General features: G+C 28.6%; 1 protein-coding gene across 1 annotated transcript; it reads right to left on the reverse strand.

Annotated features, from left to right (window-relative positions):
• Positions 1-10,488: 10,488 nt before the first annotated feature.
• On the reverse strand, positions 10,489-56,954 carry LOC127288555 (iroquois-class homeodomain protein IRX-3-like). The gene is made up of 5 exons (XM_051316071.1): positions 55,617-56,954; positions 29,894-30,385; positions 27,523-27,635; positions 12,544-12,848; positions 10,489-12,429 (listed from the first exon to the last, which is right to left on the reverse strand). Exons 1-5 carry the CDS (start codon positions 55,653-55,655, stop codon positions 11,498-11,500), a joined length of 1,881 nt encoding a protein of 626 aa, XP_051172028.1. The 5' UTR covers positions 55,656-56,954; the 3' UTR covers positions 10,489-11,497.
• Between the last annotated feature and the right edge of the window lie 15,135 nt (positions 56,955-72,089).

Below are 72,089 nucleotides of genomic sequence, written 5' to 3' on the forward strand. Positions count from 1 at the left end.
AGTAAAATTTAACTAAATAATAAAAAGTTTGTTCTATTAATTAGTAGTTTAAAAAAAATGTTACTATTTGTTAAATTTTACTAATTCAAAAGCAAAAATTTAGTCACTATAAAAATTTTTACAAATTCAAATTTAGAGGGTATGTATGTAATTAAAACGATCAAAAGAAAGTGACGATTTGTTTAAAATGGGGGGACAAGACTAATTTTCGTTGTGATATGATAAACGGCAATGCGTCATAGAAATATGTACCTGCTGCAAGAAACATCAAAGACTTTCCGTCTAATCGCAAAGACACACTAAGGATAATATAATAAATCCACTTTTGACGCTTCGCGCCTCGACGCTGTTGTGACACATACATTGCATCTCTCACTTCTGTCCTCTCATAATAAACTTTCATTTTATATTTATATCTAACTATATCGTTCTTCTCAAATAAATATATAAATTCAAAAGACCCGCCACTAATATTCAATTTCTTTTTTTTTCATATGAAATTCCAATTGAAAAATTGAATCTTGTGTATATAAATTATTTCTATATTTGATTTAAGTCAATGCGAACTGTTTTTTTTCAAAATGATAAAAAAAAAAAAAAATTGTAAATCATTAATTTGTAACGAATGTTTCTTGTCAAAATTCAGATGCGGCTATACACGGATCCTTTAATAATAATATATATGTTTTGGGGGTGAAAAAAGTTGATAAGTATTAATGAGTGATTCGAAACCCGTTTTCTTTTTGTCATAAGGCAGATGAGTCTCTTTTCTTTATTGGCTCGAGAATATAACTGTCGTCGAGCGAATGGCGAGAGTTGGACAAGAAGTTTTTCACCCTAAGCATCGACCCGCTGTTGTATAATTAACATTCGGCACGTTTGGTCGAATTCAAGGCTTCCTCTTCTTGTAGCATCCGTCTCCTTTCTGATCGGACATCGATTGAGACGTGACTTCGATGATATCCTATATATATACAATGTCCAAATCCCTCCAGTCATTCAGAAGACTCATATTTACATTTAAAATGCATATAATATTTTTTTTTTCCATATATACAAACTTCTTTTGTTGAAATTGATTATTTGAATGAATTTCGACAAAAGAAACAAAAAAGAAAAATAAAAGTATACTGAAAAATGTTTTCTTATAACCGGACATGACGTTTATTTTTGTATTGATTACAAATTCCTTGTGCGCATAATTATAATAAAAACAGAAAACATAACGAGAGAGTTTGAAGAATGCAAACGAAGTGTATTAATAATAGGATTTACTTTTTCTCTCCCTCTCTCTTTTTCTTTTCTTGAAAAGTTTTATCGGTACAAAGAGAATTTTAACTCTCCTTTGAATATATATAGGAATAGTTTGGTGTTAGTCGACACGCGCTACTAATTATATCGGCTCATGTTTGTTTTCCAAGAAAGCAACGTGCCAACTTCTACAGGGAATACAGAGTATATATATATGTGCGTACTTTGATTCATTTGTGCGACATATAGATAAAAAAAATATATATATATAAATTTATAAAAAAAAATTTACCTTTAATTAGAAAATTTTGAGAAAAACTGAGAATTTTTTGTGTTTAATTGATTTTGGCTTTTGTTGCTTTTGAATTAATTAAATTTTACTAATTCGAAAGCAAAAAGTTATACTCAGTAATTCAAATTATGTTACAGTTTTTAATAATTTAGATTTAGAGAATTTAGAAAACTGAATATGAGCCCGTTTTCACCGTGTGGATAAAATTTAATCTTCCGAAAGGTTGAACGCAGTAGATATATTCTGCGCCTGCGCAGAATGAATACATAGCTTCTACGCAGAATATATCTACTGCTTTTAACCTCTCGGAAGATTAAATTTATCCACACAATGTAAGCAGGCTCCATATACTGAAGAAAAAAAATTAGTTTGAAACAACAAAATTATGGTTAATTGCGCATCAACCAAATAAATATATTTCTATTCTTTTAACCAAATTTTTAGTTGGATCAACCAAAGGTTTATTTGGATCAATCAAATTCGCCCTTCATTCGAAAAGTGTATTAAAATAAATTAAACTTTTATTTAGATCAAATAATAATAATTGTTGATTTAAATTAAAGAATTCTTGTTAAAAATACGAAAAAAATTGTATTAATAGAAGAAAATTGTGTTAATACAAAAAAAAAATATTTTTTTGATTCAAAGAAAACTTTTCTCTGAGTGTATATTTAGTTATGCAAAAAAAAAAAAATTCTCAATTTCTTCTTGAAATTCTTGAATAAAAATTAATTATCAAAAGTTTATCCTAATTAACAATTTTTGGAGCACATTGAAAACACCTTTGGTTTTGCCGAGACTCGGTGACACTGCTATCAAAGCAGGTTTTTTGCGACGAAAGGTGCCAAACAAGCTCACGATTGAAAAGGTTGTTTGAAGGTCATTTGGTATAGACTGACTGGTTTCTGAAATACAGCACAAATCTTCCAATTCTTTATAGTATTTTATAAAATCACACAGTACGATATATATTAAAGACTTATTTTAGTATAATTGTTCTATTACAAATTTTTTGTATATATATATATAATCTGAATTGGAGAATTTTTTTTTTGACATTTATCTTAATTATATGATATTTAAGGGTGGATGGAGATCCTAACATAACCTCAAAACTGAAAACGATTTTGAATGCAAAAATTCGCGCGCCAACCCCCCTATCTTTCATTTATTTAATTAATTGTACATTACCTTTACCTTTTACCTCTTGACATGTGACCTAATTTTTGAAGTTATGTTCGCCTCTTCACCTGTGATATTTGACCTGATTTTGAGGTTATGTTCGACTCTCGACCTCCCGAACATCATATTTTGAGGTTATGTTTGCCTCTTGACCTATGACCTCTATGGGTCGTAGGTCTTGTAGGGGAGGGGGGAGCTTCATATTTTATCTAATTTTGAGGTTATGTTCGCCTCATGACCTGCGATATTTGACCTAATTTTAAGGTTATGTTCACCTTTTGACCCGCGATATTTGACCTAATTTTGAAGGTATAATCTAACCTGATCTACACTAACCTAACCTTACCTGACCTAACCTAACCTGAAGGTCAAGAATTCTTGAACAGCGGCGGCGGCGATATCTTTTTGTAATATAGGAAGATATATATACAAATACTGGTTCTGGTTGTCATGGAAACGGTTGCTATGGTACTTGTTGTCATGGAAACTATTGTTATGGTACCTGTTGCCATGGAAACTATTGTTATAGTAATACTGGTTGTCCATGGGAACTGTTGCTATTGTACTGGTTGTCATGGATATACGGTTGCTCTGGAAACTAATGTCATGGAAACGGTTGCTATGGTAACTGTTGTCATGGAAACTATTGTTATGATACCTGTTGTCATGGAAACTATTGTTATGGTAATACTAGTTGTCATGGAAACGGTTGTCATGGAAACTATTGTTATGGTAATACTAGTTGTCATGGAAACGGTTATTATGGTAATACTAGTTGTCATGGAAACGGTTAATATGGTAACGGTTGTCATGGAAACGGTTGTTATGGTACTGGTTGTCATGAAAACGGTTGCTATGGTAACTGTTGTCATGGAAACTATTGTTATGGTAATACTAGTTGTCCTGGAAACGGTTAATATGCACGGAAAAAAAGGAATGGTTGGGTCGTCATTTTGATGTGAGAACCTAACCTTTGATTAGGCCAACCATACTATGGTTGTATCAACTAAAGATATGGTTGTGGTAACCATATAATATTGATTGAACGTATTTATCAATACCTATGGTTGGCCCAACCATTCCTTTTCTTTCCGTGTGCTAACGGTTGTCATGGAAACGGTTGCCCTGGTAACTAATGTCATGGAAACGGTTACTATGGTAACTGTTGTCATGGAAACTATTGTTATGGTAATACTGGTTGTCATGGAAACTATTGTTATGATAATACTGGTTGTCATGGAAACGGTTAATATGGTAACGTTTGCCATGGAAACTGTTGGTATGGTACTGGTTGTCATGGAAACAATTGCTATGGTAATACTAGTTGTCATGGAAACGGTTCCTATAGAAACAGTTGCTATATGGTAATGGTTGTCATGGAAACTGTTGCTATGGAAACGGTTTTGTTATGGAAACAGTTGCTCTTTAAATTTTAATTTCCCCTGAATGTGAATTTATTTATCCATTTAGCAGATTATTCGCGTCATTTTCTATTTTTTTTTTTTTTTTTTTTGATAAAAATAATATGATACGATTATGGTTTGTACATTTGTTTACACACAACTGGTTATGCGCGTTGAGTTGCGTATATGACGTATAAATGTATCCAGTTTAAGCTGTCGTGGAAATGCCACCAATTAACTAGCGGTGAATTATGAGTTGCTTCTTTAGCCACTAATTTAGTAGGTGACTTATGTCGTTTGCCAGCCGACAAGATTCGAGTGTCACTGCGTTTTTTTTTTTTTTTATTTTTCCCTTCTCCCCCCCCCCACACCTTTTTCAAGGTGCCACCAGCCGGACATCCGGCGGAGTTGGCAAGATCTCTTTGATGTCTTTGAATACGACTTCTCAGCATCGCGTATATACGAATGAAATACTGTTGTTGAGCGCGATCTAAAGTACTTCTTCTTCTTCTTCTTCTTCTTCGTCTTCTTCTTGTTCTAATATATACCTAACTCTTTCTCCCAAGCCTTTATCTCTAATTAATTTTACAATTTGAGATCTTCTTGATTGCTCCCTTGACACTGTATTAATTAGAATCATTTTTCAACAAGATTCTTGTTTCTTTATAGATGTGCTATTTTGTTTTCCAAAACTTTTTCTTATTATTATTTTATATATTCTTTTTGGATATAGAGAATTAGTAGATGTTTCGTATAAATAGAAATTGCAATATAATTTATTTAAAAAAAAAAATTATAGGTATAATAATTGATGGAATTATTGATCAAAATTGCAAAGTCATTTTACTGATTTTTACTGATTCTATTAATCTGTAATATTGAATGGAAACAGTAGTATATGTATGCTTGGAATACAAAGATGAGGAAATAAAGAGATCTGAGAGAGAGAGAGACCCAAAATTTTTTTTTCCCCAACGTAATCGTTGGACCCAATCCGTTCAAGAGTATATATTTGATGATGGTTTATTCAGGAACAATAGATATAGAGGGAGATGAGCGCGGCTTGCATCAAACACTGATTTCAAAATACAGACAAAAATCAGAGAGAAGGAAGATGTCTTCTGTATTTTATTCCCTCTCTGTATCAATAAAACAGAAAGATTCTTGAAACAATTTTTTTTTCTTTTTTATTTAGTTTTAGAATAATTTTGCCAATTTTTTAGAAAATTTTTTGAATAATTTTAAAAATTTTGAATTTTTTTTTTTTGAAACTTATATGTAAATAATTTTTGAAAATACTTTTTGAAAATAAATTTGGAAATACTTTAATGAAAAATTTCAAATAAAAATTAGTTTGTAATTTCCTTTTTTTTTTTTTTTGTAAACTCATTGCACCTTTCAAGGAAAGTCTGTTTGAATTTTTGAAAAATTGTATGTCAACGCAATGAACGATGGTGGGAAACGATGATCTATCACTTTAACAACTCCAACTTTGACTCATATCATCAAACTGTTAATTTTGTACCCATAGTGTTTTCAGCAGGAACTCCTGGACTTTCTGCATATATATAACCATTAACAGTAGAGGTTCATTATTCAAGTTTTTTTCAGACAAATCTCACAGCTTTCTTTATATTTAATTTTTATATTTTCTACAATTTTACACGCACGAAGAAAAATGAGTTTGCTTATATATATATATATATATATATATATATATATATATATATATATAGCTAATTTATAGTTATGGTAGCTCGTAATTAATTGTCATAGTAAATAAATGTTCACTGTGAAAGCAAATTGTTAGCTGTATTAGTTAACAAAGCTGAAGTAGATAAATATTAGCTAAGGTAGCTAAATGTTAGCTAAATATTTACTAAAGTAGCTAAATGTTAGTTAAGTCAGCTAACTGTTAGCTAAATATTTACTAAAGTAGCTAAATATTAGTTAAGGCAGCTAACTGTTAGCTAAATATTTACTAAAGTAGCTAAATATTAGTTAAGGCAGCTAACTGTTAGCTAAATATTTACTAAAGTAGCTAAATATTAGTTAAGGCAGCTAACTGTTAGCTAAATATTTACTAAAGTAGCTAAATATTAGTTAAGGCAGCTAACTGTTAGCTAAATATTTACTAAAGTAGCTAAATATTAGTTAAGGCAGCTAACTGTTAGCTAAATATTTACTAAAGTAGCTAAATATTAGTTAAGGCAGCTAACTGTTAGCTAAATATTTACTAAAGTAGCTAAATATTAGTTAAGGCAGCTAACTGTTAGCTAAATATTTACTAAAGTAGCTAAATATTAGTTAAGGCAGCTAACTGTTAGCTAAAAATTGGCTAAAGTAGTTAAATATTAACTAAATATTGTCTAAATTGAGTTAGTTTTAAAAATTTTTTTCCTTTTCCAGGAAAACATTCTATCCAAAAAAAGTTATTTTTCACTTATTTTCCGGTTAGTTTCCAGTTAGTATGATTTAAGGACAGTATTTATTACTTTAAAAAAGTATCAGCTAATAAAATAAATAAGATAGAAATTACCTATTGAGTAAGTTTTTAAAATTTCTTTTCTTTTCCAGGAAAACATTCTATCCAAAAAAAATTATTTTTCACTTATTTTCCGGTTAGTTTCCAGTTAGTATGATTTGAAAAAAGTATTGTTTGCTTAAAAAAAATAGTATAAAGCTAAATATTTGCTAAAGAAAATAAAATTTTTTTGCCAAGATTATGAAATATTAGCTAAAGTATCTATGTGTTATTTGCTTAAGTAGCTAATTTAAATTTGTGCTGAATATTAGTTAACGGGGCTGAATATTTGTTACATTTTAACTAAATATTGACTAAGGTATAGTTAAATATTATCCTAAGTAGCTAAATTTTAGATAAATGTTAGGTAACAGATTAAAAATTTTGCTAAATATTTGCTAAGATACCTAATTTTAGACTAAATTTTAGCTGATTATTAGGTAAAGTAGCTAAATATTGGCTTAAGTAGCTAAATATTAGCTACAGTAACTAAATTTTTTCTTCATATATTGAAAAATGAAAATACATAATATTTTAGCATCAATATATCGTACGAAGAAAATTTCTTTTTTTTTTTTTTTTTTTTTTGTTCGGGGCAAATTGGAAACGTAATGTTTTCAAAGTTTGAAGTAACTTGCCCCCTCTTTCTCAACATACTCCCCTTGTATTTACGAGCCAAACTTTGCTTTAAGCCTGGCCGATGGTGTTTTAACTTTATCGCGACTCGAAAGTATGACTTTACGATCACCCAAGCTAAATATGCCCCGCCTCGTAAAATTAACGGCGTTTCCATAAAGGAATCCGTTGTTCCGTTAAAACTCGATAAAAGCAAATATAATGCAGAGCTGGTTTACTTTTAACCCAACTATAAGAAAAAAGAGAACGAGATCGATGTTTGTTCATATCATCGCCATTAATTAAAAAAAAAAAAATTACGAAATTGTAAAATAAAAATAACTTTTTTTTTTTTTAATGAAAATTTTTATGTGCAAGAAACAATTTTCTTGATCTTGAATCGAAATTGTTAGAAGTATAAATATATAGAAGGAATTGAATATCGTCATTCGGTTTTTGGTATCGCGACTTTTAACAGGGTCCGCACAAACAGTAAATGCCGCGCGCCTCTTTTGCTCTCTCAGTTCGAAGGAACCGGGAGTCGAACATAACTCTTGAAACCTAGCTTACATCCCCGGAGAACTCCTTTAAGGCAAGCTTTATGCCGATTCAGGAACGAGTTGATTCATGAAGATGGGATAGACCTCCTTGGGATCCGCGGTTTCGATCCTTGAGGTCCTAGCGGGTGGTCTCGCGACATTTCTTGTTTTCTCTCCGCTTTGCGAACCGATCTCTCTCTCTCTCTCTCTCTCTACTCAAGAAAGAGAGAAAGAAAGAAAGAAAGAGAGAGAGAGAGAGATAAAATTGGCACGCGAAAACGATTCAGAGAAAGAGAGAAAGAGTGTATATATATATAAAAGAGGAAGAGAAACGAGAGTGAATCGCATTCTCCCGCTGCTTATACAGCCATATAGCGATTGTCGATTTAAATGTTTACTAATAACCAGCCTTGTCCCACAACCACCCAGAAGTCCGTCGCTTTGCATTTTTATAAGTACAACTCACAACGGATTCTAAGAATCCTTCGTTTCATATTCATCTGCTCCAGTCTCTGCGGTTATTTTCGATGAACGTGATGCCATGTCTCATCTATTGTCTTTTTCAGTGAGCGCATTTATATATGTATATGTAACTTTTAGATAGTGCCTCGATTCTTCTTAATATTTTTACCAAAAATTAAGATTTCCGTTTGATAATGTTGAAATTTTTTTTTTTTTTTTTAAATTTAATCACAGATATTATTTAATATAGTAAAATATTTTTTTATTATAGCAAAATAAATTGAAATAATAAAAAAAATGACCCAATTATTATGTGACAATATTTGCAAATATTGCACGGCAATGTTGCGACAACATTAACTAAAAAATATTGCTAATATTGCATGGTAATGTTGCGGCAACATTAACTAAAAAATATTGCTAATATTGCATGGCAATGTTGCATGAACATTCCATGATAATATTTTGCAAATATTTCACGGTTATATTTAGGAAATATTACATTAACATTACGTGATAATATTGCTAATATTTTATGGAAATATTGCTGCAACATTAAATAAGAATATTCCAAATATTGCATGGAATTATTGCGAATATTACACGAAATTATTTCTAGGCAATATTGCGGCAACATTACACCGACAATATTTCGCGGTAATATATTGCTGCAATGTAACTAAAAAATATTGCGAATATTGCCCTACAATTTTGTATTAACATTAAGGAAAAAAAATTGCAAATATATCACGGAAATATTGCGTCAACTTTAAATAGAAATATTCCTAAAAATTACACGGAAATATTAGAGTATTATTACGAATATTACACGGCAATATTGCAGCAATATTACATGATAATATAGTGAATATTTCCAGGTAATATTGCGGCAACATTACATTGTAACATTGTGAATATTTTATGGAAATATTGTCGCAACATTAAATAGAAATATTCCGAATATTACACGAAAATATTAGAGTATTATTACGAATATTACACGGCAATATTGCATCAATATTACATGATAATATAGTGAATATTTCCAGGCAATATTGCGGCAACATTATATTAAAATATCGCCAATATTTCACAGCAATATTGCTGCAACATTGATTATTGTGTTCTACAAAATGGAAATAATAAATGCGTTGCCGCAATATTACCTCAACATTGCCCTGCAATATTGTCATATAAGGTTCATGCAATATTGACTCAAATTGTCGTGCAATATTTACAGTATTGCCATGTAACCTTGCCGCAATATTACCTGGAAATATTCACTATATTATCATGTAATATTGCTGCAATATTGTTAAGTTCCAGCAATTTTGCTTGAACATTGCCGTGAAATATTCGCAATATTATTATTATTATTATAATTATTATTATTATTATTATTATTTTTATTATTATTATTATTATTATTATTATTATTATTATTATTATTATTATTATTATTATTTTTATTATTATTAAGAAAATAAAATTCTTTTAAATTGCATTCTGGATTTTTATGTTTGCTTATTTTTAAAAAAATACTTTCATATAAATTCTGATTGCAAAAATTTATAAAAATTAATAAAAAAAATAAATTAATAAATGACAACAAAAAAATAAAATTTGATTTCAATCCACTTTGGACTCAAAATTGTTTATTTTTGCGAATAAATATAGCCTCCATTAGCTTTATTTTAAGCCCAAAAATTGATTCAAAATTATTTTGAGCCAAAAAATTGTCTGATATTGTAATTTTGCTTTCAAAATGTAAACGGAATCGGATTTTCTATTTCCTGTGAATGTATTTGCGATGACGCTTTTTTTTGTAGTAATTTTACACCTGAATTAATTCAATAGAAAATTTTATTTAAAAAAGATATTATTGAAAAAAAGATAAATTTATTTTGAAAAAATTGCAATTGTTTATAAAAATTAAATAATTTTACAATTAAATGTAAATTATTTATTTAAAAAATTCTCTTTATATTTGAATTTCAAAAAAAAAAAAAAAAATTCTAAACTTTTTGGCAAATAAATAAAAAAATTTAATTAAAAAATAATTTTATTTAAAATTAATTTTTTTTTTAATTATTAAAATTATTATTATTTTTTTGCATTATTATTTAATTTAAACGAAAAATAGTGAGAAAAAAAATCAAAGAAAAATTGGATTAAGGATGATTGATAGGTAAATTGAGAAAAAAGAGAGAGATATATATATATTTTTTTTTAATGATTTCGTAATGATTTCGTTTATTGCGAAGGACAGAGGCCCACCCGCCGTTGCCAATGTGGTATCGGCAGGTTGGCGATGAAATTTGGATACGAATGACTGGCGATCGTTCACTCACGACATGACATGATATGTGGACATTCCTTGCGTCACCACTTCATTGTCTAAAAAAAAGAAGCTCTCTTTTCTTTCTTTTCCAAATAGACTCTCAAAACACATTCGTTCAATATAATTATTATTGAGAAGAAAGCGACGCAAATTGGAAGTACAATTAATTTTTGACATTTTTGTTAATCGATTCTCATATATAAATGAAAAACAAAAATTTTTATTGCATTATAATAAAAGAACAAATTTTTTTTCTTAATCATTTAAGAGATTCGATTCACAAATTGTCATCAACAAAAAAAAAAAGAAAGGATTTAATGACCCCAAAAACTTGACATGTCGAGGCATGAATCGATATTTATATTATAAACATTGCAATAACAATAATCATCATTGTCGCAATAATAATTGTCATCGATTGCTAGTATGAATATAATGATTTCAGATACAATAATAATAATTATTATACTGCGTAATAATAATTATTTTATAATTATCAATTTAATACAATTTTAATAATTATCACACTACTCTACATACAATACATACACTGGCTGGATGTACCAGGCCTACTATTTACAGACGCATAAATAATATTAATAATTTTTTTTTTTATATTTGTTTTTGTATGTATGGTATGTATAATATTTATACGATACTATCTAAAAAGTATTTCGTTAATTTCACTACTACTTCTGGATTCTACTACTCTTTTTTTTTTTTTTCTTTTAAATATTTTTCATGGAAGCAGCAGGGTAACTCATCCGTTTCTCCAGGAGAAAGAAAGGTTTCATTTTTTTGCATTATATTCTGTACACTAATTTACAAAAAATTTTATAGTCTCTTATTGTCATGAAAAAAATTGTCTTTCAATCACCCGAGGGAAAATCACAGTCGTCCGGGTGATTTTAATTCCGTTGGCGGATGATGTGGTTCAGATCCAGCTGTTGAGCCAGATGACGATGATGAAGATGGTGAAACACCCGATGATGTTGTTAGTGATCTATTTAATCCGCTACCATTTGTTGAAAAAGGCTTAACATCAGTGGTAAATTTAGTATCTTGATTAAATGTTTTAACATCGGGGGAAAATGATTTGGCATCGGTGGAAAATGATTTGACATCAGTTGAAAAGGGTTTAACATCAGACGATGATGAGGAGGTGGGTGTTAAAATTCCCGGTGCAGCACCCAATCCACCTAATGTTCTTGAATACGTTTCAAGAAGGGACATATCACCTGAACCCTGATGTAGAGAACCGTAAAAATTTCTATAAAAATCAGGATGAGGTCTAACAAATTGTGAACCGGGATGCATTGCCGGATGAAGTGGATGATGAGGTGGTAATCTACTTGCTAGGGGGCTGACGAGTTTTCCCCCTCCACCACCACCACCACCCGTCGATGATGTAAAGGGAGACACAAGACTCGCTGAATTTGGACTAGGCTGATCACCATCCTTGCTTGCCATATCGGCGAGGGACCATATTCTTGGTTTGGTGGTTGCACTTCCGGTTGAAGTGGCACTCGTACTTGGCGGTAGATGATGACTTCCTGGTGATGTTGCCTCGGGCGATGGATGACGAAGGAGTCGCGACGATGGTAAATACGCCGGATGTTGAAGTTGCATTGGATGCCTTGGTTCCCTTTGATCAAAAAGACATTCCGGACTATCTGGACCACTGTCCGCTCGCGATTCACTCCATTCACTTTCAGCTTTCACCGGAAATCCACCAGCTCCACTCGATCCATGAAGAAGATCCAAACGATGAGCTGGTCGATCGCCATCTTCACTTGATCCAGTCCCTGAGTCTTTGGAATCTAGAAAAAATAAAAAAGAATTTTCTAATTTACAAATCTAAAATTTAAAAGCATCGTTTTTTGTATTTTTATGACCTATCCTTTCTGTATAAAAGTGCGGTTTCTAGAATTTACCTAATCGATCCTTGTCATCGACACTCTTCCTTCCACTATCATCGTCTTCGTTATTATTGTCCTCATCTTCCACCCTGTTTCTTGGCTCCCACGTCATTTTGTTCTCCTTCTTTAATCGCCGTCGGGCATTAGCAAACCACGTCGACACTTGTGTCAATGTCATTTTTGTAATAATTGCCAACATTATTTTTTCCCCCTTCGTTGGATATGGATTCTTTTTATGCTCGTTTAACCAAGCCTTAAGGGTACTGGTAGTTTCGCGGGTTGCATTCTTCCTCCTTGCTCCATTCAAATCAACCCCATAACTGTAACAAAAAAAAAAGAAAATAAATTATTATTACTATTTTAGTACTATGATTCCGGTAAATATATATTTATAAAACGGAAAGTTAAAAAAAAGGAATAAGAGAGAGTTTTGCAGAACTTGGGATGACACTCGATTTCAAGTAAAAAAAAAAAAAAAAAAACACGAGTCCTCTCTTGGAGGAAAGTTGGCGTCGGAAAAGTTATCCAATCGTGAGGCTCGTTACGCTTCAACCGTATAAAAGTCGAGTTCAAGGTATAAGCGGTAGGTATTACTTTCGTCCTGAGGCAGAGATCTCTATCTAACGGTTTAAGCTTCCTTTCTACCATCTTCGCAGTCCCTTTTTCCACTCATCCCAGTCTCGGTTGGTCCAACCGACCCTCCGGGATCCCATTACTAAAAGACTAACCCTTATCAAAGATTAAACTTGGATATAACTGCTGAATCGACGGGATCGAAATTAAATTTTCCACCACCAACGGTAGAGAGAAAAAGAGAGAGAGAGAGAGAGAGAGAGAGAGAGAGAGAGAGACTTCTTCAGATATCTCCTTAGGATTTTTTTTGCCTTTCATTCAAACAGATAAGAATCTATAGCTTCGTCTCTAAATTTAATTGTGACTATCATTTTCATCGTTTGAAAATTTATTCTCTTATAGGGCTCAAAAGTCGAAAATGGCTGCGGTAAAAGTTTTGGTAAATATGCGAAATTTTTTTGCCTTTTTGTATGGTTTAATAAAATCTTGTTTCGATTCGGAATTTTTGGAACAATAAAGTTGGAATCTGTAAAATAGTTTCAGATATAACCAATCTGAGTATGGTCGATAGTAGATAGAATTTTTGATTTTGCGACCCAAATGATAGAATCTGTAGTGGATTTTTTAGGGTTTTTGATACAAACTAAACTATTTGTTTAAACGTATCGGCCATAGGTTGGGGTGATTTTTAGTAATTTATTATTTTCTTCTACATATTTTACAGCTAGGGAATATAGTCATTAAAATATTTAATTCATTAGTTGTAAAATATGTAGCAGAAAATAATAAATTACTAAAGAGGACCCCAACGAAACATTTAAACAAACATCTAGTTTCAATATGATTGTATCAAGGACCCTAAAAAATCCACTACAGATTCTATTCAACTACATAGGTTGTTTGAAATAAATAAAATAGTTGCTTCAACAAGGACCCTAAAAAATCTCTTACAGATTCTATTTGTTTGAAACAAACAAATTACTTCAACCATTGTATCAAGGACCCCAAAAAATCCACTGCAGATTCTATTCAACTAGATAGGTTGTTTGAAACAAGGAATGGTTGCTTCAACAAATAAAATGGTTGCTTCAACCATTGCATCAAGTACCTTAAAAAATCTCTTACAGATTCTGTTTGTTTGAAATAAACAAATTACTTAAACCATTGTATCAAGGACCCCAAAAAATCCACTGCTGATTCTATTCAACCTAAGGTTGTTTGAAACAAGGAATGGTTGCTTCAACCAATGCAGTTCGGTTATGTAAAAATCTGTACTTTTTGGTCAAAAATTTCGGTGGAATTCGGTACAATTCTTATTTTTAAATGGCTCTTTGTATTCACAAATAGTACTAAATTTAGAAATGGTATACTTAAATATAGATTAATTTGCAATTTTGGATTTATAAATCACAGTAAAAATTGTTAGTAGACAACAAATTTCAAAAACAATTAAAATGGACGTCTTTCTGTACAAAACGGAATCGTACAATTAGTCAAATTGGCATGTAAGTTAGGTTATATTAGTAAAGTCTGATTCACACATCCTGCTCTCATCTGGTATACTGCCAAATGGTATATGGCCGAGTAACGTTCCCGTGATAATTTAGGAATGATACAACAGAATCGAGTAGAATTATTATGGCAGTAATGACGAAAAATTTATGAGCCTCTGTAAATATAGAAACCGACAAAAAAAGAAACTAAACTTTGTCATAGAAGCACCTTTTAGATTATACCAAACCTCAATTGAACTTAGTTCATTTTGGATTTTCGAACATATATTAAAATTTTGCTTCCGTAACCAAAAAAAAATGATGATAAAATTAAACAATAAAGTATATCCAAGGTTGTCCCGCGGGTCTTGAAAGATGGAAGAGACAGTACATAGGATGGTGGAAAGTTGGGTGGCGGCACCGTCACGGCGCGACGCCATTATTGAGCTTTATTTCACATCCCAACCAACCCTTGATGTAGAGGCACAACGTGTGCCATATCTATATACATATATATATATATATATATATATATATAAGTTTGTGTGTTCGTGTTCGCAGGAGTGACATCAGTGGGTGGCATTGTAGCCAGAGAGATGGGAAATTAATAAAACTGTCACTTATCTGCGCGCGCTTTGCTACCAAGGGATGTGCGCGCCTAGAGGCTCGACTCTCTCTCTCTCTATATATATATGGATCACACTGAAACGACGCGCTAAACATTTCAATTTGGCATCCGAGAGAGGCCTTCATATATATCTATCTCTCTATCTGTCCTGGCCTATCCATCCGTCTCTGGCGCTCGCACATACCAAAGAGTATATGCGATATTGAAAAAAGCTGCATCAAAATCAAAAAGAGGCATAAAAGAAAGGGGATAAAAAATAGTGCCATCAAAAGAGAAATATATAGTATAGAGGTAGAGATATGGAAAAAGTAGGAGAAAGTGGTAAAAAGAGGGGAAATTGAGAGAGAGAGAGAGAGAAGGAGAGCAAAAGCTTAACCCCGGTCTGTTTGCGAGAAGCAAATGGCGTTCTGCAGTTATTTTAAAATTCAGTTGAAAGAGAGGGGTGGGTGGGATCGGATTAAAAAATCAGAGTGGAAGCTTGTTTCTCATGATAACAGGCAGCCGGCCGAGAGAACGGGAACTGCTGCTTTCTCCCGGATTCTCTTTTCTCTCATTCTCTCTCTCTCTCTCTCCTCCCAATCTATTTCTCATCCCCCTTAACCTCACCATGGGTCTACCATCATCATTGCAATGCTTTAAATACGATGGTTTATATATATATATATATATATACCTATAGCCCCGGCAGGGAATATAGGCGCACATCGAACGCAGCCCTTTCCTCTCATGCGCGAACTGATCGCATCAACTGCTTGTTTCCATGGCGATTGCTAATCGGACCGTGCTCTTCAAGCCTCCTGCACCACCTCTCCACGCCTCATCTGCTCTTCTTTTTTTTTTCTAGACTTGAGTCGCGACATACCACTTTTGCAATACCCAAGTTGTTATAAGTCTAATGTCTCATTGCGAATGTTTCATGTTTCTGGTGCTTTTACAGAGGGAATGATAAGAGGAAAGTTTTTGGTTAATCTAATTAGAATTGCAATTAATCTAACTGGAATTTTGGTTATTATGGGTTTCTGATTAAACTGACCCGAAACATATGTTACCCTAAATCATAATGAAACCTAACTAAAATTTTAGTTGGAATGAGTTCTCTGTTATAACAGAATTGTGGTTAATTCAACTAGAATTGCAATTAATCTAACCAAAATTCGGATTAACCAAAATTCGGATTAATCTAACCATAGAATCGTAATGGTACGTAATAACTTAATGGTACGTAATAATAATAATGGTATCGTAATAACCAGAATTTTGATTAATCTAATCAGAATCATGTTACCCTAAATCCTAATCTTTTCTATATAACAACTATTCTGCTTATGAAATATAACAAGAGTTCTGATTATACCAACCATAATTTCTTTTTCACTTAGTAAAAAATATTTATCAGCGCAATTAAATTATTATAATTTGATTGGACATCGTTTCCATGAACATCTCTTTGGGATTTCCTATATTCGTATTTAATCAACAATGCTTTCATTCAAACTGCTCTGAATGACGATGATAACTTTCATAACATCTAGTATTATTAGAATTTTATCAATTCAAAAGAATTTGTCAAAGAATCATTTCACAATTATTATATGTACAGTACAACCCATTTCGGTTGAAGAATCATTATTACAATAATCATGAAATTATATTAAATATAATAAAACCCATTTTAATTAAAGAAACGTTTCACGATTATTGTAACCTATTTTGGTTAAAGCATCATTTTATATATTAAATACTACAATCAAACCGCAAATGTAAACTTAAGAAAAGATTGAAAATTTTGTTAAACAAGGCACATTAGTTGGCTATTTGAAAACCTAATGTGCGAGTATATATATATAAATGTGTGAGGCCAGTATATAGAGGAAGGCAGGTGAGCTCGTTTGGTAGGACTCCGCCCCTTGTTAGCAGTTGGGCATAAGGGTGATATCTAACCAAACACGACCCTCCTTTTTATACACGTGGAAGCCGCTGGTTACATTTTATCAGCTGGAGGTGTAGCCAATTTTCGGTATACAGTAGAATCTAACACGCCATCTTTATGTGTACGAAACTCGCGCATGTCGGTTATTTCAGCCTTATATTATATATATACATGATGTATATAGGGAAACCTCTTATCACACACCACTTGTTCTTACATCATTTCTTTATATTTACATACCAGGTTTAAAAAATTTACCTGGCTTTAATGAAACAGAAATTGTTTTACAATAGTAATTCATGTTTACAATTACAATTTGTGTTTGCAATTAGAATTCATGTTTGCAATTATAATTTATGTAATAATTAATTCGTAATATTCAATTTTTAAACTGGATTTACAAAGAATTATTTTTCAGATGGCTGCCATGGAAGGAGACTACCAAAGGTATATGTACTGTATTTATAAACAATTTGGATGATTTTTATAAGTGTGCGGAGTCAATTAGATGCTGATGCTAATATGTAGAATGTTTTATGGGAAATTATGCTACAGATTTTTCAAATTTTCCGTTAGGTGCTTTTTTAGGGTATACGGAAAGGAATCAGCTACAGACGCTAATTTGTAGAAGGCTTAAATAATTTGCTACAGATTTTTTAGTTTTTCCATTAGGTGCTTTTTTAAAGTCTGCGAATTAAATTAGCTACAGAGATGCTAATCTGTAGAATATGTTTGATGAAAAATTATGCTACAGATTTTTCACATTTTCCGTTAGGTGCTTTTTTAGGGTATACGGAAAGGAATCAGTTATAGCTACAGATGCTAATTTGTAGAAGGCTTAAATAATTTGCTACAGATTTTTTAGTTTTTCAATTAGGTGCTTTTTTAGGGTATACGAAAAGGAATCAGTTAGCTATACAGACGCTAATTTGTAGAAGGCTTAAATAATTTGCTACAGATTTTTTAGTTTTTCAATTAAGTGCTTTTGTAAAGTATATACAGAAAATAAAAAGCTACAGATGCTAATTTGTAGAATTTTTAATGAAAAATTCTACCACAAATTTTACGTTAGGTATTTATGCTTTTTTAAAGTATAAATAAACAGCTACAGATGCTAAAATTTCTAGAATGCAGAAAAAATTCCCAACTAAAATTTTTGCTACAGCTAAAGCAAACTATTTCATTCACAACCATATCTAAAATCATTGAACCCTTTCAATTCGCATGAGAACATTTTAAAGATTCCTCCACGACATTGATATCTTAATGAATATGACAAAACTTTTGATGTTACAATGTATAGTAGAATATATATACTCTCTTTCTCGCAGTTCATTTAACAGCGCGGCGAGCATTTATGCGATAAACATTTGTGCCAGAGACATAAGCAACCTGTAATGAAATGGCATCAGGTTTCCTTCTACTTCCTCTCTTTATATATATATATATGCGATTATTTATTCCGTACATGCTCAGCTATCACCAGATACGGCCTCTGAGGTATTCAAGATGTTTATAATTAATAGGAAGTCTCCATCACACCCGCATATATATATATATACATATATATATATACATTGTTGCTTATCGGTCAGACGAGATTCATAATAACCGCGCGCCGCATAATACAATAAAAAAAAAATGCCCGCTGATTAAATATTTATCTTACTTAAAACTTGTCAAGGATAATATAAAATTTGTATAATCTATCGAACAAAGTTGATGAAGTCATTTCTCATAAACAAATTTTAATGATTCAATAAATGTTTCATAGAAATCGAATTTTTATTTTTATAAATACATTAAGATAGTGTTTGATTTGTAGACTGAAAATGCTCATGGGAATATTTGTATTAATATACAAAAATAAAGTTTGAATATTAAAGCACAGTAATTTGTGAGCATAAGGATATGTTTTTTTTTTTTATCAACAAAAGGAGCATTGTGTTTTTTTTTATATAGAAAAAAACATTCTCATGACAGATCTGAGAAAACGAGTATCCCACGAATTTCTAGAGGGTATTATATGGCAGAGGAGAATATTTGTGGCTAATGATGAAAGTGAATATATATATATGTGGTGCCCGGCAGTCTCTAGTGTAAAACCCCATATACACATCGCTCATGCCATAAGGACGTCTCGCGTAAGATGATGAACTGCCATTTAATGACCGAGTTATGGCTGGGGTCTGCTTTTTGTATAGCTCGACCCTAGGACCGATGAGTATAGAAAGCTGTACTTTAGAGTCTGTGACACGTCTTGGAACCCTGATTACTAACTATGTATATAATAACAGATGCATTATTATAATTTTTAAACTTTCAAAATAGTTATTTAATATATTTAATCTTTATTCAATTCACAATGCCTTTTGACAATAAAATACACATAAGAGCGAAAAGAGTTTCTTTTATTAAAATTTATTTTTTTAAAAAAACTCTCTATTTTACTTTACAGTGAAAAAAAATCATAATTTATAATTCCTTTTTTGTCCCAGGCATTATAAATTATTAATTAATTATTTGATTGAATCATCCAAAAGTAACTCAATCAAATTCTTACATTGTTCGAAAAATTTCGAAAAATAAATCACACAGTTATTTAGATAAAATATAATTAAACGCGCTCCGAAGAAAGGAGCAAAAACGAATTATAGGTTATGTTTACCATAATCAATTATTTCTATTGATCCTCTTTTTGTGTATTTTCATTTTCAATTAAAAATTTCAAAAACATAACCTATAATTTTTTTTTTTTGCTTCTAAGGTCCCTTTCTTTAAAGCGCGTCACATTTATTTGAATCAAACAAATTAATTAATATTCATAAAAATGTTAATATTTCTATGAATATTCGTAATAATATTAATTAATTAATATTACAATAAATGACAAGATAAATTTCTGATATATTTAAAATTGTCAACTCTATACTCTAAATATTCCAAACTATATAAAGTTTATTAATTGCCCCGCAATTATTGACTGACAAAAAAAAAAAAAAAAAAATATGACAAGTTACAATTATCAAGAATAAATTTTAAAAAAATTTTTGATTGACAAATTGGCAAGCAATTTCTTTCTCTATTTTATTATTCTATTAGTTTTATTAGTTATTTAGTTTTATAAAAATGTCGAAACTCTATCTCTCTCTCTCTCTCTCTATATTAAGAAACAAAAACGATACTATAAAGTTTAAATAGCATATAAAATAGTAAATTTAGAATTTCTTGTCAAGTGTATAATTTAATTTTTAATTGACTTTCACTCGATTTCAATTACTAATGACTAAACGTCATATAGGAAGAGTTTGTTTTATTGTGATAAAATTTTCTATTTCTATATAAAATAAATTTTCTCAATTTAAATTTGCAGTTTTAGAAATCTTTAATTTGCTTCCTTTTTTTTTTAATAAAAAAAAAATTGGCTAAGATAATAAATTGAAAAAAATAGATATTGAAAAGTATATATATATATTAGTCGCAGATATCAGTTTCTTGAGTTTTTTGATGACCTCGCGATAGTAATTTATTGCATTTTAACTATATATAGTGTGTTCACTTGGATGAAACGACGAAATAGAAAATAAAGTATACCGGTTGGTCGACCTTCGATCATCGTCTCTCGCTTTATCATTATCGCTGTCGCAACTTTAAATAATATAAAATCGCATACTTTTAAGATATATATATATATATATATATATATATATATATATATATATTTATTTATTCTCATTTTATTCAATTTAAAATATAATACTTATCATTCGACACCTTCTTTGTGTATAACCAATGTTTATAATTAATAAAAAAAAGGGGGACATTAATTATTGTTGTAATAGAAACAAAATAATTTGGACTACTCTTGAAAGAGTTTTTTTTTTCTTTTACTACTACTATTTTTACTATTAGTAATTTTAATTAGTTTAATTTTAACTAATTTGCATTAGTTTCTCATATTTTGCGCTTTTGAATTAGTCAAATTTTACTAATTTGATAGTAACCAATTTTTTACTATTTTTTTTTACTACTGCTACTATTTTTTACTATTTTTACTATTATACTAATTGGAATTAGTAAAAATTGTAACTAATTTGAATTGCAGTGACTCACTGTTTGCTTTTGAATTAGTTAATTTTTACTAATTCGAAAAAAAATTATTTTTCTTACTATTTTACTATATTACTGATTTGAATTAGTAAAATTTTTTAACTAATTTTAATTATAGTGACTCTTGTTTTGTCAAGCGCCTTTTTTGCACGATTAAAAACGCAAAGAATATCAAATAAGCAAAATTGGGAATATATATATATATGTATATATAAATGAAATGCATCTCACGTTTGTCAATGGATTATACCCTGAGGCGCGTGCTGACACATCGGTCGTTGTACGGACAATACTTATTAATACGTGTCTCGTCAAATTCAAACGATGAACACGATTTTTTTCTTATATAAAAATGCGTTTGGTTATAGTCACTACTTCTTTTTTTTTTTCATTGTCTACCCTATATGTCCCCGGAAGCAGGGCCAATCCGCCGGAAAAGCAAGACCGTTAACCCGACCGATCTCGACCTCGCGGCCATGCATGCCAACAACACTATATGCATTTTATAGACTTTTTTTTATATATTAAAATAAATACTACTGTCATTCTTATAAAAAATTAAGTTTTTTTGTGGAATATTTCATTTCCCGCTACGGAAATATTCAGAATATTCCATTTGAACATTCAGAATATTCCATTCACGTTCCGTGAATATTCCCTTGGAACATTGCATTGGAACAATAGAAACATTCCTTCGGAATATTCCATTGGAACATTCGGAATATTCCTTTGGAATATTCTCGTTCACGCTCCGTGAATATTCCCTTGGAACATTACATTGGAACAATAGAAACATTCGTTCGGATTATTCCATTAAAACATTCGGGAAATTCCTCTGGAATATTCTTGTTCACGTTCCATGAATATTCCCTTGGAACATTGCATTGTAACAATATGAACATTCCTTTCGAATATTCCACTCACTCTTTGGAAATATTCCATTAGAACATTCGTAACAATCGGAAAATTCCTTTGGAATATTTGATTAGAACATTCTGGAATATTCATTTAGAATAACCATTCACGTTCCTTAAATACTCACTTGGAACATTCCTTTCGAATATTCTTTAACATTTCAATGAAATATTCCTGGAATTTTTCTCAAAAACGTTCCAAAGATAAAACATTTTTATATTCCTGGAAATATGGATGGAATATTCCAAAAGATGTTTCAATTGTTGTAATTAAATATTCCAAAGGAATTTTCCTATTGTTCCGAATGTTCTAATGGAATATTACAAAGAAATAATGCGATTGTTCCAAATCGAATATTTCAAAGAAATATTTGGAATGTTCAAATGAAATATTTCCGGAACGTAAAAGGAATATTTTAAAGGAATATCCCCAAGGAATGTTCCGAATATTCCAATGGAATATTGTATAAGAATATATTGAGAATTCCAATGGAATATTCACGGAACGTGAACGGAATATTCCACAGGAGTATTCAAAATATTCCATAGGAGTATTCAAAATATTCCAATGAAATATTCTCGGAAAACGTGAATGGTATTTTTCAAAATAAGATTCCGATTGTTCTATAATGGAATATTCCAATTGTTCCAGTGAAATATTCCGATTGTTCCAATGGAATATTCCAAATGTTCCATTGGAATATTATTCTTAGAATGTGAATTTAATTTTTGATAAATAAATTTTTGGATCCCCGCCAGAAAATATTTGAAACTGATGACTATAATTATATAAAACATAATTGTCGAAATGAATGTGTCAATTATGCCAGACATATACTTTCGCATAATTGAAAACGTAATTAATTTGGAAATCAAGTAACGGATTGAAAATGTTGCATTATCTGGTCGACATGGGGTTATCTAATCAAGTCAATTAGGAGAGCTGAAATAGATGTCGAAGGCGGATGTGTCGTAATCTAAATAAACAAAAGGAGACAAATTCACTCTCGCGCACACACATATATGTATATATATATATATATACATATAAAAAAGTTGAGAGAATAATTAATTCAATAATTAAGAAAATGTATTTAAGAAAAATTAGTTCAACTAAAGGAAATGAATTGTTAATCGCTTTTAATGAATTTTCATGCGATTAAATTGTTTCTTGGAAACAAATGAAGAAAATGACAATGTTGCGGAAAATAGTGATAATGACTGAAAAATAGTGTTTATATAGTACAAAAAAAAGTTTCTTTTTTACTACAAAAAATTATTTATAGTAAAAAAATTTATTTTCGGTACTACAAAAAATGATTTGTAGTACTAAAGTTATTTTTAGTACTATAAAAAAATTATTTTTAGTACTACAAAAAAAATAACTTTTTTACTACAAATAATTTTTTTTGTATAGTACTAAAAATAACTTTTTGTAGTATAAATTTTTTTTTCATTTTTGCATTTTGATAGATAAAAACTGTAAATTTTATTCATTTTCCCCAAAAAAAAAAAAAAATATGTCGGTATTACATATCTTGGATAAAAGGGAAGGGGAAAAAAATGAACTACCACGACTAGACCGAATGGATGCTAAGCAAGCTGTAGTACTTGATCGCTTCCGCGCATACGAAACAGTTTCGCACACCGGAAGTACGTCAGATTCCTCTTGAGGTACCCGACAACGCGTTGTCGGCCCACGTTACCTTACCTGGGAAACAACCAAGTCAGCGCGACGTGACTTTGAACCACATCTGTGCCAATAATCATCGTCAATTTAAATTCGTCATTGAAATTCGTTACTGATCAACGTCCAGGCAATATTTTTTTTATATATATATATATTTATATGCATTGCCTAATTTCACTTCCGCATACCTTATTCTTAATTTAATTGCCCCCACAACATTAAGAAAAAACGAATTTAAAATAACTGATTAACTAAAATAATTAAAATAACTAATGAACTAACTGAAATAATTAAGGTTTTAATTAGAAAAGGTTTTAGTTAGAAAAGGTTTTAGTTAAAAAAGGTTTTAGTAGAAATGGTTTTAGTTAGAAAAGGTTTTATAGTAGAAATGGTTTTAGTTAGAAAAGGTTTTAGTAGGCAAGGGTTTAGAAGTAAAGGTTTTAGTAATAAAGATTGTAGTACGCAAGGTTTTAGTAAAAAAGGTTTTAGTTAAAAAAGCTTATAGTAGAAAAGGTTTTAGTAATAAAGATTGTAGTACGCAAGGTTTTAGTAAAAAAAGGTTTTAGTTAAAAAAGCTTATAGTAGAAAAGGTTTTAGTTAGAAAAGGTTTTAGTTAGGAAAAGTTTTAGTTAAAAAGGTATTAGTAATACTTTTCTACTACAACCTTGCGTACTAAAACCTGTATTACTAAAACCTTTTCTACTACAACCTTGCATATACTAACATCTTTATTATTATAACATTTTCTAACTAAAACCCTTTTTAGTAAAACCTAATCAGCAAGGTTTTAATTAGAAGGGTTTTAGTAGAAAAGGTTTTAGTTAAGAATATAATTTAGTAGAAATGCTTTTAGTAGGAAAGGTTTTAGTTAAAAAGGTGCTTCTTTTTTTATTTAAAAAAAAAAACGTTTTAAAACGGAAAAAATTTATTTTTGAATCTTTGAGAGTAATGAAAGATAGAATTATATACTAATTACCGCAACTCATGACACTTATTCTCAAGTTGTCCTTCTTGTGTCTTTTTTTTATCTCTTTTTTTCTTTTTCTCTCTCTTTCTCCTTTTCTCTCTCTCTCTCCCCTACTCTTATAGTCCGATTTCTAATCTTCAGCGGCAAAAGATTGATTTATCAATATGGACCTTTCACCGGTCGAGTTATGACACGCGATTCTATAAAGTCAAGCAAGAAAAAAGCCTGAGGCGACAGTCGCGGGTCATTTGAACGCTAATTTATTAGAATGTTTATGTGTTACTCGCCGCTCGTTATCTTTAACATACGGCTAAAGCGCGCTAAAGTTCGTCAAAGTGCTGATTGCGACGCAATCCCCTCGCACGTAACTATTATATATATGTATATATACGAAAAATTGCTTTTATATACAACAAATAACACTACATATATATATAAAGAAAATTACTATGTTTACTTCTATTTTCCAGTAAATAAAATTTATTTAAAACTTAAAACTAAATAGAAATTGTGACGAGAATAATTATTATTGTCACCTTTCAAGTAATGAAAATAATTGTCACCAATTTGCAAGAAAAAACTACGTTTTTGTAATAAAAGCAAGAAAAAGTAAAAGAGGAATCGATTTTTTTTTTTACTAAAAACCTTTTTAACTAATGGTTATTTGTTTTTAACCTAAACTTTTTTTACTAAAACCTTTTTTTTACTAAATTACTAATTTTTTTACTGAAACTTTTTTTAATAAAATCTTTTCTACTAAAACCTTTTTTAACAATGCTAATTTTTATTTGCTGAAACCTTTTCTATTAAAACCTTTTTAACGAAAACCTTTTCTACTAAAACCTTGCGTACTAAAACCTTTTCTAACTATAAAACCTTTTCTACTAAAACCTTTCTTAACTAAAACCTTGCGTACTACAATCTTTATTACTAAAACCTTTTCTATATACTAAATCCTTTTTTAACTAAAACCTTTTCTACTAAAACCTTGCGTACTAAAACCTTTTCTAACTAAAACCTTTTCTACTATATGCTTTTTTAACTAAAACCTTTTCTACTAAAACCTTTCTTAACTAAAATCTTTCGTACTAAAATCTTTATTACTAAAACCTTTTCTAACTAATACCTTTTCTACTAAAAGCTTTTCTATATACTGAATCCTTTTTTAACTAAAACCTTTTCTACTAAAACCTTGCGTACTAAAACCTTGCGTACTAAAACCTTTTCTAACTAAAACCTTTTCTACTATATGCTTTTTTAACTAAAACCTTTTCTACTAAAACCTTTCTTATCTAAAATCTTTCGTACTAAAATCTTTATTACTAAAACCTTTTCTAACTAATACCTTTTCTACTATAAGCTTTTCTATATACTAAATCCTTTTTTAACTAAAACCTTTTCTACTAAAACCTTGCGTACTAAAACCTTGCGTACTAAAACCTTTTCTAACTAAAACCTTTTCTACTATATGCTTTTTTAACTAAAACCTTTTCTACTAAAACCTTTCTTAACTAAAATCTTTCGTACTAAAATCTTTATTACTAAAACCTTTTCTAACTAATACCTTTTCTACTATAAGCTTTTCTATATACTAAATCCTTTTTTAACTAAAACCTTTTCTACTAAAACCTTGCGTACTAAAACCTTTTCTAACTAAAACCTTTTCTACTAAAACCTTTTTTAACTAAAACCTTTTCTACTAAAACCTTTATTACTAAAACCTTTTCTAACTAATATCTTTTCTACTATAAGCTTTTCTATATACTAAATCCTTTTTTAACTAAAGCCTTTTCTACTAAAACCTTGCGTACTAAAACCTTTATTACTAAAACAATTCTACTATAACCTTTTCTAGTAAAGCCTTTTTAACTGAAACCTTTTCTACTACAATCTTGCTTACTAAAACCTTTATTACTTAAACCTTTTCTATAACTAAAACCATTTCGACTGAAACTCTTGTTAGTAAAATCTTTCTGATTATAACCTTTTCTAACTAAAATCCTTCTTACTAAAATCTTGCGTACTAAAATTTTTTCTATTAAAACCTTTTCTACTAAAATCTTTTTATTAAAACCTTTTCTAATTCTATATTTTTTACTAAAAGAAATTGTGTTACTAATTAAATAATTTTTTCAAATCTTTTTGAAGAACCTAAGATTCAATCGTGCACCATTTTTTGAATCAATTAAAGCCAAAGGTGTTTGTATATTCCTCATATATACATATATACACGATATAAAAGTATAAAACGCTCAAGTTGAATGATTTATGAAGAATTAATTATTTCTTGGTGAGATAAACATTTCTCTCTCTCTCTTTCTCGGGTTCATTCGGGAGCCTCGTGATATCACTATGTGTACGATGCAATAAGGCATGAAAGCTTTCAATTATTTTAAAAATAATTTTCTCTCTTCAACTTCTCCTCTCTCTCTCTCTCTCTACATATATACTTCCATGAATATTTAATTTCTCTCTTTGCCGCGTACACTGCTGTCTCGGATTCATTATTTTTATATATATATTTGAAATTGCAAATGTGCATAAGAAAGCATGAAAACCGAGTGAGGTGAGTGTGTGAGAGATTTTTTTTTTTTTTTTTTTTTTGAAAAATGTATTATATCGTTGCGGATATATAACTTGAAATGTTACATTAATCATGTTTATATAGAAGGTGGATTTATTCACTTACCCACTGAAGGGATAACTCGCAAATGCTGCTTCATACGGATGCGGATAAACCGATGGATAAGGCCACGCCGCTGCACCAGCGCCTAGATTTTCTTTGAGATCCAATCCAGTAGCCTGGAACAAAAAAAAATAAAATAAACATTTTTTCTCAATTTTCAAATATTAAATTTCCCCTTTGTTCTTTCTTAATATTTCTTTTGATCTTTTTTTCTTTCCCTCTTAAATTAAATATTCACAAAAACAATATAAATATTTTCTCTTTTGATATTTTCGTATTTGATTTTCTCAAATTTTTTTCTTATATTTTTTTGCCTATAAAGAGGAGTTGATTATTATACTTTTAAAATAAATTTATAATAAAAATAAATTATTATTATTACTCCTGTATACAAGGTCAAAAATTGACTTCTTATTTTGATACTTACTAATTATATGTATTAAATTATTATTATTATTATTATTATTATTATTATTATTATTATTATTATTTTTGCCGCCCGTATAAGGGGGCAAAAAAGTAGTTTCTTATTTTTTTCCTTATTGGCTATATAATAAATTATTATTATTATTTTTTTTTTTGCCCTTGTAGAAAGGGGCAAAAAATTGGCTTCTCATTTTTTTGCTTATTAAAAAATTGTGATTTTAATTCAAATAAATTTCAGGGGAAAAAAAATAATTGCTCTCAAGTTTGATGGTTGACAAAAAAAAAAAAAAAAAAAAAAAAAACAACAACAAAAGCATATGGGACTTAAAAGAAATATGAAAAGAATATTGTCTTTCTTTATTTCGTGATCTTATAATATATATATATATATATATATATGTGAGTGCGTGCGCGGATAGTGGACTGTCGTAAATTCGATCGTTAACGATTCGATAACAAAAAAGCATCAGTGTATAGCCATGACAGTGTTCCACTGTAATATCCTCTTTTAAAACGACGGATTCATAATAAATGCCAAGCATATAATTTCTTCGTTCTCTTTGTGTGGTCCGATAACCTCATACGTATTTGAAACGACAGTCAACGCGTTTTTAACACTTTTATGATTATATTAAAATGATAACATCTTTATATATACATATATATTTATTTCATACAGAAAATTTTTATTTTCTCTGCTTTCAAAAAAATGTAATTAAAAAAATTCTAAAATTTATTATAAAAAATGATATACTTAAATAATAATAATAATAATAATAATAAAAATAATAAAAATAATAAAAATAATAATAATAATAATAATAATAATAATAATAATAATAATAATAATAATAATAATATAGTACTGATAAGAATAGTAAATAATAATATAGTAATCATTTTTTAATTTTACATATGTTACATAAAAAAAAAATGCAAAAAAAAAAATTGTAAGGAAAAAAGAAAAGTTTTATATATATACTTAACATTTGATAAATTCAGACAATTAATATTGAAATATTGAAATAATTTTGTATATAATAATTTATATAAACGTTAAATATTTGTCATATTTGCTCATGTTTTTTCGATTACACGAAATGACACGTGTTGATATTTGTGCGTGAGCAAAAAATAAATTCTTCATTTTTTTTTTTTTTCAAAAACATAATTCAAAACTTTATATATTTATTAATTTCGTCAATTATTTAACAAACTGATCAAAAAAAAAAAAAAAAAAAATTGTTTCATATTTTTATTATCCTTTATATGTTTGAGTAATAATTGCAAGAACGCGGAAGCGAAAAAATTTTTTTTTTTCACAAATATATAATTTTCATAAAATTTTGTTTATATTTATTATATTATTATTTATTTATAAAATATATATATATATATATATATATTGTTATTATTTATTCTATATATATTTTTTAAATTTATATTTTTAAATTCCAACTTATATAAATTATAAAAATAAATATAATTTTGATGTTGATAATTATTTATACTCATGTTCTGTACAATTCGTCATGAAAAACAGAAATCAAAAAAGCTTTTTTATGTTTTCTGTAAATTTTGTATCGTGTTCGGTTTTTTTTTATGATCAATAATAGACGGTCTTTTTTTTCTATTGTTTCGAACGAAAATTTAATTAGATGAATAAAATAGAATATATATATATATATATATATGCTAAAACAAAATTTCCACATTAAGAAAATAAATTATTCTTCGTTTATAATTAAATCGATATATTTATTTTTGTTAAGATTTATTTAAATTTGAGAATACTGAATTTTAGAAATATACTTTAATCCATTTTTTATGCTGGGATTTAAAAAAATTTATACCAATAAATAAATGGAAAATAATAAAAATTAATAATATTAATTATGATTATTATTATTATTATAAATAAATATAGAAAAGAATGAAAAATACTTACAGTGGGAGAGTAGAAGTGACCCTGTTCAGCTAATCCGGGGAAATAGGCAGCCATTCCTTCGGATGCTGCAGCAGCTGCGGCCGCGGCATAAGGCGCAGTATACATTGAAAGTGCCGTGGTAGGAAGAGCACCAAGTCTTTGGTAACCACCAAGAAGTTCATATTGACATGAGCAAACAGTATTTCCCGTCAATGGATCGGTATAAATTGGTCTACCAGTGTCACAGCATCTTCCACCTGCTGGACCACCACCACCACCAGCCGTCGGCGGCGGGTGGGGTTGAGATGGACTCACCGATGTCGTTGGACTTCCGGGTGGTCGTACTACTGCACTCGTCACAGCCATTCTTGAGGTTTGTAAACTAGGATTATTTAAAGGATGATTAACACCAATTCCACTTCCTAACGAAGATGCACTACTAACGCTTAATATTGGCGCCGATGCCGGCGATGGCGATGACGCTAACGATGACGTACTCACTGTCACAGGACACTGTAACAAAAACAAAGAAAAATCGGAAAAATTATTATAAAACTTCATTTTTTTACCATTTTTTCAGAAAGAATTAATTTTTTTTACACTAAAACATTTTTTTAAAATATTTAAATTTATTTTCTATTTTTTTGACGAATTTTTATTTTTTTTTTTTTTGATAATTTTACTAATCTAGTTTCTAGCCAGTTTAACTATAATAAAACTATCTAGTTTCTAGATAGTTTAACTATAATAAAACTATCTAGTTTCTAGACAGTTTAACTATAAGAAAACTATCTAGGTTTTGTGGAATTGTCAGAATAGTTATGTTGTCTAGTTTCTGAATACTAGAACTATATGGAAACTATCTAGGGCAACTAGATTATTAAAATAGTCATACTATCCAGTTTCTAGATAGTTAACCTATGTGGAAAGTATCTAGTGCTATCTAGCATTAGGACAGTTATACTCTCTAGTTTCTACATACTTCAACTGTATGGAAACTATCCAGTATCAGGACAGTTATACTATATTTAGTTTTTAGACATTTGAACAGTTTGGAAACTATCTAGTGCAACTAGATTATTTAAACAGTAATACTATCTAGTTTCTAGATAGTTAAACTATGTGGAAACTATCTAGTGGTAACTATCGAGTATCAGGACAGTTATACTGATTAGTTTCTAGATAATTTAACTATGAGGAAACTATTTGGCCTGCCTAGTTTTTTAGAATTAGAAGAATAGTAATGCCGTATAGTTTATAGAAACTTAAACTATATGGAATCTATATACAGCGCTAACTATCTAGCATCAGAACAGTTATACTATCTAGTTTCTAGATTCTCGAACTGGGTGGAAAGTATTTACTGCTATCTAGTATTAACATAGTTATACTATCCAGTTTCTTGATAGATTAACTATAAGAAAACTATCTAGGTTCTGTAGAATTGTCATTACAGTTATACTTTCTAGTTTCTAAATACTTGAACTGTAGAGAAACTGTCTAGTAGCAGGACAGTTATATTATCTAGTTTTTAGATACTTTTAGTATATAGAAACAATTTAAGGCTAACTATCTACTATCAGGAGTGTCATACTATCTAGTTTCTAGATAGTTAAACTATGTGGAAAGTATCTAGTGCTATCTAGCATTAGGACAGTTATACTCTCTAGTTTCTAGATACTTGAACTGTTTGGAAACTATCTAGTGCAACTAGATTATTTAAACAGTAATGCTGTATAGTTTATAGAAACTTAAACTATATGGAATCTATACAGCGCTAACTATCTAGCATCAGAACAGTTATACTCTCTAGTTTCTAGATATCCGAACTGTGTGGAAAGTTTCTACTGCTATCTAGTATTAGGACAGTTGTACTATCTAGTTTATAGTAAGTTTAACGATAAAAAAACTTTCGTAAAATTGTCGCAGAATAGTTATGCTATCTAGTTTCTGAATACTAGAATTGTATGGAAACTATCTAGTGCTAACTATCTAGCATCAGGACAGTTATACTATCTAGTTTCTAAATAACTGTATAGAAACTTTCTAGTATTAAGATAGTTATACAATTCAGTTTCTTGATAGTTTAACTATAAGAAAACTATCTAGGTTCTGTAGAATTCTCAGGACAGTTATACTATTTAGTTTCTATGTACTTGAACTGTAGAGAAACTATCTAGTAGCAGGACAGTTATATTATCTAGTTTTTAGATACTTTGAGTATATAGAAACTATTTAAGGCTAACTATCTACTATCAGGACAGTCATACTATCTAGTTTCTAGATAGTTAAACTATGTGCAAACTATCTGCTGCTAACTATCTAGTATTAAGACAGTTATTCTATCTGGTTTTTAGATAATTTAACTATAAGAAAACTATCCAGTTTTTTTAGAATTGTCTGAATAGTTGTGCTATCCAGTTTCTAGACAGTCAACTATATAGAAACTGTTTACAGCACTTTTTTCCTGCTCGCAAATTGGTAATTTGACGACATTGTTTTTTAAAAAAAATTATCAATTCTTTAATGTGTATTGTGTAAATATGATAGGGCTCTTTTTTGCAACTTTTATTACCACCCACTGACGTCAATCTCGTCGTTAAAACTCAGCACCTTACATCGTGTAACTGATGGCAATGCGAGCCGACTGCATGCTTCCCTGTTTATATATATACACTCAAATATATATATATATGTGTGTGTGGGTTAAAATTCGTCGATCCCTTCGCTTCGCACGTCCTGCGACAGTTGGTTCTCGAATTCGCAGCAACGACACGCATTAACGCGGTACCACAATGTACACACACACACACATACATGCAAGAGCTGTCACATCATTTTACACACCAATACAAAATTCAAGAACGACAATATGTTTGGGTCTTCCATATATAGCTTTGGCTATGGGTTTGTTTAAGGCCTGAAAGGCAAGCGAAAGGCACTCAAGCCGCTAATCTATTTAGCCGTAGTGTTTGATATGGAATTAATGAGGCTATAGGTATTATGTCCAACGCTTTGGATATGGGGGTTTACTTTCTGAGAAATAATGCCGCTGATATTCAGTTGCTACTAGAAATGTCCCTGATCCACATTTGGAGAGGGGTATAAAAATCCTTCTTTAGAAACAGCTGCCTCTTCAAAAAAAAAAAAAAAAAAAAAAAAAAGTTCCTCTCTTTGCTCAGATTTATACAGTAATATTAACAAGTCATAATATTATTTCATATTATCAACACTTGTATATATATGTATATATATATATGTAAAACTGGATCAGTTTTTGAACAAGGTTTTGTACTTGATGTATAGTCACTAGAGTGATTTAATTCTTTAAACATTTAAATTTTTCGGGTTCGTTTTCGTTTGGACCGTTTAGTGTTATATAAATAAATTTTGCATAGTTATAGTATTTAGTAAACAAAAAATTAAAAGGCATTTAAATAAGCTGCAACGCTTATTGTTTTAATTCAATTTTGCTTATTTTAATAGTATTATTAGTATTTAATGTATTTAGTAGTATTCGTTAGTATTTAGTAGCATTCAGTATAGTATTTAATAGTATTTAGTATTCGGTAATATTTAGTATAGTATTCAATACTATTAGTAGTATTTAATGTATTTAGTAGCATTTAGTATAGTATTTAATAGTATTTAGTATAGTATTTAATGTATTTAGTAGTGTTCAATAGTATTTAGTAGCATTCAGTATAGTATTAAATAGTATTTAGTAGTATTCGGTAGTATTTAGTAGCATTCAGTATAGTATTCAATAATATTAGAAGTATTTAATAGTATTAGTAGTATTTAATGTATTTAGTAATATTTAGTAGCATTTAGTATAGTATTCAATAGTATTAGTAGTATTTAATGTATTTAGTAGTATTCGTTAGTATTTAGTAGCATTCACTATAGTATTTAATAGTATTTAGTATTCGGTAATATTTAGTATAGTATTCAATAGTATTAGTAGTATTTAATGTATTTAGTAGCATTTAGTATAGTATTTAGTAGTATTTAGTAGTATTTAGTAGTATTTAATGTATTTAGTAGTGTTCAATAGTATTTAGTAGCATTCAGTATAGTATTAAATAGTATTTAGTAGCATTCAGTATAGTATTTAATAGTATTTAGTAGTATTCGGTAGTATTTAGTAGTATTGAGTATAGTATTCAATAGTATTAGCAGTATTTAATGTATTTAGAAGTATTCAGTATAGTATTTAGTAGTATTCGGTTGTATTTAGTAGTATTTAGTATATTATTCAATAGTATTAGCAGTATTTAATATATTTAGTAGTATTCGGTAGTATTTAGTAGCATTCAGTATAGTATTTAATAGTATTTAGTATTCGGTAGTATTTAGTAGCATTTAGTGTAGTATTCAAAAGTATTTGTAGTATTTAATGTATTTAGTATAGTATTTAGTAGTATTTAGTAGTATTTAGTAGTATTTAATGTATTTAGTATAGCATTTAATATATTTAGTAGTATTCGGTAGTATTTAGTAGCATTTAGTATAGTACTTAGTATATGATTAAAGTGCAATTTACTAAAAAAAATTTAGAGTCTACTGGCACAGTACTGGTACCAGTGCCACTGTGATCCCATTTCTATAAATTTTCTTTAATGTTTAATATAAATCCTAATATTAAACGCAGAGAAAAATTTAATTATAATTTTCGGAACTAATGGCTAAAAAATACTATAAAATAAAATAATAAATAAAAGAATAAAAAAAAAAACCCACATATTGGTAAATTATAGTCAACTTTGCAAAAGGTAGTTTTAACAACATCTTAATAAATTTTTCAAAAAACAATTCGCCTCTAAATACACATATATATATATATATATATGTATATTTAGTCTCAATCATTATTGTTAGTGCAAAAACCTAATTTATCTGATATCGTAATGGACATTTCCAATTCTCCACACTCTAATGACTGTATATACTTAGAGTATAATTATAGATTAGAACAATATATAAAATTACCGCACCAATATATAAAATTTAATTATTTCAAACTCATTATCAAAAAAATATTATCCGTTTGACCTGCATTTCTTTTTTCTTTCAAAAAAAAAAAAAAAAAAAAAAAAAAACTCGTGTTTTAATTAAAAAAAAGAGAATAAAAAAACGGTTTACAAGCAGATGTAAAAAAGTATGTGATAAATGCACTTTATGGAGTGAAAGCAAGGTTTAAACACTGAATTTTAAAATAATGTTTTTTGTATATATATCTGATTCGCACTTATTAATCCATATTACACCTCTCCCGACATTATATGTATAAAATACACATTGCGTGTTAATTTCTTTTTTTTTCTTGTATGGCGCACTCTTTGCATTTATAATAATGCAAAAGTCCATTAACATTCTTATAATATGCATATAATGCGCGCACTCTTTAATTGCCCTATTGCAAATATTCTCTGGCAATATATATATATATAGTATATATATATTTATTTGGGGCAATGATATGCTTTGCACGTTATGTAAATAGTTGTTTCCATTAAAAATATCTATATATTTAAAAAAAAAAAACATCGTATCAAAATTTTATTTCGATAACAAAAGTGTTTTGTATATACTTAAAGTGAAAATATAATTTCAAAGACGCAGTGATTTTAAAAGACTGTAATACCATTTAAAAGCTGTAACTCGAATTTAAATTTGTCTAAATTATTTATTCGAATTAAAATTTTTCCGAATTATTATTTATCCGAATTATTATTTACCCGAATTTAAAATTGTCCGAATTATTATTTACCCGAAGTTAAATTTCTCCGAAATATTATTTATCCAAATTTAAGTTTGTCCGAATTATTATTTACCCGAATTTGAATTTGTCCGAGTTATTATTTACTCGAATTTAAATTTGTCCGAGTTATTATTTGCTCGAATTTAAATTTCTCCGAATTATTATTTACTCGAATTAAAATTTTTCCAAAATATTATTTGTCCGAATTATTATTTACCCGAATTTGAATTTGTCCGAATTATTATTTACCCGAAGTTAAATTTCTCCGAAATATTATTTATCCAAATTTAAGTTTGTCCGAATTCTTATTTACCCGAATTTGAATTTGTCCGAGTTATTATTTACTCGAATTTAAATTTGTCCGAGTTATTATTTGCTCGAATTTAAATTTCTCCGAATTATTATTTACTCGAATTAAAATTTTTCCAAAATATTATTTGTCCGAATTATTATTTACCCGAATTTGAATTTGTCCGAGTTATTATTTACCCGAATTTGAATTTGTCCGAGTTATTATTTACTCGAATTTAAATTTGTACGAATATTATTTTCGCGAATTAAAATTTTTCCAAATTTTTATTTATCCGAATTTAAAATTGTCCGAATTATTATTTACCCGAAATTAAATTTCTCCGAAATATTATTTATCCAAATTTATGTTTGTTCGAATTATTATTTACCCGAATTTGAATTTGTCCCAGTTATTATTTACTCAAATTTAAATTTGTCCAAATTATTATATTTAGCCGAATTAAAATTTTTCCGAATTATTATTATGATTAATTTTGAAATTCGAATTTCTTTTTAAACGAATTTTATAACATATACTTACAAAATTGACATTTAAAATTAGGATAATTATTTGATATTAAAAACTAGCCAACATATTTGAATCGTTATATTATTTAACCATATTATTTTCATAAATTACCATTGATTATTTTGTAATAATTAATTTTTTACGATTCAAGAATTATATATATATATATATTACTCGCTTTTTAGAGTCCATAAAACTACTAAGTATTTTCTTATTAGTCGTCACACACACATATATATATATATAAACGCAATCAAAAAGTTGTGCATTAAAGTATATATATATATATATATATATATTCTCTTAATTATTTATGTTGAATTTCAGGTTAAATCAGAAGTTATATAGTTGAGAAATAAAATTATAAGTTTATGAAGATAGATGTAATGAAGATTTTGATAATGATTAAAAAAAAAGTGAAGCTATATATATAAAATCGAAAAATCACTGTAAAAGGTGGTGTTGGCCATATTTAATGGTTTTTGAAAGTGGTTTTTAAGCAAATGATTAACCAAGATTTGATTTGACTTTAAATATACATATAATAATAATAATAATAATAATAATAATAATAATAATAATAATAATCTGACGAAGCATACTATATAAATTTAATGAAGGTTGCGCGGTTAAAACAGAATTTACGCAAATTTCTTCTATAATAAAACAGCTTGTTGAATATGTACTAAATAAAATTTTTGATTGCGATTTTATAGATTTTGATTAACTTCTTAATCGGGATATTATGTTTCTTATTCAGGCAAATAATTCCAGATGGAAAATAACTCTAAAAGACAACAATTTCAAAAAAAAAAAAAAAAAATTCTAAAGGACAACAATTCCAAAAATAATTCTGCAAAGAATTATACTTTCAAAAAAAAAAAAAAAAAAAAATTCTAATGAACAATAATTCCAAAGGACAAATCTTCCAAAAAATAATTTTAAAGGACAAAAAATTCCAAAAGATAAAATAAAAATTCCAAATGTTAAAAATTTCAAAAATAGTTTCAAATCTCAATTACTCGAAATGTCAATAATTTTTCTTGAAAATTCTAATTTTTAAAATTGCTTACACCTCGTAATAAGCGATTTAACATGCTTACAAGGTTTTAGTAACAGAGTGTTACAAAAAAAAAAGAAGGCTTCTTCTACAAATTGGCAAACCACAAAAGGTTTTGTTTAAAAAAGAATAAAAAGTTTCCTATACTTTCTTGTAATATATATGGATTTAGGTAAATACAAACTTGAAAATTTGAAAATCAATAATGTGAAGAAGCCTTATGTTTGTGTTCATCAAAGAAAACACAATTGTAAGTAAACTTGTAAGTTTTTTTTGTTCCTCCTTTTTTTTTTGATTCTCTCTCTATATAAGAAAAAGGTATATATATATATATATATATATATATATATATATATATATATATATATATATATATATAAAAGATCGATAGCGCGATGTTACGCGATAAAATTTCTCAGCAAAAAGTCAGAAGGTGCGTTACCACCACGGAAATACAAAAGGTAACCGCCGGGAATGCATTTCAGCATTCAAGATCGGTATGAAGGTTAAACGACGAAGCGTGTTGCGAGTGACCCTTTGGCCATTATTCAAGGCTTAGCCAGAAGAAGAAAAAAAGTTGGGAAAAGGCGGACGATGGAATATACAAAAAGAGTGAAGAAAAAGAAGAGAAAAAGAAGAAGAAAAAACAAAAAAAATAAGAAGAAATAGAGGAATAAACAAAAGAAGAAATAGAAGAAAAAGAAAAAAAGAAGAAATTGAAGAAAAACAAAAAGAAGATACAGAAAAAGAAGACAAGGAAGGAGAAAAGGACAAAAAAGAAGAAAAATACAAGAAAGAAGAAATTAAAAGAAATGAAGACTCGAATTTAAATTTGTCGGAATTATTATTTACTCGAATTTAAATTTCTCCGAATTATTATATACCCGAATTTAAATTTGTCCGAATTATTATTTACTCGAATTTAAATTTCTTTGAATTATTATATACCCGAATTTAAATTTGTCCGAATTATTATTTATTCGAATTAAAATTTTTCCAAATTATTATTTATCCGAATTATTATTTACCCGAATTTAAAATTGTCCGAATTATTATTTACCCAAAATAAAATTTTTCCGAAATATTATTTATCCGAATTTAAATTTGTCCGAATTATTATTTACCCGAATTTGAATTTGTCCGAGTTATTATTTGCTCGAATTTAAATTTGTCAAAATTATTATATACCCGAATTTAAATTTTTCCGAATTATTATTATGATTAATTTTGAAATTCGAATTTCTTTTTAAACGAATTTTAACATATACTTACAAAATTGACATTTAAAATTAGGATAATTTTTTGATATCAAAAACTGGCCAACACATCTATTTAATAGAAGATTAAAAAGAAAGAGAAAAAAGAAGATATAGAAAAAAGAAGAGAATAAAGAATAAAGAAAAAAAGAAGAAGTATAAAAGGGCAAAACGAAGTAATAGAAGACAAAAGAAGAAAAAGTAGAAAAAAGAAAAAAAAACAGAAAGAATAATACAAAAGAAGAAATTGAAGATAAAAAAATACAAAAGAGAAAACAGAAGAAATGTAAGAAGACAATAAGAATAAATATAAAAAGAAGAAAATGCAAGGAAGAAGAATACAAAAAAGAAGAAGAAAAAATAGAAGAAATATGAAAAAAAAAGAAGAAGACAAAAGAGGAAAAATAGAAAAAATAAGGAATATAAAAAAGAAGTAAATGCAAGAAAGAAAAAACAAAGAAAAAAAAGAAGAAATAGAAGAAATCTAAAAAGGTGACCAAAAAAATAGAAGGAAAAAGAAGAAATAGAAGAAATATAAAAAGGTGACAAAAAAATAGAAGGAAAAAGAAGAAATAGAAGAAATATAAAGAGAAGAAGAAGACAAAAATAAAAAATAGAAAAAAGAAGAAATAGGAAAAAAAGAAGATAAGAGAGAGAGAGAGAGAGTGTCGAGAGCTGACTTATAACGTATGAAAGATCGCATCAGAGCCGCGCGATAGCGAACCAGCAACTATATCACTCTCACATAGCAGTGTTGCATGGTAATATCAACAACCACTAGCTGTGGCACATTGAGCAAACCCAGAAAGCAATAATTATTATTCACGTGAGTATATAGCTCTCTCCGATATATATCGACGCATTAGCTCGTATACATTTGCTTGTTTGTTTCTTGGTGCTGCTAATTGCCCCTTCTCAAAGAGGAAGCACACATGGTATATCGTGTCGAAGTGCATAAAACCAGAATGCTGTATACGTTGTTTTGAAGCATACAGCTGCGCTTTGAGCTTTATACTTTTGCTCTAGATATACAAAAAAAGGTAGCTCGTATATACAATATATATAAAAAGGATCAGAGAAGGAAATATCCGAAAACACTTTAAAGAGAAAAAGAGTGGTCGATTTTTCAGAGGACTCCACTTTTCAAATTGGTCTTTTCTCAAAAAAAAAAAAAAAAAAAGCAAGAAAAGAATATATATGTGATTTTCTCCCTCAAATTCCCCTCGGGATGTGAAAAGCTATTTTAGTTTGAATGCATATGTCTCGCATTTTTTTTTTTTTTTTTTTTGGGTAAAAACATATAGCTGGAAAATTCTCAAAGAAATATCCAATTAGAAATTAGAAGTAAACATTAAAAAAAAGAAAGTAAACAAAACAAAAAATACTAAAAGTTTACGAAAGATTTAAATAAACTCAAAACAAAAAAAAAAAATATTGCACAAATGTCATAAATACTTTATTAAATCATCAAAAATTAAGAATAAACAATTTCCTTCCACATAATGACAAAACATTGTGGCAATCGAAAAAATACAAACAATAAATATTGTACCAAGTAAATAATAATAATAATAATAATAATAATAATAATAATAATAAATTGAAACCAAATATTTGTTATATTGGAAGGAATAATTATTCATAAAAATCTATTTCTAAGTTTTAACCGCTAAATCCAGTTTAGCTGTACGGATAAATATCATTTGATAACAGCTCTCTAAATTTGAAATAGTAAAGAATTCGTTCACTAATTCAAATTAGAAAAATTTAAAATATTTTTAGTAAAATGTTATTAGTTTATTTAATAATATTCTTTTATTAAAATTTAATAAAAAAAAAACTATTAAAAATTAGTCAAAATTTTCACTAATTTTAGAATTAGAGTAGTAGTGTTAGCAATAGTACTAGTAGTAGTATTAGTAACTGTATTAGTAGCAGTGTTAGTAGTAGTATTAGTACTAGTAGTAGTATTAGTAGTATTAGTACTAGTAGTAGAATTAGCAGTATCAGTAGAAGTATTAGTAGTAACATTAGTTGTATCAGTAGTAGTATTGGTAGCAGTTACTATTACTAACACTAATACTACCACTGATACTACTAATACTACTACTAGTACTAATATTAATACTACTACCAATACTACTACTGATACTACTAATATTGGTATAGTAGTATTAGTAGTAGTAGTATTAATTATAGTATTACTATTGGTGGTATTAGTAGTAGTATTAGTAGCAGTAGTATTATAGTATTAGTATTGGTAGTTGTATTATAGTATTAGTATTAGTAGTAATATTAGTAGTATCAGTAGTAGTATTGGTAGAAGTTACTACTACTAACACTAATACTACCACTGATACTTCTAATACCACTACTAGTACTAATATTAATACTACTACTGATACTACTAATATTGCTATAGTAGTATTAGTAGTAGTAGTATTATAGTATTACTATTGGTAGTATTGGTAATATTAGTAGTAGTATTAGTAGTAGTATTATAGTATTAGTATTGGTAGTATTGGTAGTATTATAGTATTAGTATTGGTAGTATTAGTAGTATTTGTAGTATTAGTATTGGTAGTATTAGTAGTATTTGTAGTATTTGTAGTATTAGTAGTATTAGTGGTATCTTATTTATACATATGTTATTATGATCAATACATATATACATATGACCAAAAACACCACAGGAAGTAATGTGTATGCTAATGAAATGTTAGAAGGCATTATAACCACTGACATGCGTAAAATGATAAACTCTCGCGTCGCTATACGAAGGAAAACGAGTTGTATATATACAACAAAGTCGCATATAGTAAAAAATGAACGCAATTATTGCGACTTTTATATATAAATACGTATATAATATACAATAGACTCTATTCTATTCGCAAACATGAATAAAATGTATATGTATATGTGAAAAACATGAACAGAATTTAATTATAAAACAAATACAGAAACACGTGAAAGCCTAATTAGTATCGATGACCGCAACTGTTGCGCGGCGCGCGCGGTTAAAATGCAATAACACCTAGGAACTTGTATAGGAAAAATTATACATCTCGAAAAATATAAACGAGTCTTGAGTTGAATATAAAAGAGCATCATCTTAATGCCAACCTTCGAAAAACTAATATTGCCACGTTTGGCTCGTTCAACGTGAATGATCGATCATCAAGAAAAACTTGCCTGCGCTTGTATTTTATATATCAACATCGATGCTCGCGCCTAGCCTATACTATATATATATATATAAAAGAAATACTATACTACTCCATCTATTTCATGATTCATTTTTAGAATCGACAGATATTTAAATTTTTCACAAAGCACACACAAATTGATTACATATACTAATTGTTCTTTTTTTATTCACCTTTTTTTTGCGTTTATTGGTTTTTTTTTTTTTTTAATAATGTGCATGAATTGGCGTATAAAGATATATAAACATACTTTGCACTTTTTTTCATTTCATTTTTTAACAGTAATTTCTATTCACAGAATTTTAATTTGTTCGAATTTTTATTTGTACAAATTTTTATTAGTACAAATTTTTAATTGATAAAATTTTGTAAGCGCCGAATTTTCATTTATCCGAAATTAAAAACGGCCCAACAGACAAATGACAGAAAGATTTTGGCGCAATTTTTTCAAAAAATTTACCAATTACAAATTATCAAGAAAATCGTGATTGGGCAATTTTTGAAAAATTGGAGCCAAAATCTTTCTGTCGATTGCGTCTGTTCGGACGTTTGTAATTTCGGATAAAATGAAAAATTGGACGCCTTAAAAATTCTATCAATTAAAAATTCGGATAAATTAAAAATCGGCGTCGCAAAAATTCTATCAATTAAAAATTCATATAAATAAAAATTCGGCACCTTCAAAATTCGGACAAATTAAAATTCGGACAAATAAAAATTAGGCGCCTTCAAAATTCTATCAATTAAAAATTGGGACAAATAAAAATTAGGCGCCTTCAAAATATGGACAAATTAAAATTCGGCGCCTTCAAAATTCGTACAAATAAAAATTCGAACAAATTTAAATTCGGAACCTTAAAAATTCGGACAAATAAAAATTCGGCGCCTTCAAAATTCTATCAATTAAAAATTGGGACAAATAAAAATTAGGCGCCTTCAAAATTTGGACAAATTAAAATTCGGACAAATTCAAAATCGGCACCTTAAAAATTCGGACAAATTAAAATTTGGCACCTTCAAAATTATATCGATTAAAAATTGGGACAAATAAAAATTTAACGCCTCCAAAATTCGGACAAATCAAAATTCTATCAATTAAAAATTCGTACAAATAAAAATTCAAACAAATTCAAATTCGTACAAATAATAATTCGGCCAAATTAAAATTCAATTGAATGAGAATTTTTGTTAATTGATATAGGTATATAAAAAGAAATTTTTTCAAATGGAAATTTGAAAAATCGTCTTAAAAAATTAATAAAAATTAAAAAATAAATGATTTATAGATGTTTTGACATCGCGGTGGGAAATAAGAACATAATATGAAAAATGAAACAAAAGACATATAAATATCTAATATATGTATAATAATATAATGGGGTGGGTTAAATCGCATTTGAGCTTAAACGGTGGAATTTAATCCATATGAGACTTTGGAGGTCGAGTTCTGAGCTGTAGGATCTGGAATATGCACATACAAATACGAAAGAGGATCTAGTGAGATTATAGGTTATGCCCTGTAGACACAGATGCACCAATGTTTGCATTTGGAGCATTTGTCACGCGTGTCCCGAACGACTAAAAGGTGAAAGGGACCGGGTCCCTCTCTCTCTATATATATATATAAAATACGTGCGTGTATACCGATAATGCCCTCTTTGCAACGAGGCCCAACCAAGTCAATATTGACTTCTGCCCAGATTGATGGACCATCCTTATATGTATTTAGTATATATACGTATAGTCATTCACTTATATATTTATACTTTTCCAATTCCCAACCGCAGAGATATTTGTGAAATATGTTATTTATAAACTACCCCCATCGTCAGTAATAATTTTTCCATTTTTATATTCAAAAAGAAGATTTATATATTTTTTCCAATTTAAATGGAAATTGTATATATATGTATACATTTATTGACGGAGATTTATTATATGTAACGCTTTACGGTGAAAGGGACCTTAACTGCAAATAAATGTTAGATTATGTTTAGTCAAAATAAATTTTAGGTTATGTTTAGTAAATAAATTTTAGGTTACGTTTAGTTAAACAAATTTTAGGGTTACGTTAAGTTAAACAAATTTTAGGTTATGTTAAGTCAAACAAATTTTAGGTTATGTTTAGTCAGACAAATTTTAGGTTATGTTTAGGTGTTTGTTCCATTTAATCGAATATCATTGCCTATTCGATTACGTGTATTGTTCAGTTAATAATTTGGTTAATATAGAAAATAATAAAAAAAAAAAAAAAAATTAACAAAATAATTTCTTTGAATCAAACAAATTTTTTATTTGTAATGAACAAACTATCATTAAACCTATAATCTAAAAATTTTTTCGCCGCTAAGGTCACTTTCACTGTGGAGCGTCACATATAATAAATATTCATAAAATATTATTATTTTTAGTATTATTATTATTATTACCTATTATTATTATTATTATTATTATCCTTATTGTTATTATTATTTTTATTTCGAAAAAAGTACCATGATTTCTATCAGAGAAGACATTTATAGATTTATAATCAATATTTATTTTATATATATTGATTTATATATTCCGCGTATATATTCTGACGCAAGCAAATACTGAAATTTCTTTCTATGTTCGCGATAAGTTAAGGATCAAAAACAATGGCGCTTATTTGCTATTGAACAATTCCGCTATATATTACTCAGTATATACTAAATATATAATCTTTCAAATCATGAAACATTGTTTAATAGGGAAAAGTTAATAATTTTACATAAACGTTTTGTAAAATTATATATATATATATATACTTATTGTATTTCTTTCATATATGAAAGAAACTAGTATTATTTTATAAAATAAAGAAAATTCTAATTCAAAGACAAAAAATTTGTTATTATTTTATAATAACAGAATTTTTTTAAATTCTGTTAATTTAAAAATTTAAAAAAAAAAAAAAAAAGTTTTACGCTTATATAGAGAGGAATTTAAAACCGCGCTAAGATATTAAGGCCAACTGTCAACTTTATTATATATATCCGGAGAGTTAAAAAAAAATGGAAAACACATTTTTACCGCGCGTGTGAAAAACTTAATTAAAATTTGATATTAATTCATAAAGTATTATATGAAAAAAAACGAATAATGTTAACTACTTTGTAACATATACACACAGACACATGTTTAATATATTTTTAATAAACTGTAAAAGTCAATTAGTCTAGCTATTTTGTGATTGCATTAACATACGCGCAGTTACACTATATAACCAATAAAAACATATAACTTCATCTGATAAAATGTCACATTTTTGCATATATATAGCTAAAAGCTGATCATAATCATTTTTCTTTAACAGATAATATGAAAACGCTAATTGATAATTTTTCCACAATAATATAAATTATTGTTATTAAATTATATTATTATTCTTATTATTATTATTATTATTATATACAGAATTAAATTATTATTTAGGTAATTTTATGCGAAGATTTATGTATAATATATAAAATAAATAATAATCAATGTGAATATAAAAAAATTTATATATATATTTTTTTACATATATATTATGATTATATTATGCATGTTTAAGTAATTTTGTATGTAAAGAGAAATATCATCGCGTACATAAAGTAAAAAAGCTGGTTTATATATATAAAGGTGGTTTAGCGCGAGAAGGTGAGAATCAGATGAGAAATTGTAAAAGAGGAAGGAGGGTGTAAAGGGAGGATGAGGGCGGATCTGAGTCAGCGTGTGGATCAAGTACCATGCCGAGTCAGCGAGAGAGCGAAATAGCGTTAACTGCCGACACTTACTATATACACCGGTAAATTGTATATATTCCAACTATATAACCTATACGACGACACCTTGCATTATTACGTTATGGCCATTCATAATTTTTTACACACACACATACTTGTCAATGAAAATATATATATAACGATGATGATGATGATTCCTGTCTTAAATGACACGCACGAATCATTTTACAATGCTTGCATCATAAACACTACATAATATATAATATATAATATACAATATATAATATACAATATATAATATATAATATACAATATATAATATACAATATATAATATATAATAAACTCTCCAAATCCTTCAAATCTAAATTAGTTACTTTTTACTAATTCAACTGCGCCGATTTGTTTATTAAAGGAATTAGTAAATTTTTTTTATCAAATTTTTAGTCGAAAATTAGTAATATTTTAGTAGAAAATGCGTAATTTTTATAGTAGAAAACTATACTATTTAGTAGAACATTACTAATTTGTTTATTAAAGATTACTAACTAAAATAGTAGCATTACTAAATAATTTATTAGTTTTCTACTATATTAATTACTTATTTTTGACTGGGAATTAGTAACCGTTTTGAGTAATTTTTAGTCAAAATTACTAAATTTTAGTCAAAAATACTAAGTTTTAGTCAAAAATACTAATTTTTAGTAAAAATTACTATAATTTATATTAAAAAACTACTATACGCACTGAAAAAAGGGTTTGGTATTGACAACCAAACATTTTGTTGGTATTTATAAGCAACCAAAATTTTTTTCTTGAATCAACAAAATTTTAATTGTCTCAATCAAAATTTGTTTGACACAACCAAAATTAGAAAAAAAGGATTTTTGTTGTCCTAACTAAAGTTTGATTGCGGGACAACCAAAATTGTGTTGATTCAACAAAAAAAAATTTGGTTGCTTAAATACCAACCAAATGTTTGGTTTTTAATACCAAATCATTTTTTTAAGTGTAATTAGTAGAAAACTACTAATTTATTTATTAAAGTTTACTAATTAAAATAGCAGCTTTACTAAACCGAATTAGTAGTTTTCTACAATTAGTAATTTATCACTATAGTTTGCTACTAATTATTAGTTTAACACTATCAAATAGTAATTTTTTACTAAAAATTTGGATAGTAGAAAATTACTAATTTATTCATTTAAGAAGTTTTAGAATTAGTAGTTTCAAAATTAGCAGTTTTCTACTATAACAATTATAGTAATTTTTGACTACGAATTAGTCAAAACGGTTACAAATTCATTTAATGAACGAATTGGCGCAGTTGAATTAGTCAAAACTGACTAATTTCGATTCATTTATAGATTTAGATAAATTTGTATTGATGAGAATTCGTTGACTAATTATTAATTATTTTTAGTCGTATTTTTGACTAAAATTTTACTAAAAATAAAACATATTACTGTATCAAATAGTAAAATTTGAAATAATAATATGTTACTAAAATTTTAGTAAGAAAATATTACTAATTCGGAGACTGCGAGTAATAATACTAAAAAAAAGTATACTATACTAATAAAACTAAACTTTGGTCTGAATTTCTAATTTTTTTTCAGAAATTGTTTACTAAAAATTTAGTAAAAGTAGAGTATTACTAAATGAAATGATAATATTTTATTATAAATGAAGATATTAGGCTAATATTTTATTAAAATTAGTGATTTTTACTAATATTTAGTAATTTTTCGTTAAACCTTTAGTAAAAATAACATTTAATAATCCATATACTAATAATAATACCACTAATAATACTAAAGATTAGTGAAAATTTCTACTTATTTTTTTTTAGGAATTTCGTACTAAAAATTTAGTAAATATAAAATATAATTGAATGAAATAGTAATATTTTACTAAAATTAGTAATTTTTACTAATATTTAGTCATTGTTCGGTAAAAATTTAGTAAAAATAACTATTAATAATTTGGATACTGCTAATAATAATACTAAAATAATACTACCAATAATACTAAAGATTAGTAAAAATTTCTACCTATTTTGTAGAAATTTTCGACTAAAAATTTAGTAAATATAAAATACAACTAAATGAAATTGTAATATTTTGCTAAAATTAGTAATTTTTATTAATATTTTGTCATTTTTCGCTAAAATTTTAGTAAAATAATATTACTAAATCAAATAGTAATATTTTAGGCATTAAAATTAATGATTTTTACTACTTTAAATTTAAATAATAATAATTTTTACTAAACTAAAGTAAACTTTTGACTACATTGTAAAAATATACTTATATATTTATTATAGTAAAAATTACCAGTAATTTTTCTTATTGCAGAACTTATTTCTTTTTTATTTATTTATTTTGTTTATTTTATTTATTTATTTATTTATATAAAAAAAATTATTGCAATTTCCCTATTAGATATTTGTTATTAATTTCCCTTTTTTTTTTTTTTTTTTAATTATTCCCCATTGCAAAAAGTAGGTATATAAATGACGGTTCTCACAATTAAAATTCCAACTATTACACAAGTGCTAATTCACTTAGCGATATTTTCTCGTCTTGATTTAAAGGCGCGGTTCAACGGCGATCAACGCAAGTATAGAAATTGATAGATAAAACGAATGTGATCTCGAGAGTTTAAGTCAATGTATCAAAGAAACATGGGTCTAACTTCCAACACGTATATATATAATATACGTCTTTTACACTATGCCTCTCTCGCTACCGTTTTAATAGCGTAGGCTGTATATTAATGAGATTTTGATTCTTTCACTCTCTGTATAACCGCCAGAAAGCATGATCATGCCTTAAATTCATTATTCATTAATTATTATCTTTTATACATATTATAGAATTTAAATACACTTTACATTTAAATCGAAATAGATATATAAATAAAACATATCACGAAACAGGAATATAAAGAAGAATCTTTAAAATTGTACAACATTTATGAAAAAAAAAATATATATATATATATATATATTTTAATCTTTCGATCTAATCTTTGTTTCAAGTATGTGATGTATATATACAAAGAAACGTTGTAAAAATCGAAAATAGAATGACGCGCATGTATATATGTATATATATATATATATATTCTGCTATATGCGAGAAAGCCAGAGAGACAAATGACATTAGCAAGCATTCGTCCAATTAGTGGCGAATAAAACGAACGGGCAAAAGAAGAGAAAGAAAAAGCAAAACGACAATCGATAAGTAGTTTTTCGATAAGCAATTCAACTCGCTGCTTAAATTAAATGAAAGAGTATATGAGAGCTTTGAAAATATTCACAATTTTAAATTCTAAACGATCAAAAAATTATTTCCAATTAGAATATAGAACTGACACACAAGGATTAGTGCAAATTAATTCGCCGAAGAGTGCTGTGTGTGTGTTTCTAATTTTAAGTAAAAATTGCTCAAACTTGAAAATAGAAGTCGGAGAAAAATTTTTCTTTCAACCAAATATATATATATATATAAACATTTTTTTTTTTTTGTATATTAATAAAATTTTTATTGTTATTTCAATGAAAATTTTGTTTGATTTAAACAAAATTTTATTTGATTCTAACAAAATTTTATTTAATTCTAACAAAATTTTCATTGATTCAAATAAAATTTTGTTTAATTAAAATAACATTTTTATGAATCAAAAAAAAAAAAATATATTTACTTGACTGTGGTGTATTTGTAATAAATTTTACGATTGAAAAAAGAATTATATTGAGACACATAAACTTTTGGTTTATTCAACCAAAAGTTTGGTTAATCATATTGCAATAAATTTTGGTTGATTCAAAAACAGATTCAAAATAAATATTTATTTGAAATTGATTTATTGTAATAAATGTTTCAATTGAAGAAAGAATTTTATTAAGCCAAATAAATTTTTAGTTTCTTCAATTAAAAAAAATTTTGATTCTTTCTACAAAAACCTGGTTGTTTTAAACAAACTTTAGTTGATTCTACAAAAATTTGTTTTTGTTACAGGCAAAATTTTTGTGGATTAAACCAAAAATTGGTTATGTTTCTATACAAAAATTTGGTTGTTACATGTAAAATTTGGTTGATTCAACAAAAATTTGGTTGTAACAGGCAAAATTTGATTGTTTTAAACAAAATTTAGTTAATTCAACCAAAATTTGGTTGTTACAGGCAAAATTTGGTTGATTCAACAAAAATTTGGTTGATTAAACAAAAATTTGATTGCTTCAAATAAAATTTAGTTAATTCAACCAAAATTTGGTTGATTAAATAAAAATTTGATTGTTTCAAACAAAATTTAGTTAATTCAACCAAAGTTTGGTTGTTACAGGCAAAATTTGATTGTTTTAAACAAAATTTTGTTAATTCAACCAAAATTTGGTTAATTCAACAAAAATTTGGTTGTTACAGGCAAAATTTGATTGTTGTAAACAAAATTTAGTTAATTTAACCAAAATTTGATTGTTTCTACAAAAATTTGGTTGGTTAAAAAAAATTTGATTGTTTCAAACAAAATTTAGTTAATTCAACCAAAATTTGGTTGTTACAGGCAAAATTTGGTTGATTAAACAAAAATTTGATTGCTTCAAATAAAATTTAGTTAATTCAACCAAAATTTGGTTGATTAAATAAAAATTTGATTGTTTCAAACAAAATTTAGTTAATTCAACCAAAGTTTGGTTGTTACAGGCAAAATTTGATTGTTTTAAACAAAATTTTGTTAATTCAACCAAAATTTGGTTAATTCAACAAAAATTTGGTTTTTACAGGCAAAATTTGATTGTTGTAAACAAAATTTAGTTAATTTAACCAAAATTTGATTGTTTCTACAAAAATTTGGTTAGTTAAAAAAAATTTGATTGTTTCAAACAAAATTTAGTTAATTCAACCAAAATTTGGTTGTTACAGGCAAAATTTGGTTGATTAAACAAAAATTTGATTGCTTCAAACAAAATTTAGTTAATTCAACCAAAATTTGGTTGTTACAGGCAAAATTTAATTGTTTCAAACAAAATTTAGTTAATCCAACAAAAATTTGGTTGTTACAGGCAAAATTTAGTTGTTTCAAACAAAATTTAGTTAATTCAACAAAAATTTGGATGTTTCAACCAAAATCATTACAAACAAATTTTAATTCTCACTATATATATAAAATATATATACATAATCAAGCACATGAAGTTGATATATGGTTTAAAAGGCATTTTGTTACTTATTATATTCTCTTATAAAAAAAAAATTTTTTTTTTCTTGTCATATATACATTAACGTATATTCATTTTTCTTATCACTCATTTGCCCATACATCCGGAGATAATAAAAATGTACAGACGTTCGATAGTCATTAACGATAAGTTTACAAGTTCTACAAGCCCTTACGTACACTCTGTTTGACTGGTTTCAATGGACGCAAAACATACAGTTTGTTACATACCATTGAAAATACCGGTTCATTATAAAGGCATTGCCAATATACATTCGAAATTTAAATTTGCCTCTTGGCTAATGAAAAAAGAGAGAAAGAAAGACTAACTAGTACAAATTTGTCCGTTCATTAATGATTATATTTATAATATAAATGTATTTGAACTTTTAAGTACATATATATATATATATATATATATATATATATATATGTAATTATTATCAAAGATATTTAAATTTCATTTGTATGAACTTGTAAACATGAAAAATTCAATATTTATTTGCGATTTGTAACAAAGAACTGGAGCGTATATTTTTTACGTATACATGTGTTTAAAATTTATGTAGTTGTTAATTTCATTTTTAAAAAAATATTAGCGAAAAAAAAATTAGTATACTCTTTAAATTTGAATTAGAGAGAATTCGTTTACTATATCAAATTTATGAAAATTTCTACTAATTTTTAGTAAAGAATTATTATTCGATTTAGTAATAATTTTTTTACTAAATTTTTTCATTACTAAAAAATAAGAAGAAATTTTCACTAATCTTTAGTATTATTATAGTAGTATTATTTTATTATAAGTTTAGTACTATTTTAGTACTATTTTAGTACTATTTTAGTACTATTTTACTATTACTATTATTATTATTAGCAGTACGTTTTTTAGTTAGTTATATTTTTTTATTAAAGTTTTAGTAAAAAATGACTAAAAAATAAATAGAAATTTTTAGTAATATATTATTACTAGTACTGTATATTATTAGAAATATTGTTTTAGTATAATTTTACTATTATTATTATCATTATTAGCAGTATTCGATTAAGTGATATATTTTTTACTAAAGTTTTAGTGAAAAATAACTAAAAATTAGTAGAAATTTTTACTAATTTAAAATAGTAAACTAGTTCTCACTAATTTTCAATTTAAGAGGGAATATAATTTATTAAAACTTACTTTAATAATAAATTACTGAATTAAAAGTTCTTTATATATATATTTTATCCCGCAAAATGCATGTAATACGTTAACGGTCACGAAATTAATTTTTAATCACGAAACATTAATTTTTCAGTACATATAGTAAAAAATAAAAAAATTATTTTACAATCTGAAATTTAATTATAACCTAATCTTAAAACTGAAATTGTCAAGTATTATTTTCAAAAATCGATTAAAATGAAGATGCAACGTTTTAATCCACCAAAGATATTTAAAAAATCCATCTAAATATTTAAATCTTTATCTAAAAAAGACTCTATAAATATGCCACAAAAAGTATATCTTTATATAAAATATTTTTAGGTCATAAAATACAATTAAATTCTTACACAGAAGGAAAATTTATTTGATTCAAATAATCAGTTATATACTTATTATCATAAATGAATATTTATTTGTATCAAATAATTATTGAGTTAATTAAAATGGTATATTTGTTTCAAGTACAGAAATTATTGGTTCAATTATAGAAATTAATTATTCAGTTCAATAAATTAACTATTATTTAGTACCAAAAATATAATTATTTGATCTGAGTAAATATATATTTATTTGGCTAATACTCAAGTAACGGATTATTTGAATCCAAATTTTTTTGTATTAATTTTTATTGCTTTTTAATATTTCATATAGAAAAAAAAGAAATTTTACCCCAAAATCGCTATAAAAAAATTAACTGCACAACAAATTTTATCCTATTGTTATAAAAATGTTTGGTACAACCAAACTTTGGTTGTGCCAACCGAATTATTTGGTTAGACTAACCAAAGTTTGGTTGTACTATAACGAAACATTTGATTTTTTGGACCATACAATTTTTCCAGTTCATCTATATGCGAATTAGCATTGGTTAAAATTACCCGCAAAATTTATCCAGCGTTAATTTCTTCTATCTTTCTCTAAAACAGAATCCTAAAAAAGATACTGTTTTCAAATTCAGATTTTCACGTTTATCTTTAAAGAAAAAATAAAACTAAATATATATTAAAAATTCAGAATTTTTTTTTTTTTGAGAACAAAAATTGCAATAGGTAAAAAAGTGAGATATTTATCTCTATATGTATAATAAAGTGTATAATGACATGATTTTATACGCTTTTGTAGAAAGTGACTTTTTTACTTTTTAGTAACACGCGTCCAAAGGGAAAAGTACATATATAAATCTCCCTTGTTATGTTCTCGGTGAAGCATTCATGGTTGGACGTAATTATTGGACTAAGCGGCACGCTTCATCCATTTTGAAACGAGCACTGCGTGGCTTTATAGGTGAGCCAATACATATATATATATATATATACATACATATATATATACACTCCCAGAGTGCACTATACCTGGGTATGTGCAAACTGTATACATATATGTATGTCTACCTATGCAACATGTCAGGACACGTGGTTTCCAACCTCAGGTTTGCCAACGGGTCACTGATTTTCGCAATGTTTCAACAAATTTTGATTCAACGCCAAACATTTCATGTTAATTGTGTTATTAGCCTTGATATCTAATAAAGAAAGCCACAAAAATTATTTCACCTTTTTTTTCCACGACATTTAAAACTACTTCTATTTAGTAAATTTGCGGGTTTTTTTTTTTTTTTTTTAAAGTAAGTTGAGTGTGCTTTATTATGTTAAACGGAATTTTTTTCTGATAATGCATATTTGCAGTAAAACTTTATAATCAAAAAGGAGATTGATGTGTGATGATAGAAAGTACAAAATTTTGTTCATCGGACTTTATTTCTTGCAACTATTATTTGCAGTTTGCGTGCACTTTAATTTTCTTTATAATCTCAACTTGACATCAACATTATATATACTCGCGCTGCGTCGGCACGAAATCAGAGTCTTTCGTGTGTATGTACTTACACCAAGTTGGAGATTAAGAAGTTAAGCCCACATAATTTTCATTTTAACATTCATGTATTTATATATACTTTCACTCTGTTTCTTAAGTTGGTCGATTAAGTAATGAAATATTTTGTGTCTCGTGACAATTTGTTTGTATTTTGGCATTATTTGAATATTATTACCGAAAAAAGTAGTTTTTGAAAAAAATTTTAAGCATTCGAGTTTTTATAGAAAACTACCATTTGTAGCTCAAACTGACATTTGTAAAAACATTTTCAAAGATTTGTTTCAAATTGACTTTTGTATTTCATATATTGCCTTTTGTAGTTCAAACTGACTTTTTCAAAATCGATTTTGGTTTAAATTGACAGTTGATAAATTCGAAGGATTTGGTTTTGTAACAGAAATTTCGAATACAAACTGTTGGCTGCATAATTTAACATTAAGTGAAAGGACCTCCGATACAGTTAGAGAATAATAAATCTGTTACTGAGATTGCAGTCATGTGATTTTATCACAACTTTCTAAATATTGTGGATTTATATACGATATGATCCAAATCTTCAAAATTCTGTACAATTTTATGCGCAGCTATATAGATTTTGAAATCGTGTAGCTGCAGATTTATGAAATCATATATACAGTTACAGATTTTTCAAACCATATACAGATTTCGAAACCATATATACAGCTACAGATTTTTGAAACCATATACAGATTTTGAAACTATATCCAACAGATTTTCAAATCAAACAGATACGGGATTTTGAAATAATACAGCTACAGATTTTGAAACCATATACAGCTACAGATTTTGGTACCATACAGCTAAAAATCATATTACAGATTTTTGAAACCATACAGATTTCGAAACGATATTCAACAGATTTTGAAATAAATTACAGCTACAGAATTTGGAACCGTACAGCTACAGATTTTGGAACCATACAGCTACAAAGTTTAAAATCATATTACAGATTTTTGAAACCATACAGATTTCGGAACGATATTCAACAGATTTTGAAATAATACAGCTACATAATTTGGAACCGTACAGCTACAGATTTTTGAAACCATATACAGATTTTGAAACTATATCCAACAGATTTTAAAATCAAACAGATACGGATTTGAAATAATACAGTTACAGATTTTTGAAACCATACAGATTTTGAAACGATATGCAACAGATTTTGAATATAAATAATACAGCTACAGAATTTGGAACCGTACAGCTACAGATTTTTGAAACCATACAGATTTTTTAATCATATAGCTAATACTGATTTTAAAAAACAATCAGTTACAGATTTTGAAATCATACAGCTACAGATTTTAAAATCAAACAGCTATACAGATTTTGAAATCATACAGTTACAGATTTTAAAAGCCATACAGATTTAAAAACTATATCGCAGATTTTAAAATCATATACAGCTACGCAGATATTTGAAACCCTATAAAGATTTTAAAATCAAACTATTCGAAGCACTGATATATAATAATTAATGAATCATCAAAATTTCCATTACAACTTGTCTCGCACGCATTTTAGTAATCCTCTAACCTATTTATCGATCACAACTAACCTGTAAATTTGGTGATCCTCTGAAGGAGAACTGTGACATGATGTGTCGGCCTCTCAGGGCCGTGATGTTCTAAAACCGCTACGCAATCATTGTTCCACTTGATCAATATCTCTTTTAATCACAAACACTAATCACAAAGAAAAAAATGAAAACAAAATGGAAAACAAAAACAAGGGTCACTTATATATTTGTCTGCGCAGTTCCACTGAGATTCACTAATGCAATACATTCACAAAACAGGTGGCCCATATATATATATATATCTATCCAATTAGTACTTTCCGGCACACATTATTTTTCCAACACAAAAATCACTGTTTTTTTTTTTTCTCCAAATTTGGAGAACACAGGATTCACTAAAAAAAATGTTTGACACTCTTAGGGATTTTTGAGACTGTAAATTGTCGGGTGGAGTCCCCTTTGTGAGTCCCTGGGCTGATCCGATCGACGCGCCAGCTATGATCGGTCGCGACTATCGTCCTCCGTTTCTTTTCGACGGAATTCAGTCCGGCCTCCGGCGAGAAGAGAGAGAGAGAGTGAATGACGAAGAGAGGGAGGGGGTTAGGTAGGAAAGAGAGAGGGAGAAGATGAGTGAGAAAGAGAGGAAAGAAAAGCGTGTGCGCAGATTAGAAATTTTCGTTGATATTTAGAAATAGTCACAGTTTTTTTTTTTTTTCAAAACACGCGATTTGTTTTTGGCTGCCGTCGGATATTTCTCGGGAGAGCAACCTCCGGTTGGAGACTCTCGTGAAGGGCGCCAAGTACAAACTGGCGTGGCTCGTTGTCGACCGTGGCGCGGCGTGTAACGCGGTGGCACTTGTGTTTCTCTCTCTCACTCTCTAGTTTCTCTTTCTGATGTCCAGTAGTAGTCATTCCCTCTCTTTCTTTCGTTGGCTCCCTCTTGTGAAGTTTTTTTTTTTTTTTTTTTCCCCCTCGTAAAGGGGGCGGCGCGGCAATCGGACACTTGGTAGGGTTCGTGGTATGTTGCTTCTCTCGCACGTTGCCACCATAGTATAAGAGAATCCAAAGAACCTAAATTTCCTGATCGGTAGGAAAGAGAGAGAGAGAGAGAGAGAGAAACTGCCAATGATGGTGGTAGTAAGTGGAGGTGGCAGTTGTCGTCGTTGTTCTTTTCCTTCCTGGGAAAAGGGGCTGATTTTTGTCGAGATGGTTTGCCCTCTTCTGTCAGATGGGAGGGTCCAGAATTCGACGGGGTGGGGATCGGGTGCCACCTCCATGCTTCACGTTTTACTCTCTCTCTCTCTCTCCCCTCTCTATTTTCTCTTTATGTTGTCGCGCTCTCCCTTTCTCTTCAGTTTTGTATTATATGTATGCGCGTTTTCAGTCAGCACACGACATCGGTTAGCACCGGCAAAACGCGACAATAAAATATGGTGAGTTGGCCTGACCAGCCACATCCCTTGTCTATCCCCACTTTTACTGTTTCTCAAGATTTTGTCAGAGAGAGAGAGAATGTAGACGGGGTGGGGGGGGGGTTAATGACAAAAACTACACGACAATTTTAGTTCAATTTCAAAAAAGTTTAGCCGACGGCGACCTTCTTTCCTGTAGTTTGTTCAATATTACCTTCTTCTTGAAAAAATTCTTCTCTTTTTTCCATGTTGAGATTTTTAATTTTTACGATTTTTTTAATTTTTAATTTCAAGGGGCGGTGATTGGGGCGGAGTGATAAAAAAAAAGAGGGATGAATGCAGATAAGAGGGATCTCTTTTTCCCCAGACGACACGATTCGATAGTTTTGTCAAAATGCGCCGATTGAGGCAAGTCGGGGAAGTGGCGATCTCGTGTCACATAAACGGATGAATCGCAGAGAGAGAGAGAGAGAGAGAGGTATCCCTTCCAGAATTCTTTTATGTCACCCCCCCCCTTCTCTCTCACTCTCTCTCCCCCTTTTGCATAAACCGAGTGGAGCTTTGGTTTTTTCCCCTCCGTGGGCGCGAACAAAATTAGTCACGCCTTCTGACGCGTCTCTCCACCTCTCCACAAACGAGAGGTGTCGACCCACCCCTCCTCTTTCTCTCGCTATCTCTTTCTCTGTATAACTGCAATGCACAAGTCGGTGCTACTACTTGGCGATTTTGCTCGACGCGACGACGACGACGACGACGACCACGACATACCGAGTGTTATAAGGGAGAAGGAGAAGAGAGAGAGAGAGAGAGAGAAGCACACCGAGATGTGAAACATTAGTGTACCGTTTGTTAACACCGTAGTCTACACACTGCCTTCAAGAGGGCGAGAGTATATGGTTCTGCGTGTGAGTGTGCGCGTGAGCTTGAATGCTGCCTGAGCTTCTTGTATATATGTGAAGATCGTAAAGACTGGTTACATAAAGTTGTGTGAGTGTGTGTTCCTGTAGTTCTGCATGTGTGTGTGTGTGTAACTATGTTACTATATACATATTTGTAACTATTTATGTGTATTAACTGCATGTTATTATATGTGTGTTACCGTATTTGTGTTACTGTATGTGTGTTACTATATGCGTAACTGCATGTGTTACTGTACGTGTTACTGTATTAGTTACTGTATTTGTTACTGTATTTGTTACTGAATTTGTTACTGTATTTGTTACTGTATGTGTTACTATATATGTTACTGTATGTGTTACTGTATGTGTTACTATATGTGTGTTACTATATGTGCAACGGTATGTGTGTGACTCTATAAATGTATGTGTTACTTTATCTGTGTTACTATATGTGTTACTGTATGTGTGTGACTCTATAAATGTATATGTGTTACTGTATGCGTATGTTGGTGTGCTTTAACACGAATGTGCATGTTGAGTTACACCGCACGTATGTTCATGGGTAATACTCTTACTTGGCTTGCCACACACCCTGTTCAGCTTTCTCAGAAACGACTTGCCGAAAATTTGTATGGACTAGAAAAGAGGAAATATATATATATATATTTCTCATGTAATGGGGCTTGCAAGTTTTCAACGAATAACAAGATGAAAATGCCTATAGATATATATATATATGTATTATAAATTTACTTTATATTTTACTTTCTTCCTGATACGGTTATATATTATTATACAACTATTTTTTTTCAAACGAACACTATTGGAATTTTGTTTATTAAACTATATATTGAAATCTTGTTAAAAACTATTTTTATTGAAACTATTAAAAGTTTTGTTAGAAACAATTTTTTTTTTTTTTTTGAAACTATTGAAATTGAAGAATTTTTAGCTAATTTTTAGAATTAAGACATAATCATTTAGGTCTGACTATTAACTAATGTTATCACTGCGTTGATCTTCACTACTTTCGATTCATCTCTTTGAGTCATACTACTTATTCCAATCGTGCGGAAACTTCTCGTGATTAGAATATATATTTATTTTCTCGTTTATTTTGTTAACTGACAGTTTTGTTCTGTTTAGTAAAAAAAAAAAAAAATTTATAGTAACTATAGTGAATAAAATAGTATACTGAAAAAAAATTTATTTTCTTTCAAAATAATTCGTTACTATTGACTATTATCAAATAAAATATTTATTAAATAATTATTACCCTTATTTTTCCAGTTCCAAAAGCCGTATATTTTTACAAATATCTCGTATAATTTAAATTTACTTGTTAATTCAAGTAAAAACAAAAAAAAAAAAAAATTATCTTAAAAATTAAACTGGACGGAAAGTATACACTGAAAAAATTTCTAGATTTAAGAATTTTTTCTTAAATAGGAGCCAAGAATATTCCTTACTTAAAGTATAAGTGGGAAATATTCTTATATTAAGAATATATTATACTTATTGTAAGAATATTTCCCGCACTTACTTTAAGTGGGGAATATTCTTGGCGCCTATATTTAAGAAGAAATTCTCAAATCTAGAATATAATTTTTTCAGTGATATATATGAATCATAGTTGGACGGAAATTGGAACAACACCACGGTATTTCTTATAGTTAAACTGGAAGGAAATGTATCTTGTTGGACGGAAATTGTAAAACAACCACGGTATTTATAATAATTATAAATAAGGCATTTAACAAAAAACAAATACACTGCAAAAAAAAACTAGTATACTGAATCAAAAATCTGCGTCAGTATTTGAATCAAAAATATTCTTGATCCAAGAAAATGTAAAGTAAATATAAGTAAAAATTTTCTTAAATTAAGAAAATTATATATATATATATATATATATATATATATATATAGTATAAGTATCAAATACGCGGACAATAGTTTTCGAAGCGCGACTCTATAAAACAGACGCGGTCAATGGCTATAGTTTCAGTTTCCAAGAACGCAATGGAAACTTGGGAGAAAAATAAGTTCCCCGCTTAGATGGCAGCACATTTCAACCGCAGAGAATTTTCTCTTTATCAAATTGTCGACAGAAGTGGGGATATATGTGCCGAGAGCATAAGAATTCGCGCAGTGGAAGGAGAAACGTAGTACGTCCTATCCCCACTTTAGTGAAAATCCTCCCCTATTTTACTGAATAAAAAGGGAGTTAGGAGAGGCTACAATACAATATAGTATATGTATATATATATATATATATATATAGATTGTGAAAACCGCGCGCGTATTGAAAATTCGCGCGCAAGACAATTGCTTTTCGGTGGACCAATATACTTATTTTTCATCGCGCATCCATAGTTGTCGTATAGTTAACTGTAGAAAAAAATTTTATTTTTTAAATTATTAATTGATAATCTAACAATTATAGGAAAATTGATTTAAAAGTATATCAAACTGATAACATAAATATCAGGAGGATAACAAAAGTGTATCAATATTGCCAAAAATATTGCCGCACGAGGGATATATATAATCACAATGTTACAGCAATATTGCCTGAATATTGTCGGGCAATATTTAATTCGCTGCAGAACTGACGTAATCAATATTACAGCAATATATTGCCCAAATATTGCCGCAGCAAGGACATATATTGGCGAATTTTGCCAAAATATTGTCGGCGGGCAAAATTTAATTCATTGCAGGACGAAAATAATGAATATTAGACAGCAATATTCCCTAATATTGCCTAAATATTTTTCGGCAATATTTAGGCAATTTTGTTTGGCAATATAGGGCAATATATTGTTGTAATATTTTATTGATTATATATATGTCTGTCCTTCGACAATATTTCTTGGCAATATTATATACTGTAATATTAATCCTTATGTCTACCCTACGACAATATATTTATAGGCATTATTGTTTAGCAATACTAGGCAATATAGCCTGCTAATATTGTTTGGCAATACTAGGCAATATAGCCTGCCAATATTGTTTGGCAATACTAGGCAATATAGCTTGCCTTAATATTTAGACAATATTGCCGAAATATTTCCAGGCTATATTGTCTAGTATTGTCAAACAAAATTGTCTAATATTGAAATATATACATATATATATTACGAAAATAATGCCGAATAAGTATTACCATCCTATTTAGCCTAATTTGGCCAAACAATATTGCCGCAGAACAAACATGAATATTGCCGCAAGATATGGACATGATTAAAATTACAGCAATATATTGACTAAATATTTTCACGTAGTATTGCCCAAATATTGCCGCAGAACGGACATTATCAATATTATACGACAATATTGCCTCTAAGTATTGCCAAAAAAATTGCCTAAATTTTGCCGCAGGGCGAACATATATTGCCGAATTTTGCCAAAATATTGTCGGCGGGCAAAATTTAATTCATTGCAGAACGAATATAATCAATATTACACAGCAATATTCCCTAATATTGACTAAATATTTTTCGGCAATATTTAGGCATTATTGTTTGGCAATATATAATGCAATATTTCTTGCCAATATTTAGGCAATATTGCCTAGTATTGCCAAACAATATTGCCCTAGTATTGCCAAATAAAATTGGCTAATATTGAAATATATATATATATAATAGTAGAAAAATATTGCCGAATATGTATTGCCATCCTATTTTGCCTAATTTTGCCAAACAATATATTGCCTCAGAAAAACATGTTCATAATATTAGAGGAATATTGCCGCAAAGATTAAAATTACAACAATATATTGACTAAATATTTCCACGTAGTATTGCCCAAATATTGCCGCAGAACGGACATTATCAATATTACGACAATATTGCCGAAATATTGCCAAAAAAAATTGCCTAAATTTTGCCGCAAGGCGGACATATATTGCTATTACTTATATTGACGAATATTGACAAAATATTGTCGGTCAATATTTAATTCGTTACAGGACGAACATAATAATCAATCTTACAGCAATATTGCCCTATTTTGTCAAACAAAATTGCCTTAATATTGCCGAAATATTGCCGTGTAATAAAATTATATGTTTGTACTATTTGCGTATATATTAATATGCATAATATAATATAATAATATAATAATTAATAACATAACATTACATTAACATTATTATTATATAATTAATATAATATATAATAAAAAACTTTTTAAACAACATGTACAGTTATTAATAAATAAGATGTGAATTACGAACAACAATTTTTTTTTCTAAGAGAAAAAAAGTTAGAAACTTTATAAAAATTTGTACGTCAATCATCTAATGCCTCATAGTCATAAATCAACTGCGTTATATATATATATATATGTATATAGTTATATGGAAGCTGTGAGACAAGAAGGCAAGTGAAGAAGCGAGGTTAGATGTACTACTTATCCAGTAAAGTAGATCGGAGTAAAGGAGAGGAATGATGTAAAGTTAGGTAATTAATCTTGGCCGGATTGATTGCTAGTCTATGCCACCCATAAATTACGTTATATAGAGCCACGCGGTATAATTAATATATATATATATATATATATAAGCATATAGTGTGGATGCCTGTCGTTGTCTCTCATGAGCAATGACGTAATCTCCACGACTCCATTTGGGGATTCACTATTATCGATACACAACAACCTTGAAGCGAATCGATATACACCCAATAATAATAATTCAAGGCAAGCTACTAAAGCTCCAAATGGCATCTCTTTCAAGTTCGATGTATATATATATATATATATATATATATATATATATATATCTAACTCTAATTTTACATTGTATAAGACTTTTTTTAATTAATTACCACATATATTCATTAGAGCATGTTTGCGATTGCATGTTAATTTTTTTTTTCATGAAAAATTGTTTATAGCGTATAATCATTTTATACATAAATAATTTTAAATATAAACATAATGAATATACAATTTTTTGTAGATAAATTTCTTAATAAAAGCGCAATTATATATAAACAAGAGAAATTAATTTCCTACTATTGTAAATCATGTTTTTTTCTTCAATTCTAGGAAGTGGTATATTGACATTTTTCTTCGCATAATGATATAATTATATAAAACAAATAAACACTAATTATAATTTTTAAGATTAACTAATAATAATTTATAAATTATAGAATAAAATATGTAATTACATATATTGACGTTATGTTCTCATTCCACTGTGGATACACCCTAAAATGACTTAAATTTGGAGGTTATGTTTTCCCTCTTTTCATTATGAATACACACTAAAAAAACATAAATTTTTATGTTATAATGTTATCCCTCTTTCCATTGTGTTAATTCCCTTAAAATGACCTGACTATTTAGGTTATGTTGCCTTTTTACATTGTGGATACACCCTAAAATGACTTAAATTTTGAGGTTATGTTTATGCCTTCTTTCTAATTATGTAGATTCTCTGTCCATTGTGGAAATTCCCTTAAAATGACCTAAACTTTTAGGTTATGGTGCCATTTTCGTTGTGGATACACCTTAAAATGATCTAAATTTTTAGGTTATGATGCCCTCCTTCCATTCTGGAAATTCCCTTAAAATCACCTGAAGTTTTAGGTTATGGCGCCTTTTTCCATTGTGGATACACTACTCTCTACATCTGAAATAGTAAAAATGTTTACTAATTTGAATTAGTGATTCACTTTTCGCTTCTGAATTAGTAAAAGTTTATTAATTATTAGTAACTTTTACTAACAATTAGTAAAATTTAACTATAATTCAGAAGCAAAAAGTGAGTCACTAATTCAAATTAGTAAACCTTTTTTATTAATTCAGATTTGGAGAGTATAAAATGACCTAAATTTTGAGGTTATGTTTATGCCCTCTTTCCATTGTAGATACATTCTAAAAAAATCTAAATTTGAAGGTTATGTTGCCCTGCTATTTCCATTGTGGATACACCCTAAAAAACCCTATACATTTGTATGTTATGTTGCCCCTCTTTCCATTGTGAAAATTCCCTAAAAATAACTTGAATCTTTAGGTTATGGTGCCCTTTTCCATTTAAATACCCTAAAAATAACTTGAATTTTTAGGTTATGGTGCCCTTTTCCATTGTGGAAATACCTTAAAATGACCTGATTTTTTAGGTTTGTTCCCTCTTTCATTGTGGAAGTTCTATAAATTAACTTAAATTTTTAAAATTATCGTTAACCCTATTTTAAGGTTATGTTCGTCTATAATTAATTAAATTGTTATAAATAATATTATTATAAATATTGTCATATTTTTATTCCGAATGTCAACATATATATATATATATATATATATATATATATATATATATATATATATATATATATATATATATATATATATATATATATATCTTTTTGTAATATAGGTAGATATATATATATATATATACACTGCGTCAATTTAATCACAAAATTGATGATCGCGACATTTTTCTTATCAATTCAAAAAGTGTGTTTATATATACTTATAAAGATATAATCACTATGGCAATTTAAACATTGATTTGCCGACAAATAAAATATCATCAAAGTAAAAAAAGCCGATGATCGATTTAAAATTTTCGTTATTCATAATCGGATTTTCTTATATATATATATATTTATAATTGCTATATACGAGAATACAATCTTTGTCTCTCCTATCATCAATTTTATCTTCTTTTAAATTTTGTCCACTCTCTTTCGTAACCGAAAATTTTATGAATGAAAGCAAATTTTGAAATTCTTCTTAAAACTTTAATATATTCATATATATATATATAGTAAATCCTTCATTAATTCGTGAATCGTCGTCAAAAAGTGCTTAAGATTTTAGAGAGATAAAAGCAAATCAGAAGCTCATCGTATACATTGCGGCTTCCGAAGGATTGTATCCGTATATATATATAATTAAAGAAGAAGTCTCACCATATTGGTTTTAAAGAGAGAAAAAAAGGGGGGGGTAAAAGGGGGATTTGAGGGACGGGAACAGAGCGACACGTATAGCGGTCAAGATGAAAGAAACTGATGTGCTCTTTCGAGAGTTTCACGTGTGTTTATATATATATATATATATATATATATATGTTCGCGCGGATTCTGAAAAGAGGATGAGAGACAAACAAGTCCGCGTGAGGAAAGAGGAATATAAGCGACAACGAAGAGACGAGGAAAAGAATAAAGGAAAAGGACACACGATGCCGGCATTCATTAATTAAGCGAAGCGTGAGATTTTTAACCCCCTCTTTTCCTGTTTTTTTTTTTATATTCTCTTTCTTTCATTTCTTGCTACTTCCAAACGAATCTTTGATTTGGAGACCTGATTATCGAGCAGAAAGTCGATCGATCGAAATTGGACACGAGAGAAGTCACAAAAAAAGCGATATGATAATATTAAAAAAAAAAAAAAAATGACGAGAATCAACCGAAAAATGTACAATTCTATTTTTGGTTTATTTCTCAACGAAATTTATATGTCTTCAAATTTATCTTCAAATTTATGTTCAAATATATTTTCAAATATGTCATTAAAAATAAAAAAAAGATTCAAAATATTTATCTTCAAACTGTACACAAATAGGACAATATGTTGCTATAAAATTGCGTTAATATTACATGACAATATTGCGAATATTGTACGGCAATATTGTTGTAATATTGTCCATGTTCCTCTTGCGGCAATATTTAGGCAATATTGTTTGGCAATACTAGACAAAATTACTTAACAATATTACTGTATTACTGATTATATCTGTCCTGCGGCAATATTGTCCTGCCAATATTCAGGCAATTTTATTGTAATATTGCTGTAATATTAATCATTTTTGTCCTGCGGCAATATTCCTGTAATATTATATATGATTATGTCTGGCTCTACGGCAATATTGTTTGGCAAAATTAGGCAAAATAGCATGGCAATATTTCGGCAATATTGTTGTAAATTTATATTTCAATATTAGCCAAAAATTTTTTGGCAATACTATATGGCAATATAGTTTGGCAATATTTCGGCAGTATTTTCTAAATATTGGCAAGAAATATTGCCTTATATTGCCAAACAATATTGCCTAAATATTGCCGCAGGGCAGTTATAACTGCCAATATACTATATGGCAATACTCTATGGCAATATAGTTTGGCAATATTTCGGCAGTATTGTCTAAATATTGGCAAGAAATATTGCCTTATATTGCCAAACAATATTGCCTAAATATTGCCGCAGGGCAGTTATGTATTGCCGAATTTTTCCAAAATATTGTACAGCAATATTGTTGTAATATTGTCTATGTTCCTCTTGCGGCAATATTTAGGCAATATTGTTTGGCAATACTGGACAAAATTACTTAACAATATTTTGGCAATATTGTTTGCCAATACTAGACAAAATTACTTGGCAATATTCCTGTATTACTGATTATATCGATCCTACGGCAATATTGTCCTGCCAATATTCAGGCAATTTTGTTGTAATATTGATTTTGCCCAACCAGTTGAAATATTGGGCAATACTATCTGGAAATATTTAGTCAATATTGCTGTAATATTAATTATTTTCGTCCTGCGGCAATATTTCTGTAATATTATATATGATTATGTCTGGTTCTACGGCAATATTGTTTGGCAAAATTAGGCAAAATAGCATGGCAATACTTCGGCAATATTGTTGTAAATTTATATTTCAATATTAGCCAATATTTTTTGGCAATACTATATGGCAATATAGTTTGGCAATATTTCGTCAGTATTGCGTAAATATTAGCAAGAAATATTGTCTTATATATTGCCAAACAATAATGTCTAAATATTGCCGCAGGCGGTTATATATTGCCGAATTTTGCCAAAATATTGGTCGGCAATATTTATAATTCGTTGCAAAACGGCCATAATCAATATTACAGAAATATTGCCGAAATATTGTCATATATTGCCAAATATTGCCAAAAAAAATTGCCTAAATATTGCCGGGAAATATTTATAGTTTGTCGCAGAATGAACATAACAAATATTATTGCAATATTGCCTAAATATTATAATGCCACAGAATGGACATATATAATCTATATTACAGAAATATATTCCCACGTGAAAAGGTTCCCGGAATTTTTGCAGAGTGACTCTGAGAGTAGTTCCCAGAACATTCTGAGAACATTCCCGGAATTTTTTTGGTTTTTTCCCAGAATTCATGGAATTTTCGTTTCAATCAAATAATTGATACTCCGGGATGACTCCAACGTACATCCAGATATCCAGGAGTCAATTGGACAACTTCTTCAGGGAAGTTTAGCTGTAATCAAACCATCAATACTCCAGGATGACTCAAACGTTCATCATGATGACTAGGAATCAATTGGAACACTTCTCCAGGGAATTTTAGCTGTTATCAAACAATCGATACTCCAGGATGACTCCAACGTACATCATGATGACTACGAGTAAATTGGACAACTTCTTCAGGGAATTTTCGTTTCAACCAAATAATCGAGTTTCTATGACAACTCCAACGTACATCCGGATACCCAGATGTCAATTAGGCAACTTCTCCAGGGAATTTTAGCTCTAATCAAACAATCGATACTCCAGGATGACTCCAACGTACATCATGATGACTAGGAGTCATTTAAACAACTTCTTCAGGGAATTTTCATTTTAACCAAATAATCAATACTCCAGGATGACTCTAACGTACATCCTAATGACTAGGAGTCAATTGGGCAACTTCTTCAGGGAATTTTAGCTGTAATAAAACAATCGATACTCCAGGATGACTCCAACGTACATCATGATGACTAGGTGTCAATTGGGCAACTTCTCCAGGGAATTTTAACTGTAATCAAATAATCGATACTCCAGGATGACTCCAACGTACATCATAATGACTAGGAGTCAATTGGACAACTTCTTCAGGGAATTTTCGTTTTAACCAAACAATCAATACTCCAGGATGAGTCTAACGTACATCATAATGACTAGGAGTCAATTGGGCAACTTCTTCAGGGAATTTTAGCTGCAATAAAACAATCGATACTCCAGGATGACTCCAACGTACATCATGATGACTAGGAGTCATTTGGACAACTTCTTCAGGGAATTTTCATTTCAACCAAATAATCAATACTCCAGGATGACTCTAACGTACATCATAATGACTAGCAGTCAATTGGGCAACTTCTTCAGGGAATTTTAGCTGTAATATAACAATCGATACTCCAGGATGACTCCAACGTACATCATGATGACTAGGAGTCAATTAGACAACTTCTTAAGAAAATTCGAAAATTCCCTGAAGAAGTTGTCCAATTGACTCCTAGTCATCATGATGTACGTTGGAGTCATCCTGGAGTATCGATTGTTTGATTACAGCTAAAATTCCCTGGAGAAGTGTTCCAATTGATTCCTAGTCATCATGATGTACGTTGGAGTCATCCTGGAGTATCGATTATTTGATTACAGTTAAAATTCCCTGGAGAAGTTGCCCAATTGACACCTGGGTATTTGGATGTACGTTGGAGTTGTCATAGAAACTCGATTATTTGGTTAAATCGAAAATTCCCTGAAGAAGTTGTCCAATTGACTCCTAGTCATCATGATGTACGTTGGAGTCATCCTGGAGTATCGATTATTTGATTACAGTTAAAATTCCCTGGAGAAGTTGCCCAATTGACACCTGGGTATTTGGATGTACGTTGGAGTTGTCATAGAAACTCGATTATTTGGTTAAATCGAAAATTCCCTGAAGAAGTTGTCCAATTGACTCCTAGTCATCATGATGTACGTTGGAGTCATCCTGGAGTATCGATTATTTGATTACAGTTAAAATTCCCTGGAGAAGTTGTCGAATTGACTCCTGGATATCTGGATGTACGTTGGAGTCATCCCGGAGTATCAATTATTTGATTGAAACGAAAATTCCATGAATTCTGGGAAAAAACCAAAAAAATTCCGGGAATGTTCTCAGAATGTTCTGGGAACTACTCCCAGAGTCACTCTGCAAAAATTCCGGGAACCTTTTCACGTGGGTTGCCTTAAATTGCTAAACAAAATTGCCAAAATATTGCCGGAAGGCGGATGTATAAGTATATTGCACAGCAATATTATCTAAATATTGCCGGGCAATATTTATAGTTCTTTGCTGGACGAACAGAATTAATATTACAGCAATATTGCTTAAATATTGCCCAGGGATGAACATAATCAGCACTTTTTCGGAAATATTGCCCTATTTTGCCAAAAAAAAAATATTGCCGCAATATTGCCGCAAGACGAGCATAATTAATAATACAGCTATATTGCCGAAATTTAGCCAAACAATATTGGCTACTATTGCCAAAAAAAATATTGCCTTATATTGCCTGAATATTGCCATATATTGCCTAAATTTTGCCCAATATTGCCTACATTTTGCCATATATTGCCTAAATTTTTTCCCAATATTGCCTACATTTTGCCATATATTGCCTAAATTTTGCCCGAATATTGCCGAATGACGAACGTAATTAATGTTGCAGCAATATTTCCTCAATATTGCCGTATATAATATTGTGGCAAAATATTGTGCTATACTTTTATTATTTGTATATATTTCTTCAAAATGTATATATATTGTAACTTCAAAATATATATATGATTAAAATTTTATATGTAAATGTAAAAAAATTTGGATGAAAATTTAATTTAATTTAAAAGAAGGATTATTGTTTTTTCTCACTTTTGGATTCAAAAAGTATATATATATATATATATATATATATATACCTTAACAAACTGGAAGTTGACGACAATTCTAGAAACAAGATATTGACAAAGTTACCGGATTGCCTCTCATTAAAGTTTTATGCGAATATGCAAATTGCTTTTTTTCCAACAAAAAAAAAAATAAATAAATAAATAAAGGTGAAATGCTGAACAAAAACGTCCAATTCAAATTTTTACTAACCGGTCACGTCGCTGAGAGAAAAAAAAAAATATTGCAAACAGTAATTGCCTATGTTGTGGACGCATTCCAATTACTATTTAGGAGCATACTCTCTACATAGTCGTTTAAATATATAAATATATATATATGTATACATGTAGTATATGGAAAACCGGTTGTTTTGAATTGTCAGGCAAAATAAATGTAAACGAAGAATCGTGTCGATGGAATTCGACATTATCTTTTGACAGTTTGCCATTTTACTTTTTCAATTCGCACATATATATATATATATAATTTTCTCTACTCCCGCGAAAACAATTTTTTTTTTTCTTGTATTTCAAAATCTATTCTTGTTCTCATACGTATCACAATACCCGATTTCTTTATCAATAAATTATTCCGATTTTCGTCTAAAATTTATACGAAACTTAACTTTTTTTGTCTGTTCAATTATCATATATATGTATATATATATATGTAGGAAATTACATAAAAGAGAAAGTTTATTGTCCATTAGATTTTCAATTTATTTATTGACCAGTCTCATTGAAAAAGTAATTAAAAATAATGGCGTGTATTTTGCAAATGATATATGCAGTTGTATGAGAGTTGGTGTGAACATTTTTTAGTTGACCACTAAGGCGAAGAGATAAGCTCCTGTATATGAATAAGGTTTTCATATATATTTACACCATTGTATATACATATATAATATAAACCGCATCTTATCGTGTTATATGCCTCTTTTTATGACATACTCCAACGTATTTCGATACCTAATAAATTTTTTCTTTTTTTTTTGCAATTGACACGCCCCTTTATATTATTACATTTCATTTATATATATATATATATAATTAATTACATAAATATATATATTTTTTCTACATAAAAGTTACATTAATGCTCGCAATTCAATTTCTTCAATTAATCTTAAATTTGAAATAAAGATATTTATTTTTTAATTAAACTTACAGAGAATTATGTTTTTATCGAAATAAAAACAGAAGTAAATAAATAATAGTATATTTAAATTATTTGATTGTGTAGTGCCACGCCTAGACAGTTGGAGAACACAATTTAGATAAATAAATAAATACTAACGATTTGAAGAACAAATTTTCTGTGACAGACGTTTTTTATTTTTTTTTTTTTTTTGGTTGTACGATAAGAACAATTTAATTTGCAAAATAAAAATTAACCATTCCCACTTGGAAAGATTCCCCGGAAAGTTCCCCTTGGAAATTCTATCAGAATTCCGCTGGAACTTCCAACGTAATTCCGTCGGAATTCCATCGGGGTTCCAAAGAATTTCCGATGGTATTCCGATTAATTTTTTTTCCAAATTTTAGAATCCTAATTCCGTCGGAATCCCATAGGAAAAATTCTTTGGAATCGGCGCGGAAAGTGCCCCCTGGAAGTTCTATCAGAATTCCGCCGGAACTTCCAACGTAATTCCGTCGGAATTCCATCAGAGTTCCAAAGAATTTCCGAAGGGATTCCGACGGAATTCCGACGGAATTCCGACGGAATTAGGACTCTAAAATTAGGAAAAAAAATTAATCTATCTTTTAGAATTGCAAAGAATTTCCGAAGGGATTCCGACGGAATTCCGACGGAATTAGGACTCTAAAATTTTTGAAAAAAATTAATCGGAATTCCGTCGGAATCCCATCGGAAATTCTTTGAAACTTATAATAATAATAACTTATTTATAATAATTACTAATAATTTAATTAATTAATTAAATGGAAAAAAGAAAAGTAAAGTATACTTTTTACTATACTCACAAAGTAAATACTAAAAATATCCTGAATTTCTGCATCTTTCTGGCAAATTTTGCTCCGATAATATATAGTATAAAGAAATACTATTTCCGGAGTTATTTTTTTATTTCCGCACCAAAAGTTGCTGGAAATACGTAGAAATTTCGGACAATTTAAGATTTACTTTCCAAGTATATATATAGTAAACGTTATACTTTTATATATTCTTCCTTGTACAATTTAAAAGTTTCGCAATTATATTTTTAAATATTAAATTTTTTGTTTATTTTAAATTTAGATTAAAATTAATTAAAATTTATATTTAAAAATAATCTAAACTTATTAATAAAAATAATTTTAAATTATTATTGTGTATATGGGGGAATATAAAACGGTGTGCGTGCATAGAATATAAAAATATGAAACCAATATAATAAAAGCAGTGTAAACCTCATTGTTATCAAAAATGATAAGCATCCTTCTGCTAATATATATAATTTATTCTGCATTAAT

This window comes from Leptopilina boulardi, unplaced genomic scaffold (assembly GCF_019393585.1).
Source record: "Leptopilina boulardi isolate dan_hultmark-lab unplaced genomic scaffold, ZJU_Lbou_2.1 LbouV2_392, whole genome shotgun sequence".
NCBI lineage: Eukaryota > Metazoa > Arthropoda > Insecta > Hymenoptera > Figitidae > Leptopilina > Leptopilina boulardi.

What these genes read in the sequence shown, in the direction of transcription:
- LOC127288555 (XM_051316071.1), bottom strand. Translation starts at nt 55,655, where the DNA reads ATGTCACAGTTCTCCTTCAGAGGATCACCAAATTTACAG. An exon ending in GAGGATCACCAAATTTACAG is followed by an intron (nt 30,386 to 55,616) that starts GTTAGTTGTGAT and finishes TTTTTGTTACAG; the next exon opens with TGTCCTGTGACAGTGAGTAC. An exon ending in CGATGACAAGGATCGATTAG is followed by an intron (nt 12,430 to 12,543) that starts GTAAATTCTAGA and finishes TATTTTTTCTAG; the next exon opens with ATTCCAAAGACTCAGGGACT.